General features: G+C 33.9%; 2 protein-coding genes across 2 annotated transcripts in view; one reads left to right on the plus strand and one right to left on the minus strand.

The window, feature by feature from the left end:
* Positions 1–2,627: 2,627 nt before the first annotated feature.
* Positions 2,628–46,939, plus strand: LOC136037814 (MAP kinase-activated protein kinase 2-like). Its single transcript, XM_065720646.1, has 7 exons — positions 2,628–2,867; positions 8,238–8,377; positions 14,537–14,601; positions 21,214–21,420; positions 28,399–28,474; positions 35,922–36,132; positions 40,633–46,939. Exons 1-7 carry the CDS (start codon positions 2,697–2,699, stop codon positions 40,861–40,863), a joined length of 1,101 nt encoding a protein of 366 aa, XP_065576718.1. The 5' UTR covers positions 2,628–2,696; the 3' UTR covers positions 40,864–46,939.
* Positions 46,940–62,033: 15,094 nt separating this feature from the next.
* The window catches only part of LOC136037815 (FAD-dependent oxidoreductase domain-containing protein 1-like), a 108,591-nt gene continuing 98,535 nt past the window's right edge, over positions 62,034–72,089 (minus strand). The window contains exons 7-8 of the mRNA XM_065720647.1: positions 68,596–68,710; positions 62,034–62,183 (exon numbers count right to left, since the gene is read on the minus strand). Of these exons, the coding sequence (XP_065576719.1) occupies positions 62,044–62,183; positions 68,596–68,710 (255 nt within the window). The 3' untranslated portion in view covers positions 62,034–62,043. The remainder of the gene's footprint in view (positions 62,184–68,595; positions 68,711–72,089) is intronic.

Raw genomic sequence — 72,089 nt, forward strand, 5'->3', positions numbered from 1 at the left:
ATGGGCAAATTCAATAACTCACAACGCTTTTCCTAGATGCTTGGGGAGGGGTCACATCACTCCCAGAGGCATAGTTATTGGATCTTTCAACTTTGCTGAACAAATTTGCCATCCCAAAATTTTGATCGGATGGTTTTAGAGAAAAAATTAACCTGTGAGGAAGGCTAGTTGCCGTCCTTTCTGGTTGGTCACTGAAAAAGGGTACTATAACTTTTTACATCCGTTCGATATGCAGGACTGCTGGTTCAATAACATCACCCTTTCGGAAAAACAAACAAATGAGAAAGCATCCGTGATCTCTCTTCCAGCAAAAATCAAAATTCCAGATTTTTGCATGGTGGAGCTTAAAACATCTACATCTAGGTTTTCTGATATGTTGAACCTGATGATGTGGTTTCATTTAAATACATTGGCTTTTTGGGGAAGTTTTCCCCTTTTTTGAAAATCACAGAAATTTTTTCAGGCTCTTAGCTTTTGATGGTAACATTAAACTCGATAAATTTTATATAATTGGAATTCAGATACAAATTTTAGCCTGTCCAAATAAATTATCAAACTATGCTGGAAGAAATCAAGAAGACTGTTGCCGTCGAGAGAATAAGCTCTTTACAAAATCCTGAGAAGCTACTGAGGGGCCCAAGCCCCTCTTCCTACCTTTTAATACGCCGCTGCCTACTCTTTCTGTAAGCTCTTATTACCATTTTCTTGTTAAAACTCAATAGCAACAGAGAAAGAAGTTTTTTCTATGCCTATGATCCAGAACTATAGGAAACTATTTATTATCTGTACTCACTCGAATAAGCGATGACTAGGAAAAGCCATATACACAATTCCATGGCGATTTGCAAAAACTCTACCTTTCCCAGTTTAAAGGAGATAAAAAAAAAAAATTCTCATAAATCAGAATTTAATAAAAAAAAACCGGAACCTTAAAAGCTGATTCCTAGTCGACTATTCGATGGGAATTTGCTGGAAATGTCCAAATCACTGAAATGTTTTTTACTTAGAAGATGAGGGACTTAAGCTTTTTTGTGAAACGGCAATCTCAAATTATCATTTTTTTTCCAATTCGCAAAATGGACGTAAATCCTTCTCTGCTTTAATTTTTTCACTTATAAATTGTCAATCCAATATAGAAAGCGAATCAAAATTAATAAAAGGCGAACACTTCTTTTCAGGAAGCTCAGCTTCGTCTAGAAAATACTCGCGAAGTGCTTTGTCAGCCAATAGGTTTCTGTTAGTGGCCATTCAGACGAGGCTTAGTCGTATTTGTCGTCACGACAACGACTCCGACTTGGCAAAAACTTCTTATTCACACGGGTCTCAGAGTCTGAGTCCCATCATACAGAACATCAATCATCATGCGTTTTATCATACAAAAACCTTTTGTTCTTAAAATGCACAATAAGCTCTTTAAGAAAATAAACTCTTATGCCATTCCATATCTGTACCACTTGCTCACCCTCCTTACCTATCAAATTTCTTGCCACTAGTTTTCGATGTAATTGGCTGAAACCTAGACTTAGTTGCTGGTCAGTTGATTCAAATTGAACTATTATTATACCTAGGATTGAAACTCTAAGACCTGTGTGAAAGAAAAATTTTGCCGAGTCGTAATCGTAGAGTGAGACAGCATTCTAGTAAAAATAAAAGATCTGTTTTGAACACTGTATGTATAGGGACACGTTCAACCTACTTTAGATTTGATATAAACAGGGCAAGCAAAAACTATTAAGTGTATTTGACCTCACTAGCTTCCTTTTCTGCCTACCTTCAAGTCATATAAAGTTGTGCACTTTCTTTCCATTTCCTGAACCATGCACTGTCAAGTTAAATGTCTTAAGCTGAAGCTTATAGAAGACTAATTTCGCATTAACATTCAGCATTAGAAGACATTACTCCATGTCAAATGTCCAGAGTTCCAAAGTACTGTCAGATTTCAAGGCCTTTTTCTGTCATAAGCTAGGTTAAAAGCACTTTGGTGCTTTTTATTTTTGAAGAACTGCGGGATTTTCTAGATCAGGATCTGCTGAATTTTCACTCCCAAGTTTTCGCACAGTCCACAGGAATCTTTAGCTAGATGTTTGAATTCAGGATTAAAGCTTTCGTAGGATGCTTTCCTGTTTTAGAGTGATAGATTAACTTTTTTTTTACTGTCTTATTCGTATTTTTCTTATACCTTTCATAGCTATTGGTAATATTCAAATTCGCAGCAAGATACTTTCTGGAGGTACGAGCCCTCAACTAATAAGACTCAAAAACAGAAAAAGAGCTAATGAGGTCTTTGATAAATTAAAAATAGAATTAATGAAACTTTTTGCAGGCTGGTCTCTCTGTGGTTGAATCGAGTGTTTGAACTAAGGCAAACTCAGATGTTTTGAAACCTTTCAGTTTTTCTAACTTTACATCAACGATCCCAATCAAACGGGTTTGCAGACATTCTCTGCCTCCTCCAAAATGCTATTGGAAAAAAAATCTAGTTCATCTCGAAAAACTGGACTTAAGCCCCTTTGGCGTGAAGCTTTTTCACAAATTTAGAGTTATACCCTTTTAACAAAATTTGTATTCCTTGGAGCCGTGATTAAATGATGAATTGTTAAAAAAATCACTTTATTGGAATTACCGAAATAATGAAGAACTAGCATAAATTCTGTTAAGGCAAATAATTCATTTTGAAAACAAATAATAAGTCTACTATGAATTTTAATCCGATTTCTACTGCTGTATTTGGAAGAGCCCCAGTAAACTACAAAACTCTTCCGATTATTGAAGATTATCAGATTGGACCTAATGTTTTAGGCTTTGGGATAAGTGGCAAAGTGGTTGAATGCTTCTCCAGGGCTACTGGTCATAAAAGAGCTCTTAAAGTAATATTTAAACTCTTTTGATTCTTTTTTCTGTTTGGCTTAGCTAAACTGTTCACTAAACTTTTTGTAAAATTCTAGTTAATTGACTTCTTGCTATCTTAGAAAGGGTTTAGGTTAGGAAAATGAAACTTTCAGGGATGGGTCTACAGGCTGAAGTTTGTCCCAGGAAGGTATTTTGAAGTACCCACCGCCACTCCTTCTCCCTCTAGAGGGCCCTGAAATATGCCTACATGGAAGGTCTATACCTATTGAAATTTTGACAAAACATTTTACCTTAATTTTCTGTTACCAGTTGCTTTTTCTCTGCCTTTAGTTCTGAGAATACAATTCCCGTTATTTGAGTAGACTTTTGAGCCATATCAATGTTCTTTTTTCAAAATTTAGGAAATGTATTTACATATCTTCAAAACCTTATAAAATGGAATTGAGCAAAGTTATGAAGCTGAAAACAATTTTGTTGTAGGCTACTTCAATTGAGCAGAAAATCTATTTTGCAAGGTTTCACTTTTATAACACACATATTTTTAAAGGTCAGGGCCTTCAAGAGAGAGAAGGAGTAGAGGTAGTTGCTTCAGGATAGCCTCCCGGGACATGCTTTAGTCTATAGGTTCATCCCTGAAAGTTTCATTTTCCTAACCTAAACCTTTTCTGAGATAGCAAGAAGTGAATTAACTAGAATTTTACCAAACTTTTTTCTGTTAGCTGTACTGCCTTGGCAAATTTGGAGTTTTTCTATTTATTAACCAGGTAGCTGCTGAAGAGACCATCAAATGTATTTTTTATACTCTTCCAATTATGTAAGCATTAGCCTACATGCTTCCTTCACAAATTTTGTTTTGAGCCCATAAATTGATATTTGTGCATAATAAAAAAAAGTACAAACTATGGACTATTGGTTTACAGCCCAAGGAAAGTATTACTGAGGCTTAAAGAAAGTTTTTTAAGCCTCATAACAGTGATAAACCCCTGTTCATGAAGTTATAGAGAATTAAAAAAAATATCATCAGTTTGAATTTTTTTTTTTTATAATATGGTTTAAAATCTGCTCAAGTCATTTCAACTATGTTTTTAGAACCTAGAGTCTAAAAAGCAGACTCAAACAAAAATTGAGTTAAAATATAACTTTTTCTTAAGTTAAGGCAGTTAAAAATGTGTCTTTTAGGCTATAGAATATTCCTGACCTTAGGAATAGAGAAGTTGTGGTAGAAACTTAAAAATACATTCTTGGAGCATAATTTAGGTACTTGGTCCATTCTCAAAAGTTTCATTCTCCTACTACAGCTATTTGTGAAGATAGTGAAAAGCCCCTATTCTGGGACTTTACTAGAATCATAATAGGAAAAAAGAAATATACCAATAAAACTCTATTTCATTCTCTTTGCAAATGTAATATTATCTGCCATGACAATTGCTATCTAGCTACTCCACCCCCTTCTTGAAACAAGATATATTGAAATTTTAGCTGTTTTTCTCAAATTAGCTTTAGTTAGAATCACAAATTAACTGGTGATGAGAAATAAGCACAAATGGTGGTAACCCCACAGAAATAGCAAATTTTGGCATAAGCTCTAGGGCTATGTCTATTGCTATTTGGAGGCCTAAAGTGTCTATTTATTTATGTTCATCAGAAAACAGTAAGCATATGATGCTTATACAGTCCTAAGGGCAACAATAATTAGAACAACAGTATAACCAAAAAGAAAGCCAAGTCTAAATTTAAATTGATTTATTTAAAAGATGCAAACAAAACACAACCATTCTCTTCAGAATACATTGCAATTACACATTAAACACAATATTGAGAATATATCCCCCCCCTGTCTTGCTATCCTACAGGTACTTATCCTGTCCTTGAAATTATGTGCCTGAGAAAACTTGAGTGATTTTTGACAAAGGGAGAAATATCCCCAAAGTCATAGAATCTTATAAAAAATTGCACTGTCATGTTTAGCACATCTGAGAAACCTACTGTAGATGTGTCAAGCTCCCATCTGCTAAAATATGGAGTTTGGTGTTTTTCTTGCCCAAAGAAAGGTCATAGGCTCCTTCTTCTGGGAAAAATTCAAATTCCATGTTTTTGAACAGGAGAGATGGAAACTTTTAAAGTGGACTCTTCAGTATACTGAATATGATTGTGTAATTTTCATTAAGATTCCATGTTTGATAAGCCCCTATATCCAAAATCAGGCAAGTTTTCTCAGGCATATAATTTCATTGACAGAATAAGTGCCTGTAGGGTAAGTGAGAGAGAGGGGGAGTGGTATGTGCCTGATATTATGTTTCTAGTTATACTGCTATTATGTTTCTTGTTATATTACTAGTTTCAAATCTGGCATTATTTTTAGGACACTGTGTATTTGGAAAGAACTTTGAATGAACAATCCTGGGTTATATTTAATTCTTTCAGTCTTATTTCTACCCTTTCCTATATATATATATATATATATATATATATATATATATATATATATATATATATACATATATATATATATATATATATATATATATATATATATATATATATATATATATATATATATATATATAGCCCAAGGCTACCTACAATAATTTGCAAATTTTTGGGGTTTGTCACTATTTTGTGGACTTGTTTGTCTTGAACAAGGTAGTTTGTTATACTAATTAGAGCCAACTTAAAAAAAATATATATAAATTTTGTAAATACTTCATGTGTAAAGGGTGGTTGTATAGACTTTGGAAGGAGCTCATTTGGTTGGAAATGGGACATTCTAATTCCCTTTTTAAGTGTCAAAAGAATCCAAAGGCATCTACACCCCACACACACCCTCCATCTTCTCCAATTGTATCTGATCAAAACTTTTATGGTTGTATAAACTTTCAACAAACACATTCAATAGTCATTATGAGATAGTATTTTGTTTGAAATAGTTCAAACATCAGAAAACAAAACTCTGGGGTCAATACATCCTGGGGAATAAGTTTTATAAGTTATGTCCCAGGGGGTTTTCATGTCAGAATATAGGCTAATGTTTTTGTCTCAGGGATGGTTGTTTAAACTTTGGAGATGACTCAAATGATTTTATTTGAAATTAAAATTAGAAATTGTAAGTTCTAGTTCCCCTGTTAAATGTCAAAAGTGTCTACACCCCCCCCCCACACACACACACCAACCCACCTTCTTCCCCAAATTTATCTGATCAAGATTTTTAGATGACTTTTTTTGTTTGAAATGTCCAACACTAAGATAAAAAACTCCAGGGATAACACAGTCCATCAGAACCAAGGAGGAAGTGTTATAAATTATGCCACTGGGGCATATAAGGTTTTTATGGAAGGGATGATCATAGAAAATTCAAAGGGGGCTCATTCGATTTTATATTAGAATTTTTAGTTCATTTTTTAAGAGTAGAGATAGCCATTTTGTTCAAAATATTTAAGATTAAATAACAAAGACCCTAGTGCATATAAGGCTTTTATGTAAGGGGTGGTTGTATAAACTCCAGAGATGGGTCATTTGACTGGAAATTGAAAATTCTAGCTACCTTTTTAAGAGTCAAAACTGATTGGAGGGCATCCTCCCTCCTCTGCTGAAACACCTTCTTTTCCCCTAATGCATCCTATCAAAGTTTTGAGATAGTCATTTGATTATTGGGCTTATTTATCAAGGTGGTGGATTTACAAAAAGTAGCTTTCATAGCAGCCATGTTCCTCGTTTCGAAATACTAATGAGAAACTTGCCCAAGTTGAAACAGGTGTAAAATCAGCCTCTAGTATATGCTCAAAAATGGTATGTCACCAAGACCATTACCTTAGGGAAATACCTACTACATTGTTCAGATGTTCTATCATTAAGAGAACAAGGACAACAGAATTCCATAGCTATTTACCTCCAAGCAAATTTCCCAAAATTGCAAAACTTTCATATAGAATCAGAATTTTTTTGGTTTTTGCTAAAATTGGTTGTTAATAAATAAACTTAAAAATTTTTTTAATTTGACATGTGTATTTATCTTTTACTTGCCCAAAGATAGATTTTTTTTAGATAGACTACAGCTACTAGTATAACAAAATGTATGGAATTGTTCTAGCATATGGTCAAATTTTTTATCACAATGAATAATTTAAAGTGCTTTCTCAGGTAATTTGGTCATGTTTTGCATGAATTTTTTTAGCACCTATCTTTTATGTTTACTATCTTCATAAAGAAAATTATAATGGTATTTGCATTGGGCTAAAAAAGGCTTAATTAAAATTTAATTTTAGATTTTAATTAAAATTTAATCAATTTAATTAAAATAAAAATAATTTAATTAAAATTTACATGCACGTCATGCAAAACTCTTTATTTGTTATTGTAAAAGGAAGAAAAATTATGTCTATTGTCAACTGCAGTAAAAGCTGAACAAATTCAACCGTGGTAGCATAGGAATAAGCACAAGAAAAAATTGCAAAAACAAAAAATAATAGGCAAATGCATTTCAGGCTGATGAAGTCAACCAGATGTTTCATCCTTCTCTGTCTGTCACTGTATTACTGTAATACTATAGACTATTTTGAAGCAATGTTGTATGTGTCAACTTTATCTATTTTATTGGTTAACTATATGACTACTATCAAAGTATCAAGATTGAAAGTATTCTAATAGCCCTGGGTGTTGTGCTTTTCATTTGCTCATAATTTTGAATGGATTTTGACGCTGTAAGATTTAATTTGCTGTACTAAACTTTTAATTTACGTGATTTATTGAAATATTATTTATGATTTTTTAGTAAATTGTCTCGTTTGTGGAATCGCCGATTTATATTCATATATAGCATTGATATCAGTGGGCCACATTAGGCCAAAACACAAATCATAGGTAGCACAATAGCACTGTCTAAGTACACATGCAGGATGAGTTTGTGTAACATTATTTAGTGACATATTTCCCACATTTAAATATCTATCGTGTTTCAAATTTGATAGTGTTCGAAAAAATTAAAGTTAGATTGATCAGCTTATCCATTGGGTATTGTTTGACAGGAATATCCAGAAAATTTGAACTATTCTTGGCATCATTATGGCAGATACTTTAAATTAATTAAATTGCCATGAATGCCATTTGGAAGGGAAATAGACTCCCAGAGCCTGAAAATTGATGAAGTCAACCAGATGTTTCATCCCTCTCAGTCTGTCACTGTATAATTGTAATACTACAGACTATTTTGTAGTAATGTTGTCTATGTCAACTTTATCTATTTTATTGGTTAACTGTATGACAACTATCATGGTATCAAGATAGATAGCAAATACCAAGGAATTGCTGGTGCTGGGGCTATAGAAGAAGCACAGTAAATAGCTTACTGAGTTTCTAATAAATTTTCGTTTGTAAAATACAGACTCTTTCAGGTATTAAGAGATAGTCCAAAAGCAAGAAGAGAGATAGAGTTACATTGGAAAGCATCAGCCTTCAAACATATAGTCAGCATTGTTGATGTCTATGAGAATATACATAATACTGTAAAATGCCTTTTTGTTGTAATGGAATGGTGAGTTTATTAAAGTGATTCAGAAAATTAAAAAGAGAAACAAAATAGAGAACCTATAGACTTCCACATAATAAATTTTCTACTGATTGGAGGTTTATATTCACAATCAGAGAGACTAGCTAATCAATGAGACAATTGGATTCTTGCATATAGTTGGTTAAATCTAGGAGCCCAATTTTGAACAAATTAATAATGATAATAAATAATAGTTTGATTTATGTAAAAAAAAGTTCAAATACATCATTCATCAGAAGCTAACTTGCTTAGGCTTAACAGTTTAAAAAATAAGTTCTAAAAATTACTCTAAGATGAATCATCAACATTTGAAGAATCAGCATTTTGTAGCCATACTTGACAAGTGCCATTGCTCTGGCCTGTAGTAGGGGAGCAAATCAAAAGAGGCAGCGCTATCTCCTTTAGATTTTGAAAAATTCATTGTTTTGTATTTAGGTGAAGTTGAACAAGAATCTCACCTTCCCTATACCCCCCCCCCCCCTATATTTCTGTGAATTGACACACATACACACATGGCTTCCAGCTTCCCATTCTTAGTTTGAAGACTTACGTTTCAATTCAATGAAACTTTTTTGAACTCAGGAGGAATGGGGTAAAGGCACTAATTATTCAACAGTTTATTTTTTTGTAAAAAAAAAACACTTTTTTTTTATTCTGGAAGGCCTAACTTAAAGACTATTGGTTTGAAAATCGTTTCAGTATGTAGGAAGAACATCTTGGAATCTATCTATTTGATTAGAAGTTTGAAATTTTACAAGGAAAGGGTACAAAACTCTGATTTTCTGAAATTGGACTGTTTTCACCTAGAAATTCGACAGAACAAAGAACTTACCTGTTTTCAACATAAGTTGGAACCCAATTCGATACATGTCGAAATACTTGAGAAATACTGGCGGGCAGATTCTGGTGCATTCTGGTGCCTATTCTTTTTACTTTGTTTTCTTTGTTTCTCTTCAACTTTGTTTAATGTGTAAAAGTATAAAACACTATTCAAATAGTAGAAGCAAAAAACTGAAAAAATTGTCTCAGGTGTAGGATCAAAATTGGATAATTGTATGGAGTGTAATCGTTTGACCTTGGTCATATGTCTTTCTTTTTTCAGTGTTGCACATATGCCACAAGAATACCCTCTTTTTTGGTCATATGCCTTTCTTTTTTCAGTGTTGCATATATGCCACAAGAATAGCCTTTCCTTTTTTGGTCATATGCCTTTCTTTTTTCAGTGTTGCATATATGCCACAAGAATAGCCTTTTCTTTTTTGGTCATATGCCTTTCTTTTTTCAGTGTTACATATAGCCTTTTCTTTTTTGGTCATATGCCTTTCTTTTTTCAGTGTTGCATATATGCCACAAGAATAGCCTTTTCTTTTTTGGTCATATGCCTTTCTTTTTTTCAGTGTTACATGTATGCCACAAGAATAGCCTTTTCTTTTTTGGTCATATGCCTTTCTTTTTTCAGTGTTACATGTATGCCACAAGAATAGCATCTCCAAACGCTATTTGGAATGGTCCACTTCCTCTAAGCTTTAATGGTCCAGCAAAGATTTCTTTATTGTCCACAGTGAAAGTGTTGTCCACATTTAGCCATTTCAAAGTTAATCTACCAGTTTAATCCACTTTAAAAATTTTAGTTTTGACTATCCTATGTCTTGAAAGTCCAGAATCCTTGAAATATGCATATCCTACTTAAGATTATTAAAAATTTGTGACATCAAAGAGTTTAACATGTCTCACTAGCATTTTGGGTGGGAATGGTTCTAAAAAAACGGAATGTAAATTCCTAACTTTGTCCAAAACATGAATAGAATATTGATGGTGCCGCTTTTGATATTTCTATGACATACTTCAAGAATCAGCAGGTAATCTTACATTTTAACACCTTTGAGGGAATCTCTTACCAATTTCATTAACCAATACTCAATGTAAGAATGGTCCTAACAATGTTCCTTGAGCAATCCCACAAAGAAGGGAGGGGATCAGAGAGAAATTTTTTGTATTTTACAACTTGGGATCTAGTTTAAAGAAAACATATACGAAATATACTAGGGGAGGATCTGCTTTGAAGTTATTCAGTGACAAATGAATTAGGATGTTGTGATCAACCAAGTTAAATGCTTAAATGTATGTCAAATGAATTAGGATGTTAAATGAATTAGGATGAATTCATTTCAGTATTTTCTCTATTAGGAAGAAAAAATATTGTCTATTGTCAACTGCAGTAAAAGCTGAACAAATTCAACCATGGTAGCATAGGAATAAGCACAAGAAAAAAATTGCAAAAAAAAATGCTGTTTTAGACTCGTAGTCAAATTGCCATGGTCAAATGTGTATTGCCTAGGATGTCAAATCAATTAGGATGTCAAGTCAAATGAATCAGGATGTTGTAATCACCAAGTCAAATGCTTAAATTTATCTCAAATGAATTAGGGTGTCAAATGAATTAGGATGAATTCATTTCAGTATTTTCTCTATTAGGAAGAAAATTTTTGTATATTGTCATAGACAGTAAAAGCTGAACAAATTCAACCATGGTAGCATAGGAATAAGCACAAGAAAAAAATTGCAAAAAAAAATGCTGTTTTAGACTCGTAGTCAAATTGCCATGGTCAAATGTGTATTGCCTAGGATGTCAAATCAATTAGGATGTCAAGTCAAATGAATTAGGATGTTGTAATCACCAAGTCAAATGCTTAAATTTATCTCAAATGAATTAGGGTGTCAAATGAATTAGGATGAATTCATTTCAGTATTTTCTCTATTAGGAAGAAAATTTTTGTCTATTGTCATAGACAGTAAAAGCTGAACAAATTCAACCATGGTAGCATAAGAATAAGCACAAGAAAAAAATTGCAAAAAAAATGCTGTTTTAGACTCGTAGTCAAATTGCCATGGTCAAATGTGTATTGCCTAGGATGTCAAATCAATTAGGATGTCAAGTCAAATGAATTAGGATGTTGTAATCACCAAGTCAAATGCTTAAATTTATCTCAAATGAATTAGGGTGTCAAATGAATTAGGATGAATTCATTTCAGTATTTTCTCTATTAGGAAGAAAATTTTTGTCTATTGCCATAGACAGTAAAAGCTGAACAAATTCAACCATGGTAGGTTTGTCTATTGTCATAGACAGTAAAAGCTGAACAAATTCAACCATGGTAGCATAAGAATAAGCACAAGAAAAAAATTGCAAAAAAAATGCTGTTTTAGACTCGTAGTCAAATTGCCATGGTCAAATGTGTATTGCCTAGGATGTCAAATCAATTAGGATGTCAAGTCAAATGAATTAGGATGTTGTAATCACCAAGTCAAATGCTTAAATTTATCTCAAATGAATTAGGGTGTCAAATGAATTAGGATGAATTCATTTCAGTATTTTCTCTATTAGGAAGAAAATTTTTGTCTATTGCCATAGACAGTAAAAGCTGAACAAATTCAACCATGGTAGCATAAGAATAAGCACAAGAAAAAAATTGAAAAAAAAAGGGTGTTTCAGACTCATAGTCAAATTGCCATAGTCAAATGTGTATTGCCTAGGATGTCAAATCAATTAGGATGTCAAGTCAAATGAATTAGGATGTTGTGATCACCAAGTCAAATGCTTAAATGTATGAACATGGTACGAGGCCAAGCAGCAGCTCCTCAGATGACGGAAAAATATCAAATTAGCATCACTACAATTTGAAAATCCTTTTTTATGTTTTTTATGTTAAATATTATTAGAAATAATAATCATCAAAATTTCTTATTGTTGGGAAAGTACCCGTAAATTTGACAGCTGTTTTCGTCAGAGAACCCCTGAATTTCGACACCAATTGTTTTTCATCTGTTTTACATGTTCACAGAAGTTTTGACAGTCACCTATATTTCGACAGGGCCTGTTGCTGTCTGTTGAAATTTCGACAAGGCCACTACAAGATATTCTTAATAGAAATAAATCCCTTGATAAAAGCCAATATTTATGTTTGAATTTGGCTGAAGGAACATTTTTAGTCGGCCTGGTATTCCACGACACCAGACAAGAATTTTCGACGCTTGGAACATAGTTTCTTCAATATAATATTAGCCGTCATTTTAATTTGATTTTATCAAAAAAAAACAACGTGGCTACATTTTAGAGAAGATCAGATGTATCTTGATGGATTGGTGCTGATCCCAACTTTTTTTTTGCAAAAAAAGCAAGTAATGACAGTTTGAACATTACATAGCTAAAGAATTGTCAGGAGCACGTTTTGTGTTGAAAACAGGAAACTGATTAAATTGAATATATATATTTTTTTATTCATCTCAGTGTATTGGATATAGTGTCCATGTTTTGTATTATCACAAATAACGACGGCTTCAAGAGATGGTGTTCCAAGTCACGACTAAGCAGAACTATCCTGTTTTGAAAGAAAACTTCAACAATGGTTCCAAAATTGCGCTGTCAAATCATTGGTGCCTTTACCCTACATAGATTCTTGGCTTTATAACCTTTTACACCTTCACTGCATCTACCGTTCTTACTAACAATACTACCTAGGTCAGTGAAGCTTCTTGTTGCCTCTTTGTCCTCATTAATTCATTAGTTAAGTGACTCGTTCTTCTTAACGTTAATTTTCAAACTTATTCTTACATCCTGAATTTTCAATATTAGAAAGATTCATTCATTTCAACAACACTTTTATATATGAGGATAATCAAAGTCTTGGAGAGTTCTACCCTCTCATATAATGCCCTGGTCATCCCTAGTTTTTCTTTTTTTGCTTAAAAAAATAAGTTTTTTGCATGCTGACCGATGGCCTGCATAGCCCAGGTACTGATCTCTTGATTCTCTGCCTTCGACTAGGTGTCCAGTAAGTGGTCAAGGGTATATTATCCGACGCTTCCCTTTTTTTACCCCCAGATTTCTCTAGGTTCCCATTTAGAGCAGGGCCGACTCGGGCTGAGCTTACAGCGTCACAGCATTGACACCTGTTCCAAATCAAATACCCAAAAACCCTAGGACACGAATCCCTGTCCTCAAGATTTCAAGTCTAGGGTGCTAACCACTCGGCTAGGACGGTATTTCTTGTTTAGGACAATATATATCGAAATAGCCCATGTACATGTGGGTGAGGGTAAGATGCAACTATGTTTAACTACTGATTCCGCACTGAACCTTCTAACCAGCCACAACAATATTACTCTTGTGCATAGCACTAATATCTTTTGCGTACTTATCTGGTGTACCATATAAGGATAGGACATTCATCAAAACTTATCTTTCAGCTGAATCAGATGCCTGTTCAGAATCTTAAAATTGGAATCAAACTGAAAATATGTGAACTTATTCTCTTCTTTCTTTTCATTTTTTTCCTTGTGATTATTTGGTGTTTTCTAGATTCAAATGTGTGCCCTTTAATAATCATGACTTTTTGACGTCTAGCTATGTTTTTATGAAGTGTATAATTTTGTTTATGCCCCCATATGACTTGGTTTTTACCTTGGACAAACAAACATGAATTATGTACCAACATGGACGCCATTTCATGAAAGTGTAGGAGGGGAGGGGCAAGGATTTAAGAAAAAAACAAGATACAAAAAGGAGTAATTTTCAAAACCTAAAAGTGGTATATATTTTCAATAAATATACCAAAAGTTGTATTTTTCATAATCTAGAGGATGTTAAAATCTAGGTGGAGGGTATTGTTCCTCGCCCCTCCCCCAATTGGCGCCACTGGGTGCCAGCTTTCAAATAGGAATTTTGATATAAAGATCAGTACGTAGCTAATTTATAACTAAAGTAACTATCATGGTGTAAAAAATATCAATTTTATGTTTTTACTCTACCAAAAACAACAAACTGTTGAAGGAAAGAAAAACAGAAGTCACTAAAATAGCATTAAATTAACATGGTAAAAATTATGTTGGTTTTCTTAATGGATCGATAGAGAAGAGATCTGCGCTCCTTCTGATTGGTTCAGAGACCCATTTTCACCCCCTAGAAAAAATTAAAAAAATTATTTTGGGTGCTTTCAATATCATTAAATATATATATTTTTGCAACTACTTTTTATGTCTCTAGGGACCAATGGGGCAATATCAGTTGTAAATTAACGTAAAAAAGAAGTGTGTTACATTAATGCCCCAAAAAATGTGTTGAAATAATGTTGTTGTTTTTTGCAGCATGGAAGGGGGAGAGCTATTCCAAAGGATTCAAGAGAGAGTAGATGATTTCTTCACTGAAAAAGGTATGTAGTTTACAAAATATGCAGTGGAGTTTCCCAAAAATTTAGTTGAACTCTCATTCAGATAAATGACTTTTTTTGTGTAATCCACAGCAGTCTATAATTATAATTATCTATCTGTAATTTACTGCGATCTGAATATTCATTGCAGATTAAAAAAGCTAAAAAGTAGGAGGGGGCATCACCAAGAGTTTGTTGTTTATTTTTCTGTGTGGTTATTTTTTGAACTCATCAAAAATGTATGTATGTGCATTTTTGTTACATTTAAAGAGTTTAAACAAGGTACTCCCCCCCTCTCCCCTGGTTAAACCTTAAGATTGTTCCAAAAATCCATCCCTTCAAGTAGATTATTAGCTTGAAATTTTGTTATTATCCACCCACCCCTTGAAAACTTCTCGCAGATTTAAACTAAATTTAATGCTTCCAAACACCGAATACACCAAACTGCATAGATAATTGTTTTCTGTCCTTGTCTGTTAACTAATGTATAATTATTCTCCTATGATTATTGTAATATAATAAACAAAAAATGGTGGCACATAATGACATATAGAAATTATTATAATAAGATAATGATGACAACCGTGTATCGTAGACGCTGAAAACCCTAACATTGTTTTAAAGGTATAATATTTTTGAAAAAAAAACTTTCATAATTCAAGTAAAGTCACTCTCAGTTTGAAGTTTATACTTCCAGAAAGTTTATATGGAAGTTTATATTGAAGTTTACATGGAAGTTTATATTAAATGACTGACTATCTCAGTGGAGCTGTAAAAACAATATGTATTTTACCCTAGTATTTAGTCAAATTGTAAATAAAATGAAAATATATAATGTATAACAAAGAGCAAAATTTTTAATTAAGACGGTGGACTGCATAAATAAAAACTTGACTTTTTCGCATATTGATCTATGTGGCGCTGGTACCAATCTCCTTATTCACTACCATTGGCCGGGAGTGCAATATTTGCAAATCATACAACGTTTCCGTGTTTACCCCCAGATTGGCACCCAATGAGAGCTGGGTCGACTCTGGCTGAGCTTACTGAGTCATACCATTGACCCTCCATTCCAATTTTCTATTCAGTTGAATGGCTATCTCTATCTTTATGACCTTTATCCTTGCATTTAACTAAGTAATAACAATAATTTTATTTTTGTCCACTTTTACAAAAAGAAAAAAGAGTGGGGTAATACAAAAGAAGAAGAGGACAAACAAAGAAATCAGCAGAAACAAACAAAAAAGAAACAAAGAAATAAAAATAAAATTAAATAATATTTTTTCATTTGCACTCTTGAATCAGAGAGTGCAAAACTTAAGCAATCTTTCAAACGCCCTTTTTCTACAATTTTTCAATAGGTGGCACAACGACAATTTGGTCTACCATATTTTGAGATATTACAACAAATGTGTTTAAAAAGTGACTATTTTGTAATGTGAATAAAGTGAAAGTAGAGAATACATAGGGAAGGGTAAAACTTTTTATTTGAGATAGTCAACAAAATAAATAGTATAGCCAAAATGTTTTCGTGCATTTATTTTATTTATACTCTAGCAACAAATCCTATTGGATGACAGGGGTACAAAAGCCATATTGTATATTTTGTTAGGATATGGCCAGAAACTTATCTGTAGCGTAATCTATCCTTCATGCCATGAAAAGGTTCAAATTCAAGTCAAGTCTCATTCAACTGAATGTTTCTGTTAATTTGAAAGGTAAATAATACGGCATTGGACATAACAGTGCCTACCAGTGGTGCTGATCACCGTACCATGGCTTTTCAGCCAGGGTTGGGGGCCAGCCATCTTGTGCGTTTGCAAACCCTTCCTGTTTAGCTTCCCCAGATTTCTCCAGGGACCATTTTAGAGCTGGGCTGACTCTGGCTGAGCTTACAGAGTTTTACCATTTAAAAGGGTTCTCTACCCTTTTATACTACCCTTTTTATGTTAGTTTTTATTTTCAATGAAAAGGCCATAAGCTGGCATTTTCAATGAAAATATCCTCAATAGGTATTGTCAAAATCTGGGGGACAAAGATTCTAGGAGGTCAGTGCCATCTACCCCCCCCCCCCATTGACGCTCCTGCGTCAGATTCAATGTCTTTTTTTTTACATACATGGCAGAAATTATTACATTATCATAAAAAAAAGACAAAAGGATCCAGGTTTCTGACTAACATTTATGTGCTTTTAAAAATTCTCTAATTAGTTTCATTCACTATATGAGGTATTTATTTACCGAAAGATATGAAGGATTATCAAGAGCAGGGACAAAATTCTCTCTTCTACTGTAGCTCTAAGAATTATCAATTACTAAATACAGTTTTATAAAAGGTACCATATGACAATTTCGAATATATTTGTGTGCTCATTTTTACATGTTTTCATTCAAAGGATTCAGATCTTCAATAACTTCGATCACAAAAGAACAGCTTCGACGGTCAAATATTGAAGATGAATATTACTATATAAATTACTGAATACTAAATTGCTGAATAAACTATATTCCAAAATGAAGTTCCTTCACACGGCTATTTGCTGCGACAGTTCCACGGTTATTGACCTCCCCTGTTATTTTTGTAATTGACAAGAATATTAAGGCAAAATAAAGTGAATTTGAATTTGTATTTAAATTCCTCAAAAGAAAATTGCATATTATTGTATATGTTTGTATATTATCATTGTTTATTATGTTTGTTATATTATTTTTCTTTTAGAACCAAATGAAAGTACAATTTAAGGAGATTTGTAATTACATGATATGAATTGATATGACTTGATATGAATTGATATGAATTGATATGATTGAATTACATTGATATGAATTTGATATGAATTTATATGAATTGATATGAATTGATATGATTGAATTACATTGATATGAATTTGATATGAATTGATATGAATTGATATGAATTGATATGATTGAATTACATTGATATGAATTTGATATGAATTGATATGAATTGATATGATTGAATTACATTGATATGAATTTGATATGAATTGATATGAATTGATGTGAATTGATATGATTGAATTACATTGATATGATTTTCAGTCATATCAACCAAATCAGTTCCATTTTCAAAAGCTTAACGGAGTTTTTCTACTTTTGATTTAACTCCAGACACGCGGAGGCCCTGGAATAAAATGGTTTATATTATTTTTGAGAATCGTTTTGTAATTTTGTGAATTTTTAAGTTGAATAAGTGGAACTGTTTTTAATGACTTGGACGACTTGAAAAATGCAGTTAGTTGTGTGGCTGTCATTCAGTTCTTTTTGGCCATCTATTTAGAATTTAGAATATATATGAATGTAGTCAGATGTTTGGTTGTCATTCAGTTATTTTTGACCATCTATTTAGAATGTAGAATCTACAAGAATGTAGCCAGTTGTTGGGTCTCATTCAGTGCTTTTTGGCCATCTATTTAGAATGTAGAATCTGTAAGAAAGTAGTCAGTTGTTTGGTTGTCATTCAGTTCTTTTTGACCATCTATTTAGAATGTAGAATCTACAAGAATGTAGTCAGTTGTTGGGTCTCATTCAGTGCTTTTTGTGCCGTCTATTTAGAATGTAGAATCTATAAGAAAGTAGTCAGTTGTTTGGTTGTTATTCAGTTCTTTTTGATCATCTGTTTAGAATGTAGAATCTATAAGAAAGTAGTCAATTGTTTGGTTGTCATTCAGTTCTTTTTGATCATCTATTTGTGACCAAAGGTTGCTCTCGAATGGAAGGGGAAGAAGTCAGAAGGAGTGGTTAAAGAAAATTAAAACTTCTTGGAAGGAAATAGTAGTGAAGCTTTGAATAGTTTTGAATGGAGAAGGAGTGTGCGCAGTGGCCTCAGATGGCTTGGTGCTACAGTGAGTTTATAGTAGTAGCACTAGTTGTAATGTGTCCTCAGAATTCCAATAATACCGAATCCGTCTTAAAATCATGACACAATTTTTATTTCATTTATTTTTGCTACTAAAAAATCGTTTTTTTTTTTTGCTACTAAAAAAAAATCATAAAAATGATAAATGAATTGGTCATTCTTTTAGTTCAGAAATTAAATGATATATTAAGCTATCGGCCATCTTCTTGGCTGTTCCTGGTCATTTTCTTTTTTCAAATATTAAGCAACGTATTAAACTTATCTGCCATTTTCTTGCCTATTATTGGTCATTTTTAAACAAGGAGCGACTCGGCTCAAAATTTACTGAATCTCCAAAAACCGGAATTTTAATATCAATAGACACATGAAAAGAATAAGCTTATTATGCTGATTCAAGTTTAGCTATATTTGTCGAAAGTTAAGAGCCTGAGAAAATTTTTGAAATAGGGGGGGAATCACCCTCTAAAATTAAAAGAATCTTAATGAAAATCGCACCATTTTATATTCAGCGTTCCAAAGAATTTTACCATAGAAGTTTCTAGCTCCTATCTGCAAAAATGTGGAGTTTTGCTATTTTTGCCAAAATACAGATCACGGATACGCGTTTATTTTTTATTTATTTATTTTTCCCAGGGGTGATTGCATCGAAATAACGGTCCTAGAAGATCGAGAGAGGGTGCGTTCGAGCGGAAATTGAAAGCTCTAGTGTCCTTTTTAAATGATCAAAAAGATTGTAGTGTAATTGGGCCCCCTCCCACGCCCACTTTCCCCAAAATTATCTGATCAAAATTTTGAGATAGTCATTTTGTTCAGTATAGTTGAAAGATCATATAATTATGTCTTTAGGTATAAAATGCCCCCCCTCCCGTGGGTAGGGGCCTGTAAGTTATGAAATTTGCCCATTGTTTACGTATAGTATTTCCTATTCGGATGTATACAGACTTTTTTGCGGGAGGATGTGTCCTTGGGGTTGATTTCTATAGGGATAATTTTCCTTGGGGAGGAAAATTTCTGGAGGATGAATATTCCAGGGCAAATGTTACACTGGGGGGATTTGACGGAATTACTCTATGAAATTCTTTTTCCGGGAAATAATTTCCATTGAAGGGGCATTTCTGGAGTGATTGAGAAACCGATTAGAGATTAAAGTCTTATTCAAATGAAAGAATGCTAAGGACAATTTTTTCATCTGAATCGTCCGCAAGGAATTTTACAGGGAGGTACGATTACACTTAACTTTGGATGAAATGTCGGCGGAGGAGATCTCCGTGAGGGGAAGGGGTATATTTCATAGAGATTCAGCCAGATTTACCGGCATTATTTGAAAAACGAACAGAAATTATTCCATATATGAAGGGTTGCCCCCTCCTCAATACTTTGCTCTTTGCGCTAAGGTTTGACTGTTTGTCCTGATTTTTTTAAGAGCGTCTACTGAAACACGGGGGCTGTTTTACTAGAATAGGAAGCTTTTTTAGAAGTGCCAACAGCTTTAGCGTAAATATGAAGGTATTGACGAGGGGGCAACCCTTGTTATACTGAATAAATCTGCCAAAATTAGTATTCAAATTTTGTTTTAATTTTTCATTCACGATGAGCCAAATTTGAACTGTAGTAGTTGAAAAACGCTCAGAAATTAAATAATAAATTAAATTTATGAACTGAAATCAAGGAGCGACATTAAAACTTATAAACGAATAGAAATTATTCCGTATATGAAAGGGGCTGTCCCCTCCTCATTGCCTCGCTCTTTACGCTCAAGTTTTTATTGCAGAGTTGACACAAAGAGTCGAACTTTAGCGTAAAGAGTGAGGCGGTTAGGAGGAGACAGCCCCTTTATAAGCGGAATAGTTATTGTTCGTTTTAGGTTTTAATGTCGTTCCTTACTTTCATCTAAAAAAAAAACTTTTTTTTTTATTTAATTTGGTTCAAAAATCAAATGATATGCTAAATTATCAATTTATTCTATATAGGGTACTGAAATAATGCGTGTCATTTGCGTAGCTGTTTCTTGGTTCTAAAATTCTAAAATTAAATAATTTATTAAACTATCTGCCATTTTCTTGATTCAAGAATTAAATATCACATTATTTTACCGGTCATTTTCTTGGCTGTTATTTGCTATTTTCTTGGATCAACAATTAAATAATATATAAAATTATCAGCCATTTTCTTGCAAATCGTTGGCCATTTCCTTGGTTCAAAAACTGTCATTTCTTGCTTATTATTGGCCATTTTGTTGGTTCAAAAATTAAATAGCACCTTAAATTATCGGTTTTCTTGGCTATTATCGCCCATTTTTTTTTATTCAAAAATTAAAACATTAAATTATCGACCATTTTCTTGGCTAACATTGGCTGGTTTCTTCGTTCAGCAATTAAATAATGTATACAACAATCGTTCATTTTCTTGCCTATCATTGGCCATTCTCTTGGCTATTATTGTATAATTTTGGCTATTATAATTTATTATTGGTCTATTATAATTTACGCTTGGCGTATCTTGGCTATTATTATTATTGTTCGTTTTCATGGTTCAAAACAAATAATATTTTGTATTCTTTTTACCAAAAAGGTGACATCATAGATGAAGGCCTATTGGCCATTCTTTTAGTCCAGAAATTCAATAGCATATTAAGTTATCAGCCCTCTTCGTGACTACTATTGATAATTTTTTGGTTAAAAAATCAAATTAATTAATAATATCAATTAATATTAAATAAATTAATTTATTTTACAGAGGCTGCTGAAATAATGCGTGACATTTGCTTAGCTGTTCGTCACTTACATCACATGGGTATCGCACACAGGGATTTAAAACCAGAGAATCTACTCTATACCGCGCCTGGGCCTCATGGAGTTTTGAAGCTAACAGATTTTGGGTTTGCTAAAGAAGCCTATTCTAAGGAAAGCCTACAAACTCCCTGCTACACTCCGTATTATGCTGGTAATGTGGTTTCATTTATTATTTCATATTTAGTGTTCATTTAATATTTGCAAAATTCAATGGTGTAGCTTGAGGGACATAGGGGGGGGGGGTACAATTTTCCCAGGGACCAGTTGTAGTTTTAGGCTTCATTGTCTGAGGGTGGAGAGAGGGCAAGGTATACCATAAGAGCGTAAATATATAAAATAAAAGGAAATTAGTATTAGATGCCAGAAAAAAACTGGGGGGGGGGACATCTGCCCCTCCTGCACAGGTATAGTATCACCGTTTCCCCTTTTGGATCATTGGTTAAAGGTAGGAGTGTTTGGACACTAAAATACCAAACTGCGCCTATATTAAAGCAATTATACGGAATTTTAAAGCTAACATCTTTTGGGTTGTTTAAAGTAGCATATTCAAATAGAAAGTTGGGTTCATTTCCCTGCTTTTAGGAAAGTCAATTTCCCTGCTTTACTCTGTATTAGGCTGTTAATGTGGTTTGTAGTTATTGTTTCGTGTAAATGTGTTGCAGTAACTTAGTATAGATTCAATTACTATATTTGCCTTCAAATAGATGTGCCCGTATAGACGTGCTGCAGTGATTTAGTATAGATGCAATTACTATATTGGCCTTCAAACTGTATTGTGCACTCCGTGTTGTGCTCGTAATATGGTCACAGTTATGATCTCTTGTATAATATTGCGTAATATGTATAATATTTCGTAAATATGCATAATATGTATAATATAGCAGTGATTGTTTTACGTAAATGTAGTTTTGACCTGATACCCTCAGAACTCAGTGGCGTTGCTAGTGTAGGGTAGACAGGTGGATACAGTTTCCCCGGTTGTACGATCTGTTGGAGTGGCATTTGAGCAAGTGCTTTTTTGGATCATTGGTTTTGGGTAGGGAGGGGGAGGCGTCTGGGTGCTGAAATCCTTAATTACGTCTCGGTTAGAGCAATTATATGGAGTTCAAAGCTAAAATAATTTGGGTTCGTTAAAGAAGCGCACTCTAAGGAAAGGTATATCCCTACTACACTCCACCTCCCCATTCCCTCTATCTCCCTACTACACTCCATGTTTTGTTAGTAATTTGTTTACAGCTATTATTTTTTTTTTATTATTTTAGGTATTATTTTTGCGGTCTGAATAGTTGTATTTATTATTTTAATACAATTGCAGGGAGCTAATAGGTTTTGGTTTCGTTAAAGAATCATATTCAAGGGAAGTATTTCAAACTTTCTGCTACACTCCGTATTATGCTGGTTAAAATTGTTTGTGTAAATTCGTTGAAGTAATTTAGTATAGACGCAGTTATTATTTCAGCTGTTGTGAAAGCTCCGATCTCCCGATCTTAACTAAAATAATCAGAAACACTAGTGCTCGTATTAGATGTATATAGCTGATATTGTTTTCCAGTGTTGTCAGTCATTTTTTTCACAAACTGTAATACATTTTCTTTGGAACATACATAGAAGTAGAAGGTCAAATTTCTGAATTGTTTATTTAAAAATGCATAGAGAACCGATGTAACAGAACTGATTTTTGCAGTGCTAAGGATTAATGTGAAAGGATTAAGTGTAATATTTGGTAACCATCAACAATCACTTTTCATAATTCCCATATTTGCAATCTTTACATTTTGTAATTTCACTGTCCGATTTCGTGCGTTGCAAATCTTTGTGTGAGCTCAGTGCCATCTAATGCATTTAGCAGTCTCCCAACACTCCGTTTTTTGTTGGTAATATCTTTGCAGTTACTACTTAACTATTATGTAGTTTTTTTACTTAATGCTCTTAGATTTCAGTGGCTTAGCCAGGAGTGGGGTTGGAAGGGGTACAATTCTAGCCGGGTGTAGCATCTGTTGAGGTGCCATTTAGATAAACGCTTTTTTAATTTTCTGGGGACGTGTTAAGTGAGGGGGGAACGTGGGTGCTGAAATACATAAGTACACATCTGTTGGCTCTGTTGAATGAAGTTTTGGAGCTAACTTAATTCGGGTCTTTTGAAGAGCTTATTCAAATGAAAGCCTTCAATCTCCCTGCTACACTTCTTATATTTTTGGCTCTTTAAAGGAAAGTTTTATCTTTTAGCTACTTTTCACATTATGTTGATAATATGATTGCAGCTATTATTTTCTATACATAGTTGCAGTCATTGTGTTAAGCTAATATAGTTGCATTTATAATTTTAGTATAGTTGCAGCTATTATGTTGAGTTTTGGAGCTAACAGATTTTGGGTTCTTTAAGAAAGTCTAATCTAAAGAATGCCTTAAAACTCCATGATGCACTACCAGTCATGCTGTTAATGTTATTTATATAATTGAAAAAAAGTGAAGAAATAGAAATTGAAAAAATATAAGCAAAAATCATCAAACATAATATTAGCTTACTTACTGATGAAAAATAAAATTACTAAAGCTACTAACAACTCGCCGCAGCACCAAGCTGCCTGAGGCCAACACAGTTCCGCACGCTCCTCCTCCATCCCAATCTATTCAAAGCCTCCCTCTTTACATCTTCCCAGGAAGTTCCCATCAGCTTTAAATCTTTCTTTATGACATCCTCCACCCCAACCGTGAACGACCATTTGCTTTAAATCATTTGCTTTAAATCCCATTTGCTTTAAATCTTTCTTTATGACATCCTCCACCCCAACCGTGAACGACCTGCTTTTTGTTTAGCCTAGACGGTTGGCCGAAAAGGATAATCTTTGATAATCTGTCATTCTTCTTCCACAGAACAAGCCATCTCAACCTTTCTCTCATCATAGCCCTAGAAAGCGGGATTGAACCACAGTTATGGTACTGCCCATTGTCTGAAATATGGTCAGCCAGTCGGGTACCCAGAACAAACAAAATTGACTGAAATAATGGGAATATTAAAAATTTGTTATTATAAAAAAAAGTACTTGATCAAAATAAGATTGTTCCTTTCATTACGGAACAAAAACTTTTTCATTACAGAACTGATAGCATCATTTATATAAAGCTATACGAAAGATGTGATTCAATCCAGATTTCTAGAGCTAAAATGAGAGGAACGCTAGTAAGGGTAGGACACGTTCTTTGGATGAAGGGTGACAGATTGCCAAAGATTGTCCTTCTTGGCCAACCATCTTGCACCAAACAAAAAGCAAGTCCTCTCTGAATGGAGTGCAACGGAGTTGCACGGAAAGATTGAAAAGGAATGAGAATTTCCTAAGGGGAGGGGGGTTAGAGAGGGAGGCTTTGAATAGCTTGAGATGGACGAGGAGTATGTGTTGCTGTGTTGGCCTTAGGCGGCTTAGTGCTGCAATTGATTGTTGTTAGTAGATATCAAAGATCTCTACTGTTGTTAGTGATAATAATATTTGTTGTTATATGGCCTGATAAGTTGTGGCAATAAAGTCGTTTCCAAAGTACCTAGGACAGCGAAAATAATATTTGTTGTTATATGACCTAATAAGTTGCGTATAATATGACCTGATAAGTTGCGTGGCAATAAATTTGTTTTTACCTAGGACAGTGAAAATAATACTTGTTGTTATGTGGCCTGATAAGTTGTGGCAATAAAGTTTTTTCGAAGTACGGAGGACAGTGAAAATAATATTTGTTGTTATATTAGCCTGATAAGTTGTGGCAATAAAGTTAATTTCAAAGTACCTAGGACAGTGAAAATATTATTTGTTGTTATATAGCCTGATAAGCTGCATATAATATGGCCCGATAAGTCGCATGGCAATAAATTTGTTTTCAAAGTGCCTAGGAGAGTGAAAATAATATTTATTGTTATATGGCCTAATAATTTGCCTCTAACATGACCTGATAAGCTGCGTGGCAATAAATTTGTTTTCCAAAGTACCCTGGACAGTGAAGTTTTCGAAGTACCTAGGACAGTGAAAATAATGTTTGTTGTTCGAATTGATTAAGTGGAAGCTTATACAACCATATATTATCTTTGAAAATAGGAAAAATCGAGAAATAAATTTTTAATGGAAAAGACCTCTGTTTTTAGTTGTTGGTTGTAGCATACAAGAAACTAAATACATAAGAAACCTGGGTGAAAAATTGTTAAATGTAAGCTAAAACATGTGGTACCAAGTAGCTTAAGAATATATAACTTTCCTTTGAACGTATAGCTCTCTTTCAGAACCAACAGTTTGTTAATCTTTAGTTTTTGCGGATAATTTAACTAATAATTTAATTAATTTAAAAGTAATTTAATTGGTTTTAATAATTAAGGATACTTTAACTACATTTAACTAATCAATTTCCTTTCTGGTTTGACTTAGTACTCAAAAAGATATGGTAATGCCCTAAAAACTTTATAATTGTGAAATAACCAAAAGAAAAATCTCAGAAATTTGCGATTTTCAGCTAAGAATACACATAAGATGGGTCTAGGGGTCAAAATATGTTTCTGTTTTGATATCCTTGCTACTTTGACACTTTACTATTAGCAATTTAACTATTAAACTTTGGCAATACTTTGGTATTTTGTCGAGTGACACAACCGTATATGATGCAACCAAAAAAAAAATTTCTAAATTAGGAAAAGGAATTAAATTAAATTAAATGCCTTAATGCAGTCTTTTGTGGTCGTGAACGCCATGTAAAAAAGGGAAACATTAGTAAGAAACGCTGAAAAAATGTGGCACCAAACGGCTTATGTAAGTGCAGTTTTCTTGTGAAGGAAACTGACTTTCCCGTGAGGTTAAAACAATTGTGAAGTTGTCTTAGAGATTCAAAATATTGTTAAAAGTACTTTTATGATACAGCCCCTACGTAATTTTCGTCTAATATGTTTCTCTGACGCTCAATCCTTATAAAATATAACTAAGTATGATAAAAATGTAATACTTTAGAAACAAATTTTCCATCTATTCTATCACTTCTCTTTGTCTTGTTTCACGCTAAGCTGAAAAAAAAACTAACGAAAAAAAAACCAGTTATATTATGCGTCAATGAATGAACATGCATTGAACATTCAGAGCTATATCATACAGGTACCATGTTAATTTAAAATTTTTTAATGGTTTCAAACGATATCACGTTTAATTATTAGTTTTTTTTTTATTATTTATTGTCGCGACTCAACATGGCCAAACTGGCGGAAATGATTCGAAACAACCCAAAGAAAAATATCAGAGACCCTTAGTTGTCAGGTAGCCTATTAATAGACCTAAGAGGATTCCAGGAGGTAAAAAACGTTTAATTTGATGTCCTTGGTGCTTTATGGACTATAGTAGGACGGGAAGCAAGTTTAAGAAAGGTAAATTCCGGGGTAGGAATCAGATTAGCCCCAAAATTCGTGCTAATTACCAGGCCTGGTGTTTACTTAGTTTTTGACCAATTCGAGTTTGGCCTAGGTTACACTAGTTATTACACAGACAATGCACCTTATACTCCCACTCAGATGATCCCAGATATATTCCTACTCTGTGGGATTTGCAAAGCTATTTTGACCAATTTTGTCCTGACTATTAAACAGTTTCAACTTCCTACTTAATCTCCAAGATTAGAAGTATGCTATCCATGTATAGAAAAGATTTAACTACTATTCAATCTTCAAAACTATCCAACCCTGTTGAAAGTACCCTTGCTATGTGACTATTTATTTGTATAAGCCGTTCATATCGTAAAACAAAACAAAAAGTAATTTTTTCTCTGGTCATGGGGTACAAAAAAAGGGATTTTTTTAGTCGTTGGTGAAAACAGCGAAAAAATACATCAAGTGGTATGTTCACCTTTTAATTGAATAAAAGGCTTGTTAAATAATATATCAAGATTTAACAATCCCCTTTTTAAAGGAAAACATGCCACTGTAACAAGGACCACTGCAGCATTTTTGTTGGGAAGGGGGTAAGAGTTGTCCGCATCTAGACAGTCAGCTATGCAAAATTAAAGACTCGTTAAAATATTTTTCCTTCTCCGAGCGTTGAACAATTTAGTAAGTTTTGCATGTTTTCATTGGGGGGGGGGGGCAGTATCTGTTCTGAACGCTTGGTCCTAACCTCTTTTGTAGATACTCATCACGTAACCGCACCCAGTGTTGATTAGGATCTATTAAAATTTGCCACCTTGTATCGTCTTATCCAAAATAAAAGATTGGATCCCAAATTTGTGGTAGTTTTGCTATAAAACAAAAATGAGGATTTTTAACTTTTCTTGCAAAGGGTTTTATGTCGAAAGACTACAGAAAAATTGCATAAAAATTTTCCTTTAATCTTCCATTTTGAGAATGGGGCAATTTTTCATTCTCCAGTTTATTCCCTCCAACAAGGTTGACTCTAGTTCGGCATTGTGTAGTGACATGCATGAGAGGTGTAGCATAAGTGGGAGACAGTAACAACCGGCAATCAAAGGGGTAAAATTAACCTTGACTTGATGCCCATTGAATTGGACAATCTGTCTTGGCTTTTTCTACAATTGGCCATGACTTGACTTTTCCCACAACTATTCCCTTTCAATTCAAAAATCAACAGATTTCCATAGTAGCTCTCGAGTTGATATAATTTATTTAACCTGTGCTAATAATCATTATAATAACCATAAGCAATCATAATATTGCTAGTAATGATTGTAATCACTAGGCCTGTTTTTTACTTAATTCAACGAATTTTCAGAAAGGGTATGGATATAACTATGCAAAATTAAAGAATTGCTGAATAGGCTCTTTTTTTAGCTCCTGAAGTTCTGGGACCAGAGAAGTAAGTCAAAAGCTGTGACATTTTCAGGAAGGGTATTGATATAACTATGCAAAATTACAGAATTGCTGAATAGGCTCTTTTTTTAGCTTCTCAAGTTCTGGGACCAGAGAAGTAAGAAAAGCTGTGACATTTTCAGGAAGGGTATTGATATAACGGCAAAATTAAAGAATTACTGAATAGGCTCTTTTTTTAGCTCCTGAAGTTCTGGGAACAGAGAAGTATGATAAAAGCTGTGACATTTTCAGGAAGAATATTGATATAACTAAGCAAAATTAAAAATTTGCTGAATAGACTTTTTTTTTTAGCTCCTGAAGTTCTGGGACCAGAGAAGTATGACAAAAGCTGTGACATGTGGTCACTAGGAGTTATTATGTACATCCTGTAAGTGTTTTCTTCTTACTAGCAAAAATTAACGCCATTTTTTTCAGCTATACAATAAGAAAAACAATATGTTCGACGTGTATAATGTATAGGAACATAAATAAAAAAAAAGGATACACGAAAGGACCTTGCAAAGTACTTCTGTTACCAATAACAACTCATGTCGGCACTTAAAACCCTACCGAGAGATTCCTGGTAGCCATTCTGCCCGGTTGATTAGTGATGAAATTTGGAGTCATTTGTCCGAAGGGTGGGGATTCGATTCCTGGTGTCGCTGGTTATTTGGTCTGGGGTGGAAGTCAGTGGCGTGACTTTGTAAGCTCAATCAGAGTCGACCCAGCTCTAAATGGGCACCTGGAGAAATATGGTGAAAGCGAGCTCGAAGGTAGGGATCGAAGGTTGAGGTTGGAATTTGGAGTCATTTGTCCGAAGGGCGGGGACTCGATTCCTGGTGTCGCCGTTTATTTGGTCTGGGGTAGAAGTCAGTGGCGTGACTCTGTAAGCTCAACCAGAGTCGACCCAGCTCTAAATGGGTACCTGGAGAAATCTTGGAAAAGTGAGCTCGAAGGTTGGACAAAAGCACAGGATAACTGGCCCCCAACCCCCCCATTGTACTTCGTGGCTGAAGGGCCATGAAACGGAGATGAGCGTCGCCGGTAAGAACTATAATAGTTCAATGCTATATTACTTAGTTACTTACTTACTAGGTCCCAGAGGCTTGCACCTCTACGGAGGTTCCTTCTTTACCCCACACTATTTAAAGCTTCACTCTTCACTACTTCCTATTGAATTCCAACTTCCTTTAAATTCCTTCCTTTTGCCTCTTCCTGTTCCATTCGTTAACATATTCCCTGTTCTGGTTCCGAGTTTTCATGCTTGTTACCATTGTTTTGAGCTACTATTGTTTCTTATATTTTTCGTGTAATTCCCTTTTTTAAACCTCTCCAAAATCAATCATTGTACACCAGTGTGAATGTCTTCAACGTTTAAATTAGTAACTTAGAATCTATATATATAAAAATAAGTTGTCTGTCTGTGTGTCTGTCTGTGGATCAGGTGACGTCATGTTTCTGTGTTGACTGACGTCATGAAATTAGTTGTCGTCATTTTTGCTTTGACGGTGACGTCATTCACGAAAATTCACCATGCATGGCCAAAGGAAGGTGCACAAAGCAATATCCTCGACTTTTAGTATCAAACACAATTACTGGCAATGATGGTTACCCACAATATAGAAGAAGATCTACTGAAGATGGCGGTAAAACAGCAATAATAAAGAAGCGTAACGGTAACACCATCGAAGTAGATAACCAGTGGGTTGTTCCATATTCCCCATTATTATCAAAAACATTTAATGCACACATAAACGTTGAATACTGTAACTCCGTAAAGGCAATCAAATACATATGTAAATACGTCAACAAAGGCAGTGACATGGCAGTTTTTGGCTTGCAGCCCGAAATCAAAGATTTCGGTGAAATCGTACAATATCAGGCTGGAAGATACATAAGCAGTAATGAAGCTGTTTGGCGAATTCTTTCATTTCCGATACATGAACGTAGTCCAGCTGTTGTTCACTTAGCGGTACATTTACAGAATGGTCAACGTGTTTATTTCACGGAAACCAACGTGCAACAAAGAGTCCTGAATCCACCGGATACAACATTAACAGCTTTTTTTTCGCTTTGCAAAAATGATTCTTTTGCAAAAAAACTGCTGTATACTGAAGTGCCTTCGTATTACACGTGGAATACTAAAAATAAAGTATTTGAACGTCGAAAACAGGGTAAGTCAGTCGACGGCCAACCTACCATCTTCAAAGATACCACGATAGGAAGACTCTACACCGTTCACCCCAATCAACATGAATGCTTCTTTCTACGCCTGCTTTTGGTGAATGTACCCGGTCCGACATCCTTTGAGTATTTGAGGACTGTAAATGGTACTATACATGACACTTACCGTAGTGCATGCCAAGCTCTGAATTTATTGGAGAATGACCAACACTGGGATAACTGCATCAATGACGCGTGCGAAACGTCAACCCCAAGTCAAATTCGTGCATTGTTTGGCATCATTTTAACAACTTGCTCTCCATCAGCTCCTACAGAGTTATGGGAAAAATATAAGTCAAAAATGTCCGAAGATATACTCCATCGAAAACAGTTAGAGACGTCAGATATGACTTTTGATTTTACATCAGAAATTTATAACTACACTTTAGTTGTTATAGAAGATTTGTGCGTACGTATGGCAAACAAACCTCTTCAGGATTTGGGAATGCCTTCACCTAACCGTTTCGCTGCTGTTTCGACATGTGTAGAATTGGATCGTGAACAAAGTTACAGTACGAGTGATCTATTGTCGTATGTACAAAATAACATTTCCAAGTTAACGTCGGAACAAAAAGACATTTATGATACGATAATGCATTGTGTCGATAACAATGTTGGAGAAATTTTCTTTTTGGATGCGCCAGGAGGTACTGGTAAAACGTTTGTGATAAAACTGATTCTGGCATCAATTCGATCAAAAAATGATATAGCGTTGGCAATTGCGTCGTCCGGAATAGCCGCAACATTGCTGCCTGGTGGAAGAACAGCTCATTCCGCTTTGAAATTGCCTCTGAACTTGCATTCTACAGAAACTCCCACGTGCAATATTTCCAAATCATCTGGGATGGGTAAAGTATTGCAGCAATGCAAACTTATTATTTGGGATGAGTGCACAATGGCACACAAAAAATCGCTCGAGGCTCTGGATCAATGCTTGAAAGATTTGCGAGGGAAGTCGAAACCCTTTGGCAGCACATTAATATTGCTTGCGGGAGATTTCAGGCAAACATTACCTATAATACCTAGATCAACTCCTGCAGACGAAATGAATGCTTGCCTGAAAAATTCTAATTTATGGGCACACGTAAAAACATTAAAATTAACTACAAATATGCGTGTCCGATTGCAAAACGATGACTCTGGTCAAACATTTTCAGATCAATTGCTGGCAATGGGAAACGGAAAGCTCCCAGTAGACTCAATTTCAGGACGTATACAACTACCTGCTGATTTCTGTAATTTAGTGACGTCCAAAAATGAATTGATTGAAAAAGTATTTCCGAATATTCTAAAAAATTATAAAAATAATAAATGGCTAAGTGAAAGAGCGATTCTCGCACCCAAAAATATAGACGTCCACGAAATCAACAATATTGTTTTGACCAAGATTCGAGACCAGGCAGTCCTTTACAAGTCAGTCGACACAGTTTTGGAACCAAATGAAGCGGTTAATTATCCATCTGAATTTTTAAATTCCATAGATCTTTCAGGGTTTCCACCACACGTGCTACAACTAAAAATAGGCGTACCAATAATACTTTTAAGAAATATAAACCCACCAAATCTTTGCAATGGCACTCGACTTGCCGTAAAAAAAACAATGGAAAACCTAATAGAGGCCACAATCTTGACAGGGCCTTTTGAGGGTGAGGCTGTTCTTATTCCTCGCATTCCCATGATTCCAACGGATCTGCCTTTTCAATTTAAAAGATTGCAATTCCCAATTCGATTAGCATTTGCAATCACCATTAACAAAGCTCAAGGTCAATCATTAGAAAAATGTGGTATAGATCTTAATACTGATTGTTTTTCCCATGGACAATTGTACGTTGCATGTTCGAGGGTCGGTAAACCTGACAATCTATTTATATGCAGCGACAATTGGACAGCGAAGAATGTTGTATATTCGCAAGTTTTACGCAGTTAATTTGTATTTTGGAAGCAAATGAAGCGGTTAATTATCCATCTGAATTTTTAAATTCCATAGATCCTTCAGGGTTTCCACCACACGTGCTACAACTAAAAATAGGCGTACCAATAATACTTTTAAGAAATATCAACCCACCAAAGCTTTGCAATGGCACGCGACTTGCCGTAAAAAAAAACAATGGAAAACCTAATAGAGGCCACAATCTTGACAGGGCCTTATGAGGGTTAGGCTGTTCTTATTCCTCGCATTCCCATGATTCCAACGGATCTGCTTTTTCAATTTAAAAGATTGCAATTCCCAATTCGATTAGCATTTGCAACCACCATCAACAAAGCTCAAGGGCAATCACTAGAAAAATGCGGTATAGATCTTAATACAGATTGCTTTACCAATGTACAATTGTATGTTGCATCTTTGAGGGTCGGTAAACCTGACAATCTATTTATACGCACAGACAATGGGACAGCGAAGACTGTTGTATATTCACAAGTTTTACGTAGTTAATTGGTATTGTATCTATCTATCTATCTGTCTATATAAAAACGAGTTGTGTGTATGCATGTTTGTTTGTTTGTAAAAAGAGCGTTTGCATATGACGTCATTGTTAGTACATACGGCTTTGTATATGGACAGACAATGGGAAAGCCAAGAATGTTGTATATTCGCAATTTTTACGTAGTTTGAAACACATATATAAATCTATCTATATTCACAGGTGGGACACAGGGACACAACTACAATGGCGCGTAACTAATATGGCGCGTAACGACTTACGCGCGCGGGGGGGCTTGGGGGGGGCGCAAAGCGCCCCACCAACTAGGTGTTGGGGTGGCGCGAAGCGCCACCCCAACAGCTAGTAGTCTATAAATCTATAGTCACAGATAAAAAAAAGGAGCAAAAATAGCTTATAGATTGTGAACACTTTTATGAAATTGAGCCTTGATTTTAAAAAAAGCATTTTTGGTGCGATCAGTTACATCTTAGATCATGTCTAATTATAGCTAAACAAAAAAAAAAACAAAAAAAAAAAACAGATATGATCCACTGGATCTTCTCCTTCTGTTTCAGCAAACGTGGGCTTCTCAGTCGAGATTATTCAGCCCTTTTACCTTTTGACTCTCTCTGTGAGTTGAAATGAGCTACTGCATTGGCTGCTCTTTATTTATCTTGGATCTGCTTAGATATCTTGTAGGAGATTCTTTGAATCTAGGAGTTTAAATATCAGATGATATACAATGAGTTCTGTGTGCTGGTATAGTCAGCTAGACTCTTAGCTGATAATGGGATTTTGTGGTGTTTGAAACACTTTAACAGTTTACATTGCAGGGCATACTGTGCAGACGTCAGCATAATACATTCAAATAGGCAATGGTCAATTCTTTAATTTTTTTTATATCATAATGTCTACAAAGAGGAAACGAGGGAATTAAGCCCCTTGAATTAGGAAACTGATGCGAAATAGCCCATTTGAGCCAGGCCGAATTATGTGATAAATTTTAAAAAGGTACTTATTGGGGAAGGGAGATAAATTTGGTTTATTCTTATTTAACACAAGTCTGATAATCTCCAGTGATACATGTCTCTAATGGGGATTGGTCTTCCACTTAACTGGTTAATATTTAGAGCATTTTTTGCAATCTCATCCGTCTGATGGTTACCAGTTATACATGAGAAGCTTGGAACATACAGAAGGTATGTTCTTATGTCTCTTGAAGCAAGAGTATCAATAATGCTAAGACAATACAATGTGCCTATATCCATCTTATACTGAGAAGCTGAGTACAGCAGCTCTAGACTTGACAAAGAGTCAGGATAAACTATAATGCTTTGTAAATTAGGCATATAAATATAAATTATTTAAATATTTATAATGAAATTATTATTTAAATATTTATAATATTTATTAAATATAAATATAAATTAGGCATAGGCATATAAATTAGGTTGATTATTCATTAGGGGCTCAAATGCCATGATGATGGCATTTAACTCTGCAGACATAATAGAAGCATTATCATACATTCTTTCACTCATTGTAATATTAAGGTGTGGGAGAAAAGCTCCACTTGCCGCCATCTCATTTATCTATAGTCCGAAATCTTGAAATTCTTCTTCAGCTTGATGTGTGACCAAAGAACAAATCTGGTAGGGCCATAAATCTGGATTGTGAGTTTGGTTTCAGGCTATTTTAAACTCATATAATAGGATGGAGGCTGATAGTTTCAGAACGTTTAAAATGGATTTGAAGATCCTTTTTTATTCCTCAGACTTCAGTGATATAGTTTTGGATAATTCTCTCCAAACATCATAGGGCAAAACAACGAAGAATTTTTCTAAGACAATTAAAAATTTTCTAAGTGAATATTTCGGCTCTGTATCTAAGCTCCGTAATCAGAACTGAAATTAAGAGTAAAAACAGTCCTGGAATCATTACTTCAAGTTCAACCAAGACTGAAGAAAAAAACGAAACAAGGCATATTTTTCATTCAATTAAATAAAAAATTGATTAAGACAAAAAAAAAATTTAAATTTCCTCGTTGTCCTCTTTATCAATTGTATATTTGTTAACTTATTTAATCTATATTCTTTCTTATTTCCTCTCTCCTCCGCCGTTAATAAAGGCTTACAGGGCTGAAATACTAAAACTTTTATTAGTATTTATATAAAAAGTGTTTTTTTCCAATACTTATTCTCAATTAGAAGTTTTACACCTTATTTTGTATTCTTTATTTTTGTAATAAATTGAAAGCCATTGTGGCCCAAGACATTACTGGCTGACGTAATTTTACGCAATTTCGCAGGTTTGTGTAGTTGGAAGTGAGGCTGGAAAAATGATATTTGGGGATAATTGTTAAAGGTTAATGGTTTCAGAACATTTAAAATGGGTTTGAAGGTCCTTCTTTTTTTATTTATTTTTATTTCGACTCCTCTAGGTTCTGTGCAGATTTCAGTAATGCGCGTTTGGATATTTTTTTCCGTTTTTAGCTATTGTCAATTTATATTGGTCTTTACCTATGGGAATATCCTCCATTCTTTTCAAGATCTCAGTATTTAACCTGAGTATTTTTGTCGAACAAAAAGCTTTCAAATGGGGATAAGTCCATTTATTGGACTGTGAAAACAGATGCAAAAGTTTGGATATTTCCATCATATATACAACGATCGTTATCAGCAGATATATCGAACCATTAAAATTAAAACTAACATATTTATACAGAAAAAATTAATTACTACTGGCACATTCACTAGATTTGTCTGAGAGAGTTCATTACCAGGGTTCATACAAAGTCTTAAGTTGTAAATCTGCTGATGAAGATCGCTGTATATGCGGTCAAAATATCTAGACTTTCGTGTCTCTTTTCACTGTCTAATAAATGGACTTGTCCCCATTTGAAAGTTTATTTGTTCGTCATAGAAAGGCACGTAGTCTTAAAAAATACATGATTTAAGGTATTACGTCAAAAGTATTTTTGTCCCTGCATAATGAGTTATTTTTTCGCAATTTGGATAACCATTTGTTTAGCAATTTCTGTTTCTCTGATTAGGTTCAACAGTAAATATTTAGCAAACTTTTTCACAGTTAATTGATACATTGTCCCATAGAGCAAAGGCTTTGGTCAAGGATACATGTATATTTTGCTCATCCATTTCATCTCCGTCATCAATATTATTTACTTTCCAGTTTATGTGGTTATCCTCCATTCTTTTCAAGCCATGGTCAGGCCATGTCCCCTGGAATGAAGAAGCGAATTCGAGCTGGTCAGTACGATTTTCCAGGCCCAGAGTGGAAGGCCATTACTCAAGACGCAAAGGACCTTATCAAGGGACTCCTTCAAACAGACAGCGAGAAACGGTTGACTATTGACCAAGTAATGCAGCATAAATGGATTGCAGTAAGTTATTCAGTTTTACTACTTTCGTTGCTGAGCTAGATTGAACCCCCTGTTGCCCCATAGGTGACCCTATGTATTTCACCAGACGCTCATAAAAATATCCTTAATGTTTCTAATGAAAATATTTGATGTTTTTCTCCTTTTCCAATGCTAAATAACTATTTTGCAGCTAAAGTCAAATGGCATTTTCTTTCTTTTTTTTATGGTATTAAAATGCAATTTTCGGTGAAATAAGGTGGTGAGGACCTCTTGTTGGCTCTCTGATTGCGTGGTATTGTAGTGGTGCGGTGATGATGTTCTATTACTGTTCTACATGCAGCCAGAGCTGTTCCTCGGGGGAAGGGGTAGCCAGGTCAGCTTCTTTGGGTGCCGTAAGTGTGGGGGCGGCTGGGCGATTGCCCACTTTGATCAAACTTTTCGCTTTGATTTTGCTTTTTTCTTATATTTGAGCAGGGAGAGGGGGTGGTGTGATTGATATTTACCCGGGCATTACCAATAGCAGGAGAGGCTCTGCATGCAGCTTTAACTGACGCATGTGGAGGCTTTTATCTTCTACTGACCAACATTTTAAAAATTCATGCAAATACCTTTTAGCGAATTTGATTGTTTTTCAAGGAAGTAACAACATCCAAGGAAAAAAAAAAAAAAAATGGAAAGATCATAACCGTTGAGCAAATGAGAAAAACGAAGGAAATCATATCTGAAAAAGCCATTATCGTTGTTTGGCTTGAAAAGGATATTTACATAAAAAGATCGTTTCATTTTATTTGGATAATAAGTAAGATCGTATCGTATCAATTCTTTTGAACATGTACGTTGTTTGCTTGAGCTTGGTTGAAATTTTATACAGTGAAGGAGTTTCTTAAGAACTTTTGCAAAATAATAATAATAATTTTATGGATGTTTTCTCTTTTTGTCTTTCTGTTTTTCTTTGTATATAGCCATTTTCAGCTTGAATACCCACAATTTGGTCAGTAAGACCTGACTCGTATTAGCATGGCCACCTAGGGTACCAGATCCAACACACCCAAGACCAGTAGTGTTCAAGACCGGATGTAACACACGTTAGTAAAGACTAAAAAATTTATTGAAAACTTAAATTGCTGATGTACTATTTATATTATGCTTAATAGTCCTAAAATTTATATTATAAATTCAAGTTACATTATATAAAATGTATTAAATTAAAATTGTATTATATTAAATAGTCAAAGAGTAACTTAAATAGATCATTAATGAATCTTTACTCTTTAAGCTTCTTAACAATACCGATCCCGTATTGTTCCGGTCTGGGGTGGGGGCGGTTACAAAATTTTTACAAAACGCGTCAATAATTTGTTTATATGCGTTTTGTTACCTTTTTTAAGAGTCAGCCAAAATTTGGGCCTGGCCATGTTTCTTAAGAAAAGATATGCTTCTCAATTTTTTTCTTACCTAGAAGAAATGCTGGTTAATAATTAACAAAGATAATCTATGCTAAAAAGACTTGTAAGTAAAGATACATCTTAGGCTTAAACAGGGTTGCAGCCAAGCTGTAACCCAGGAGAATAGAATATAAGTTTACAGAAGTAGCTCACTCGAAATAAAAAATGGATGTTGGGAGGGGGAAACCTAAAACTTGGAAAACACTTAGAGTGGAGGGATCTGGATGAAACTGGGTGGGAAAAATAAACACAAGTGATAGATACATGATTGACATAAACGGAACGGATCCGCTCTCTTTGGGATAGTTGGGGGGGGGGGGGGGGGTATTTTTGAAAAATTAGAAAAAATGAGGTAAACCAAGCAAAAATAAGTTTCCCGAAGTCCCATTCTTCGCATATATATAGACATCCAAATAAATAGTGTTATCCCGTTATCTCTCGGTAACCCATAAGGATTAATCGAGGTCAGATATTATTTGTTTATGTTTTACAGATAAACAAGTCTCTAATAAACAGAGAAATAAACAGCTTAAAATTTGTATTTTGGTCGATAAACATTTCAATGCTGCTTTTCCTAAGTCATATAAAGATTTCTTAGGTTGTCGGTATATAAGTCAATAGCTTAAATCGATAATATAAATTGACAATATCGATTACAAGCCAATAGTAAGTATAGTTAAATTGATACATTAAATAAGTAAATAAGCTCATTAAATAAGTCGATTTATCAATTTCAATGTTGCTTTTCCTAAGTCATAAAAAGATTTCTTAGGTTGTCGGTATATAAGTCAATAGCTTAAATCGATAATATAAATTGACAATATCGATTATAAGCCAATAGTAAGTAAAGTTAAATTGATACATTAAATAAGTAAATAAGCTCATTATATAAGTCGATTTATCAATTTCAATGTTGCTTTTCCTAAGTCATAAAAAGATTTCTCAGGTTGTCGGTATATAAGTCAATAGTTTAAATCGATAATATAAATTGACAATATCGATTACAAGCCAATAGTAAGTAAAGTTAAATTGATACATTAAATAAGTAAATAAGCTCACTAAATAAGTCGATTTATCAATTTCAATGTTGCTTTTCCTAAGTCATAATAAGATTTCTTAGGTTGTCGGTATATAAGTCAATAGTTTAAATCGATAATATAAATTGACAATATCGATTATAAGCCAATAGTAAGTTAAGTTTAATTGATAAATTAAAGAAGTAAACAAGCTCATGAAATAAGTCGATTTATCAATTTCAATGTTGCTTTTCCTAAGTCATAAAAAGATTTCTCAGGTTGTCGGTATATAAGTCAATAGCTTAAATCGATAATGTAAATTGACAATATCGATTATAAGCCAATAGTAAGTAAAGTTAAATTGATACATTAAATAAGTAAATAAGCTCATTATATAAGTCGATTTATCAATTTCAATATTGCTTTTCCTAAGTCATAAAAAGATTTCTTAGGTTGTCGGTATATAAGTCAATAGCTTAAATCGATAGTATAAATTGACAATATCGATTACAAGCCAATAGTAAGTATAGTTAAATTGATACATTAAATAAGTAAATAAGCTCATTAAATAAGTCGATTTATCAATTTCAATGTTGCTTTTCCTAAATCATAAAAAGATTTCTTAGGTTGTCGGTATATAAGTCAATAGCTTAAATCGATAATATAAATTGACAATATCGATTACAAGCCAATAGTAAGTAAAGTTAAATTGATGCATTAAATAAGTAAATAAGCTCATTATATAAGTCGATTTATCAAATTCAATGTTGCTTTTCCTAAGTCATATAAAGATTTCTTAGGTTGTCGGTATATAAGTCAATAGTTTAAATCGATAATATAAATTGACAATATCGATTACAAGCCAATAGTAAGTAAAGTTAAATTGATACATTATATAAGTAAATAAGCTCATTATATAAGTCGATTTATCAAATTCAATGTTGCTTTTCCTAAGTCATAAAAAGATTTCTTAGGTTGTCGGTATATAAGTCAATAGCTTAAATCGATAATATAAATTGACAATATCGATTACAAGCCAATAGTAAGTAAAGTTAAATTGATGCATTAAATAAGTAAATAAGCTCATTATATAAGTCGATTTATCAAATTCAATGTTGCTTTTCCTAAGTCATATAAAGATTTCTTAGGTTGTCGGTATATAAGTCAATATTTTAAATCGATAATATAAATTGACAATATCGATTACAAGCCAATAGTAAGTAAAGTTAAATTGATACATTAAAGAAGTAAATAAGCTCATTATATAAGTCGATTTATCAATTTCAATATTGCTTTTCCTAAGTCATAAAAAGATTTCTTAGGTTGTCGGTATATAAGTCAATATTTTAAATCGATAATATAAATTGACAATATCGATTATAAGCCTATAGTAAGTAAAGTTAAATTGATACATTAAATAAGTAAATAAGCTCATTATATAAGTCGATTTATCAAATTCAATGTTGCTTTTCCTAAGTCATAAAAAGATTTCTCAGGTTGTCGGTAAATTAAAGAAGTAAATAAGCTTATAAAATAAGTCGATTTGAAGGTCACACATTTTGTTCCTTCCAGGATTGGGGGAGGGGCTTTGAACAGTCTAGAAATTCATTTCGTTTTTTAACACTGTTTAATGTTGATTCAGTCAAACAGATAGTTTAGATATGGAATTATACTGAAGTATTTTATGTTTATTTTTTAACACTTATTTGTTGCAAATTGAAATGTAAAAAAAATTACAACGATGTGTAATGTCTGTAGCTACGTGTTCTGTGTGCATCTATAATATTTGTGTAATATCTTTTTATATCTGTAATTACATATTATTTATTTTAAAAGAATAAAAAAGATATATCGATTATCATAGTCTGCATCCGTTAAAAAAAATTAAGTTAAAAGATTAGTTTGAAAATTAAAAACTAATTCAATAATTTCATGAAAAATCAAAGGATTAAAAAAAACAGAACATTTGGGCACATTTTAGTTTATTTTTATTGTTTTGATTAAAGGTTTGACCCATTGTTTATGTATCTGCTGTTAATTTACCGACTATTTTTCCCTAGCAATGCACTGCAGTTCCTGCTACTCCTCTCACTACCCACATCATTCTTCGGGAAGATGGTGACGTCTGGCCTCAAGTGCAAGAAGAGATGACAAACGCCTTAGCGACAATGCGCGTGGATTACGACCAAGTTAATTTGAAGCCAATAAATTCGTCTAGCAACAAGCTCCTCTCGAAAAGGCGAAAAGGAGCTGTTGCTCCCATTGAAGAGGAGCATATGGTGGTTTCGTAAATATGGGTACACTCTTGGATGTGATATAAGTCAAGTGCAATTTTTAAAAAGGGTGATGGCATTTTTGGCGTGGATGAAGTTTTTTTTTAATTCTGTCGTAGATTAATGCACCTTCGGATGCAATTGTCTTTTGTGCGTTATTCGTAAGCTTGTTTGCGAAACGAGCTTAGTTTCCCATCTGATATTTGTGATTATCGTAAGCAAATAGATGCCGCTAGTGGAAAATGCTCCTTCCTGTAAATTTTTAGCGCCAAATTCAAATTGTTTCACTCGTTGCTTAAAAACTGCACATTCTCCTGTTTTCTTTATTTTGTCGTAGATTAATGAACGTACGAGTCTGGGCGTTAATTGTAAGCCGACTAGTAAACCCAGCTTGGCTACCCATCTGTTATTTGCGATTATTGTAAAAGGAATAGATGCCGCTAGTGGAAAGTGCTCCTGGTTAGTAATTTTATCGTTAAATTCTAATTTTTCAACTCGTGGCTTTAAAGCACCCTACATATCATGCGGTGGAATACTGGGCTTGATCTTAGCTTGGCAATACGAGACAAATCAAACCCGGCTGTAGTAATACCTGCACGGATCTTAGTAGTCAAGAAGTGTCGTTAATCCGATTACTTACTCACATAAACCCAACTATACATTTCCCTCTTTTCTTTATTTTGCCATGGGTTAAAGAACGAATGAAAGTATTAGTCTTCTGGGCGTTATTTGTGAACTGGCTAGCGAAACGAACTTAGCTTTCCATCTTATATTCGTGATTGTCGGAATGATATAGAGGCCGCTAGTAGGAAGTGCTCCTAGATCATAATTTTCAGCGCCAAATTCAAATTATTCCATTCGTGGCTTAAACATTTCTCTGTTTTCTTTCTTTTGTCAATCATAAATGAGACTCAATGACTAATGCTAGTTTATTGAGATAATCTGACTAGAACAATGGAAGCATGATCAATTTTCAAATAAATTGCCTTTTCAGTTAATATTTGCGATAATATTTTCACTAGTCAATCTCATAAGTCAGCTTTGTGTTCTAGAATATTCACGACTGGCCGTCATTTGCTATTACACGAGCCACTTCGATAAATGGCATACTGATGTAATGAAGAATAACCGTGTATTGAAGGGTAATCGTTTTTAGAATTCATAAATTTCAAAAGAAATATAGTTTTTACAAAGTGGACCTGAAATTCTTATTATTAACTGTGATTTCAGTTAAATAAACAAAGCCTATTATACAAAAAGTTTATTTGGAAATTTTAAACCGTATTTTGAAGTGTAAATTTTTCTAGAATTCTCAGATTTTAAAAGAAATATAGTTTTTTTTACAAAGTGGACCTTAATCTTTTATTATTAACTATGATGTCAGTCGAATTAATTTAGCCTATATTACAAAAAGGTTATATTTACACACTAAAAACCATGAACTGAAGAATAAACCTTTTCGGAGGTCTCAACTTTCAAAAGAAATATAGCCAAAGCCTGTCATGCATAAAGTTGAAATTTGCAAATTACAATCATGTACGTAAAGGTAATTGCTCAGACCTTGTTAATTACAGGGCATTTTTTACGATTTTGAATGACTTAATTCAATTCTAACTTTATTTTCAGTTCGGGCTTAGCAGTGGTATATTTATTACATATAATCTGTGCTCAATTTTTTATGGAAGTAAAATTGATCAATAGTTCAGTTTCATCTTATTTTTAAGCAATGGTCGTACTTGCACGGCGCTTTTTTGGGCCCAGCCCATTTGGGGTATGGTTTTGGGTAGGCCCCTGGTCCCTCGTCCTCTCACAAATAGTATTTCTGGCTGTAGGGATTTACAATTCGTACATCTTGTGTTTCGGCCCATCCTTTAAACTCAGATATGCTTGTCTAAAGAATGTATAAGGGTTGTTTAAAATTACTAACCCTTGAATTTATTAAATTGAATCAAATTTGTTTTAATTTAAATTTAACTAATTTAATTGAATTTATTTCTTTGAATTTATAAATGTTTGCTACGCTTTGATTTTGTGTCATGTAGATTATTTGGGGGTGGGAGGAGAGGTGGAGGGGTCATAATTACTTACTGTTTTATACATATCTAGATGTTCATTAATCTATGCTTTAATGTGTCATAATTATGAGACTTTCTTCTCCCTATTTGCTTTTATTTATATTCTCTTTTAAAGGTAAAATAATCTGTTTTAATTGATTAATTTGGAACTTGCTTGAAAATGGTTTATAGTCAGAATATTTGAGATTCGCGTGAGATTAGCCCGAACAAACAGTGTTTACTTTCGCTTTTTATAAATTATTTTTGAGTCTGAACCACCATGATAATTTCTTCTTTTTATTTTCGTATATTATCAGCTAATTCAGTTTCACACTTCTGACAGAAGGCGCCCTTTTTCGCTAAGAGGAAAAGAATAGGCGTTGCTCCTTTGGGAATTCCGCGGAGCTTGTAAGGCAAAATAAAATTATCTAGACTAGTACCACAATCCAGAATGGAATTTGCGTATATTTTAAATGCAATCTTATTGGCTGTAGAAAGGGATTTTTTTCCCTTTTTCCCCCTCAAAAACGCCGTTAAACTTTGAAGCTATGAAAATCTTGAACTTTGACTTTGGATGCGAACCGAATATGTTGTCGATTTTTATTTGGGCGACGTGAAATCCAGCTGCCGAAGCGAATTTCGCCTCATCTCAAAACTTAGTTTCACTTCTAAAAGTGTTTAGAGCATCAGCATAAGCATTTTTGCTAAAACAGAGTGACATACAACGTATTCCAACGAATAAAATTTCGTTAAACGAAGGATGTCTACCGGAAAAATTTACATATCCCTCATTTCTATATCCTAAGATATGATGTAATTGAAGTTTATTGGAAGCTTATGTGGAAGCTTATGTCTGAAGTTTATTGGAAGTTTATGAAAAATATGAAGTGTGATACGTTGATAATAAGCTTGTGGGAAAGATATTAGGAGCCGTACTTCGTAACCATGTTTATGAAGTTTTAAATATAGCAAGGCTACCGCCAGGAAGGAGTCATTGGGTGATGGCTTGCTGGGAAACATCAAAAAATGATCAAAAGACAAAAATGAGAAATACTCCCATATAAGACCTGATAAAAACAAAAGTTCTTGTACTTGTTTTCCTTCCCGAGAAAATTTCCCGGTGGGCTGTTCAGCCAAAAAGGTTTTACATTTATATAAAGAGCCCTTGCTTCCTTTTTCTTATTAGCTTGCATTTGAATTTGACTTTGAATCGCTGACGGAAGAGAAATCGCTAGATATATTACTGAAATTATTGTATCTCCATTATTCAGACATGTCCAGAGAAGGGGGAGGCCCCCAGCTGTTTCCCTTTCATCAAATATCATTATTCGTAATATTTTTCGTAAAATTCCTTTATACCTGGCCGTTTCATATACCTGGCCAAGTAACTACTCTTTTAACGGATTTACCCCTCTCCCCCTTCCTTCAGAAATTTTCAAATAGCTGGCCTAATATTTGTTTTGTTAATGAATTTGACCTTCCCCCCTCTTGTCACGAAAAGTAATTCTGTATCATCTGTTAACGTTTCAAAGAGTTCAGAAGTCCATTGCTTTCTGTTTCTTTGTTCAGATAATCGGTTTGAAAAAGTTTTTAGGGTCATAAAATGTTCAAAAATTGGATAATAGATCCCGGACGGACGAGAAAAGATACATTAATAAAATTATCATATCCTCATATTCAGGGGGTTGGGGATTGTCTGTAGGGGAAATTACCATAGAACCCTGTAATCAAGGATATCTTAAGATAGAAGGGGGCTCCCAGCTTTCTCTGTCCCCTGAAATAAGACCATTCTTAATGTTTATTTGTAACTTTCAAGAAATGTCACAACAGGTCTATCGTTTGGTATTTTGAAAAATTTAATCCCCCCCCTCCCCTTCTCCAGGAGAAAAACAGGCATAGATGCCTGCTATTGATATTACATAAAGCTTCAAAATCTATTGCTTTCTGCATTTCGGAAATGTTTTTAGAAATCAAAAAGGATCCTGACCGAAGGATCTGCGTTGAATCAAAAAAGTTTTCTGGCGGGATGGATATACAAATTTTTACAGTAAGCACAACAGTTATACGATAGTTCATAAAACAGTGTTTTTATTAGTACAAACAGTGTAGATGCTTTAAATGTTTTCTTTTTTTCAGGGGGTTTTATTTAAGAAATCATGAAGGACTATTCCCCAATTGATATTTTTATGTTGTGGTTTTGTGTTTTTGATGCTCGTTCTTTGCTTTTTTCTTTTAAAACTAATTTGTAACTAGAAAATTCTTACTAATAGGAATTATAGTCTATATGATCTGTTTAACTCATCAGTTGAATTTATGTATTTAATTGGAAATATTCCTTCGCACTGTAAAGATGCTTGTTAATTTGTAATGTACTTCATTTAAATTCTGGATATTATGAGACAATTGGGATAATTCCCTGGTACCATTAAAATGATTGGTTGGAAATATAAGATTTCTGTATTCATCGTATTGTTTTTTGTTTTTTTTTATCTCTGGATGACTATAAGATTTTGTTGGATTTTTTTTTCTTAAGTAAATTAAGTTCTGACTTCATTGAGATTTTTTTTTTTTTTTTTTTTTTATAGCTTATTGTAATTACTTGCAATTACCTAATGAATAAGCGTGATTATTATGCTCGTTTTGAACGCCTTTGGACATTAAAATTGATTTTACGGGAGTATTTGAAAATTGAAGGAATGGCCAAAGTCTAGTGGCCCCTCTTAGTTTGGTAATACGGGACCCAGAGATCGAACCCGGCTTAGGAATATACTACAGGTACCTTAGTAGTCAAGAAGCGGCTTTAATTCGATTACTTACTTACTTGTCTTATGGTCTGACACCAAGCCTATGTTGTTCCTATTGTAGCAAAAATTATATTGTAGAAAATTTTTAATTTATTCTGATAGATAAATACACCAATAATTTTCTATCTAGAGAAGACGAATTACAATTTATTGAGCTCTGGTACACAGTAAGCAAATAATTATTTTAGATAGGTTTCAAGAGGTGATTTTGAACGCAATTCAATTATTGTAATCGCCTATTGAACGCTGAAATTGCAAAAATCAATTGTAATAAGCTTATTAAACGTAAGTAGGCTTAGGACTTATTAAAAAATAAAGTCAAAAGTTCCGGAACTTAACAGCTACTCATTTTTCAATAGAAGTTCTAAAGTAGGCACTTACGCCGGAATATTTTTTTTCCGAAAAGCCACAAAAATTGGCAGAAATCAAAATGACAACGAAACTGAAAATGACAAAAAAAACACCTGAATTTGTAAAACTTAATGTTCCATGAAAAGCGCTAACATAAAAAAAAACAAGCAAAAAACTCTATGACAAGCAAAAAAAACAGACAAATTATTGTGAGAATTAAGAAATTCCTTTACAAATGACAAAAAATACTTAAATTTAGAAAACTTGACGTTCCACAAAAAACGCTAACATAAATAAAGTGTTCTGATAGTAGATAATGCCGGTGAACAACAGCATTACCTTAAAATATTGCTTCTTAGGGTATGGCCCTAAATTTGTTTATTGTTAATATGTTTAACTTTTCGTTATTATTTTCGCTCCAGGACAATGGATAAAGAAAAATTATTTTAGGGGGAAAATTTATTGTTATTTGCCATTTTGTGGCTGAGTGTAGCGAAAAGTAGTTACTGATCATAAATGATAATTGAATTACGGAACACCCCCTTAATTTTATTTCTGTATGAAAAGGATAGTTTTCTAAATTTAATATTAAACGTCTTTCACAATTTTTAAGATGTTTTTCACCAATAGATTTTGAATATGATATCAACCAGATAGCTGGGAAATTAATATCAAAATTATTAGTGCCTGCTGTTAGAATTTTGTCTTTATCGAGCTGATCAATGCATGAAGTTAAGTTTAAGCTCTAAAAGATATTAAATAAGAAAAAGCTTATGTTACATGACATTGACAGTGGCAATAATAGGGAAGATTTTCTTATCCCCTCATCCTCCTAGATTTTGAAAAATAATTTTGCCCTCCCCCTTAATTCTTGTGAAATGGCGTCATTGGACGTTTATCAAAATGGTAGTTTTTACGTAAAATTTTGAAAAATAAATTCGCCTTAACTAGAAGGATAAGTCAGCGTATAAAATTTATTAAAATTTTAGCAGGACTAACTACTTTAATAGTAAAAGTTTTCGGATTAATTAGGACTTATAATTTTTTTTTCTATTGGCAATTAGTTGTCAAATCTTATTTTGTACTTTATAGAGCGTTCGAACATTCCAAGATTACTTATCTGATAAGCCCGATTACTTATTCTTTGCGTTTGATGAGATGATATCGTTGGATAGTAGGATTGCTACTTGAAACGGTCTGGATTAGTTACCAGATTAGTTACACATGCTAACCCTTGAAAATGCAGTATTACTGAGGATGTTTGACGCCATCTATAAAAAAAATTCAGTCTTTTCAAAAATGGATAAAGTATGTAAAATATATGCAAAGTCCTGTTGTGGCGCAGTGGGTTTGACCTTAGCTCGGTAATACGGGACCCAGAGATCGAACCATGCTGCAGGAATGCACTACAGGGTCGACGCAGGGACCTTAGAAGTCAAGAAGCGTCGTTAATCCGATACAATACAATATATGCAGAGAATAAAAAAGTACAGTAATAGTGAAATGTGGCAATCTTCAGGGGGTTTCTAAATAAACTATGTTTATAGTGGAGTACACGTGATTAACGTTGTTATTTGCCTATAGTGTTTCTGTTGACAAGTTCCGGGATAAGTATCTGTTATTATCTTTTACAGATTATATCCCGGGAAGTTAATATTAAGTAGGTTGCTCGGATAAGGGATGTTCGAACGGACGATTAAATTTTGGCTTGTAGACTTGAAAGTTTTTTTAGTGCCATCTATTTCAAAGTTTTAGTGCCTTAAGTATTTTATTATATTTGCTGTCCGAGTGAATGTTTTTCTTCTTGTTTTGTGGAATATTAAATAAAGACGTTTAGAAAATATATATTAGATAAATTATATTATATTAGATAAAGATATTATTAGATAAAGACTTTATATTAAATAAAGACGTTTAGAAAATGAGATAATAGGATTTAATTTATTGATATATCGAGGTCGTTAAGGCCAACGGACGCACTTGACTTTCAACTGAAAATAAAGAGCAACACTAAAACTTGAAACAAAAAGAAATTATTCCTTATATGAGGGCTTCGCCCCCTCCTCAATACCTCGCTCTTCCTGCTAAAGATTTTTAGTACTTTAAAAAAAGTTTCGTATTTTAATTAAACGGCCCTTGTGTCTCAGGAGTCGTTCTTCAAAAAATGGGACAAACAATCAAACTTGAGCGTAAAGAACGAGGTATTGAGGGACAGGGAGGGGGGGGGTGAACCCCTCATATATGGAATAATTTCTGTTCGTTTTAAGGTTTTTGTTGCTCATTACTTTTAGATGAAAAGTTTGTTGTTGTTTTTTTTATTTAATTTCTGATTATTTTTCATATAATACCGGAAAATCTTGCTTCCAGTAATTTCTGTTCATTTTAAGCTTTAATGTTGCTCCTTACTTTCAGTTGAAACACTTTCTTTTACATATTTAATTTCTGATTATTTTTCAAATAATACCGGAAAATCTGGCTTCCCCTTCATGCAAAATTCCCTCCCCTCCCGGGAAATCCTCTGTGGAAAATTCCTCCCACGTAAAATGTCTTGTGGACGATTCCGCCAGAAAAATCCTCCTTAACATACTTTCATTTGAAAAAGACTAATCTCTAATCGGTTTCCAAATCACGCTGGAAATTCCAGTGAGAAGTGGCTCCCGCGGAAAATTCCCCCGGGAAGAATTTCTACCCCGGGAAATCCTCCAGATAATTCCAACCCTGCTGAAAATTTCACCCAGAAACTTCAATTTCCAATCACGCTGGATATCCCAGTGGGAAGCTGCTCCCGTGAAAAATTCCCCATGGAGAATTTCTACCCCGGGTAATCCCCCCCATGGAAAATTTTTCCTTCCAATCCTGCTGAAAATTCCCCAGACACTTCCCCTGGAACATCTCTACATACAAAATTGTGTCGGTGAAGAGAAAGTAAAACAAATAAATATAATTTCGCATAGGAATTCTGTCAAATAACCGCAGTGTAAAATTTCACTTGGAAAGTTCACCCCTGGAGACTTTGCTCCCGCGAAAATTCTCACCATGGAAAACCACCCACCGCAGAAAATCCCCCCAAAAATGTCTATACTTCCCAATTTAAATATTATACGTAAATAAATGGCGAATTTTATAACTTACAGTCCTTTTCCCAGGGCTCTCGGGGTTGTGTCCCCCTCAAAGGCACAGTTATTTGATCTTTCAACTATGCTGAACAAAACGGCTATCTCAAAATTTTATCGGAAGACTTTTGGGAAAGAAAAGGGCGTGGGAGGCGGACTAGATTCCCTCCAATCTCTTCTGTCACTTAAGAAGGACACTAGATCTTTTATTCACCATTGGAATGCGTCCTCTCCCGATCTTTTAGGACCACTGGTTCGATAAAATCACCCCTGGAAAAAATAAATTAAATTAACACCTATCCGAGATCTTTCTTCTGGCAAAAAATATAAAAAATTCCCCTTTTTTATTCATGTGAGCTTTAAACCCTTACAGTAGGTTTTCTGATACGCTGAATCTGATGGTGCGATTTTCATTAGCATTCCTTGACTTTTGGGGCGTATTCCCCTCCCCCTTTTCCCGAAAATCGAGAATTTTCATGAGGCTCGTAGCTTTTGATGGGCAGCACTAATTAATGAATCTGATATATTTAGATTCGACATGAAAAGTTAATTATATTGAAGTATCTATTGGTATCAAACTTCTAAAGTTTCGACTTTTAGAGTTTCGGTTACTATTGAGCCGAGTCTCTCCTTAATTAAGATAAGATTTATTACTGAAAAGCGGTTATAACAAGTCCGAATAGGCCAAATTCGCACTTTAACGTCACTAAACAAAAAAGAAACCAAAACAACAACAACAAAATTATAAAAGGGTCAATGTCAAATACGAAAAAATGTAAAAAACCATTAAAACTTATAAAATTAAAAGATCAATACCGAATCAGCAAAATTTCAAAGCAATGGAACTCGTAAAATTAAAAAAGGGAATATAACAGTTAAAACAAAAACAATTTAGTTATGCAACCAAAAAATAGAAAGCTCAAAATTTCCAAAATGAACATTAAAACTATAAGGTAAAAAAGGAGTAGGGGGGAAGGGGTGAGGAGATTCACTGATTAAGTTAACTATGTAAGGGATGAAAGTTTTTTCTATATTTTTCAAGGGAAACTTTTATTGGAGCAAGAAAGAGGATTTTTGTTGAAGCAGAACGCGGGAGGCGGGGTCGAAGGGGTGAATATTGACTACGGAAAAGGTTAGCTGTCCGAGGTTTATGAAGGGCATGTTAGCATAAGGCGAGGACTTTTTTGCTCTTGTTTCCTTTAAGGTGACTAGATTGGCTCTCAGAAGAAAGGAAATATAAGGCTCATTGAAGATAATTCTTAGGCACCTTTTTTGGACTGCCTCTATTCTGTCGGACAGTTCAATGGAGATGCCAAGCAGGACAAGTGTACTCGAGCGTTGGGCAAATGAGAGAAAAATCCTCAACCAATGCAATTTAGTGTATTTAAATTTTTTAAGGAGGGAAAATTTGGCATTTGCACGTTTTAAAACATCATTCATATTCCAACCCCATTTGAAGTCGCTTGAGATGGTAACACCCAATAATTTCATGGTGGTGACCGACATTTCGGGGGGGGGGATTGGGCAGGAAAAAGGAGGGGAAGTTTTGATGACATTAGTAGTTAAAACCGTTTACTTTAAAGGGTTGAATCTCACATTATTAGTAACGGCTTTGTCTGATATCGATTCCAAGATGTCCATTGGGCTACTTTTTAATTTTACTAAAAAAACATGTCTCTAAGACAGTTAGATCATCAACAAATTTCCATCTATCCGGGAAATCGACAGCTATGTTTTTTTTGTCATTGCAAGAAACAAAACGGGCCCTAAAAAGGTTCTCTGAGATACTCCAATAGATTTTGGGAGGGTATCAGAATAAGCATTCAGGTACTCGATGACTTATGTTCTATTAGAGAAAAAAAAAGACATTTGTCGTAATTAAATAGGAATCAACTTGAAAGTCATTGGATGGTTTTTCTACCCTTATAATGTGGTTAATTAAATCAAAAGCTTTTTGTAAGTCCGCTGCGATAACATTGAGCCAGGTATTGCGTTTTTCAAGGGTGTAATATATTGTGTTAATAAGACGAACGAGATAGTGGGTGGTAGGTGCAGAGCGTAAGTTTCCGAATTTTCTTTGGTCAGCATTTGGAATTATGTTTACTTTCGACCACTCAGCTAAAAAGCTTTCGCATAATTTGGAAAAAGCTGGAGTAAGAGTAATGGGCTGGACAACATCAAAATCTTGCTTGTTACCTTTCTTTTTTAGGGGAGTAATAAAACCTAATTTCCAACAATATGGGAACTTATCATTAGAGGTAATTTCATTAAAAAGTAAGGATAAAGGTTCTGAAAAATTGTCAGAAAAGGCTTTAATTAGTACAATCGGGATATCTAGCGGACAAATATTGCACGTTTTAATGTTTTAGTATTTGTCTCCACACCTTAGGGCGAAATAACAGGGAAATTGAGAGAGCCCGAATCATAAGGAGTATCAAAAGAGAGGGGAGGGTGGCTCTGAACTATGGAATAAGGAAATTTGTAATGGAGGTAAGAAATTTGTTCAGATCATTGGCTGTAACTGAGGGTTTTTCTTAGAAATGCAAATCTATATTATTATGTGTTTTCCCACTATCTTTTAATTCTATTATACCATTGTTTTGGCTTAGTCGAAAAAAAATCATTGACTCCATATTTGTAATATGAAAAAGTAGATTTGCGAATTTCATTCTTTATGTGTTTACGCAGTGAGTTAGCTCTGAATATCTTACGATTCTTAAGTAGGCTCATTTTAAATCTAATTAGGTCTTTCAATTGACTAGTAATGTACGTTTTGCCATTAGAATATGTGTTTTTTTTCTCATGGAAGGAATCTATGTATTTTGTTTTAATCAGATTTTGGTAGTTAGAGACTTTAAAATTAATGTCATTATTCTCCTTAAGAGCCAGCCAGTTTTCATTATTAATCCAAAGTCAAAGAGGCCATCATTGGAAATTTTGCGATAACAGAATTCAGTAGTAGAAAATTATGATTAAAGCTGGAGAGAGGCTCCATTAATAAACAAAACAGCAACTTCCCCCTAACAGGGGCAAAAGGACAGGTGGGCTTTAAAAAGCTCGCATATTCGTGCAAATCAAATCAAGGGTACAATTTAATTTAGTAGTTGGTATTTTTACTACCTGTTTTAAATTGAGGGAACTACAAAGGAAATTTACCCCCCTACACAAATGATTTCACCATAATCTGAAAGGTTGGGAGGATTAATTAATTTAGGGAAAAGATAATTACCTATAAATAATGACATTCCACCACCCTTTTTACCTAGGGGGTGGTGATGAGGGCTAATTTTTTATGAATTAAAAGTGGTTATTCTTTTTCAACAAATCTAAGTTCTGTGCTTGGACCTCTGTTACGGCAATTTTGTGTACTTGAGAGAGGGCCTTTAGTTCGATCATTTTTTGAAAATTCAGACTTTCAGCGTTAGTAACAAGGAACTTTGGGAAAGTAAAACAATTATTAAAGCGAGCAGTTTTGTATGTGTTAATTGTGGGAGCCAGAAGGGAGTGGGAGGAACGTGGATCTAGGAGAGGGTAATTTTCAACTGAATGTCTCTTTATGTTTGTTTGAGATCCTATTGCCTTTACGTAGCCTGATTTCTATCATTGTTTGTCACGCCTTAACACTCGCAGCTCATCTATTCCTGACTGGTGCCACATTATTTGACCCTTTTCTTTGGTTAATATTTGCGATCCCACTGATATTTCTTTTTCTTTGTTTATGATTCCATCACCTTCAAGTGTACTATGGATAGTGTGTCATTTGTGAAGGTATTGTATGTCTGAGGTAAATATGGGTGATTTCTCTTTCCTTTTGAATTCTTCTATTCTTAATTCAGTTATATTTGATCAACCAAGTAGTGCTGGTAAACAAGAGGCACACACTTTTGACCCAATCCTTGAATCTATAGTTAGTTCTAGCTGCAATTATCACACCACCATTGATTATTGTGATAACATTATGCCCTCACTCTCTTCAAATAGTTGCTTTAATGTATTTTGTTTGAATGTGCGTGGGATAAGAGATAAGTGGGACACTCTTAAATCGTATCTGTGGTCTGATAATTCTTGCCCTTTTGATGTCATAGGCTTGACGGAAACATGGTTATCTGACAGTGATAATTTTACAGCTTATGACATGCATGGTTATATTGCTATTCATGTCCCTAGAATGGTAACAAAGTGTTCTGGGGGTATTTCTTTGTTCATAAAATCTAGTATTGAATTTTGTAGAAGATCTGATCTTGAATCCTTGTTTACATCGGTGGTGTCTAATAGTAGGACAGTTTATTCTCTTGTTATTGATCTGAAAAAGCCAGTTTGCATGTGATACTGTTTGTTTCTATTATAAGCCCCCTCCTTTTCCAACACATCTGTTCTGTGATTTGCTTGATCAGCTTTCTGGTGTGGGGACTTTCTCTAAAAAACGGATTTGTGTTTTGCGTCACTTTAATTGTAATATGTTAAATGTTGGATCAAATGATGAATGTGACCATCTTTTTGATGTATTTTCTTCTTCTGGGCTACTTCCTTCAATTTTTTTTCCTTCACGTGTTGACCCTTCAAGAAATTCAGCCACTTTAATAGATAATATTTTCACTTCTCATTTTCCTAATTTGAAGTTCTCTTCTGGTCTTGTTTTCACTGATCTTTCTGATCACTTCCCTATTTATCTATCACTATCTGTGCCTAAAACAGAGATTACTGTGGATGAGAAAGGCGAGTCTTCTTTTAGAACTTTTACGGATAGAGAAATTTCTAATTTAATACATGGTCTTCAGAGTAATGATTGGTCTAGTGTTCTTGAAGCTAATGATGCTGATTGTGCAACTAGATTATTTTTGTGTCGTCTCTGTTGGATAAGCATTTTCCTCTTAGAAAGAGGCCAAGGAATTTTACACCTAAATGCCCATGGATGTCTAGAGGTCTGATCAATGCAACCCATATGAAGGCGTCTTTGTTCAAGGCTGCATGTAAAAGTAAGACACAGGAAGATCTTCTGAGGTATAAACATTACAAAAATGTGCTCACTTCTTCAGTTCGTTTAGGAAAAAAGCTGTATTTTTCGCGTCGAATTAATGAGTGTAAAGGGAATTTGCGCAAGGTTTGGACTGTAATTAATGAAGCTCTCTCCCGCGAGAAACTCAAACAATCTTCCCCATCTCTTTATAGGAAAGCTGATGGATCTGTTGTGGACAAAAAATCCTTAGCAAGTGCCTTCAATTCGTATTTCACCACACTTCCCTCAGTTCTCATTTTACCCCCGAGTAGAGTAAGTTGTTTTCCTATGACAGAGAAGTCTTTTTTCCTTTCCCCATGTAGTACTACTGAGATTTCTAGTATTATTTCTCAACTTCCAAGCAGTTGTTCAGTTGATAGTTTTGGTTTGAGCAATAATGTCCTTAAAAAACTCAGTCAGTTTGTCTCTCATCCCATCTCACACATAACTAACCTCTCTCTTTCTTCTGGTATTTTCCCTCATTTATTTAAAGTTGCTACCGTTGTACCTTTGCATAAAAAAGGTGATTCTTCTCTAATTTCAAATTACAGACCTATTTCTCTTCTTCCCGTCATCTCAAAGGTTGTTGAAAAAAGTAGTGTATCGTCGACTCTCTTCATTTGTATTTAGTACTAATTCGACAGCTGGAAATCCTCTCATCACTAACCATCAGTATGGTTTTTGTCCCTCATTCTCTACCTTGCATGCACTTTCTGATGCAACTGAGTTTGTGCGTGTTAATCTGGACAAGGGCTTGTGTGTTTTGGGTCTATTTCTCGACTTTTCTAAGGCCTTTGATATGGTTGACCACAATGTTCTTCTGTCTAAACTATCTTTATTTGGAGTGCATGGAGTCCCACTAGAATGGTTTAGGTCCTACCTCTCAGAGAGATCTCAGTATGTTTTGGTTAACCGTACTTCTTCCTCTACTTTGCCTGTATTGAAAGGTGTCCCACAAGGCTCTGTGCTTGGACCACTTATTTCTAATTTACATCAATGATCTTGATGATTGTCTTCATCCCCATGTTCACCCTGTTCTTTTTGCTGATGACAGTAACTTTTTCATTGCTGCAGTGGACCTGCCATCTGCCACTTCTATAGCTCAAGGTCTTCTTGATAAAGTAAAGGATTGGTGCTGGTCAAATGGTATGGCTCTTAACAGCCGAAAGAGTGCCATTGTCAACTTCAGGACCCCTTACCGTATGCGAGACGTACAGGGGCCAATCACCCTGACTTTTGGGAACAATACTATACCACAAGCTACTATGGTGAAATTTCTTGGTGTGTATCTTGACTGTTTTCTTTCTTTTAAACCGCATATAACTCACACCCGTTCCTTAATCCTCCGCCAGTCTTCAATGTTGCACCGGATTAACTCATTTCTTCTTCCTGATGGTATGGTTCTCTTTATTATGCTTTTATTCATCCTTACCTTTCTTATTGCTGCTCTGTCTGGGGTAATACTAATAAATCTCTTCTCTGCTCACTTCAAAGAGCCCAAAATAGAGCAGTGAAGGCTACTTTTCTTCTCCCTCGGCTTTACCCTTCCTCTGATCTTTATAATGATACTGGAATAGCTCCGCTGGATCATATTATAGGTAAAAGTACTCTTTATTTTGTGCATTCTGCTTTTCTTAGTACTTAGTACCTTTTCTAGGTACTCTCCCACCGCCCCTACAGCAGTTTTTCTCACGGACAGGCTCAGATAGGTACTTTTCTTCTTTACGTAATTCTTCTCGACGATTTATTTTACCAAAACGATCTTCTACAGCAGCCCAGAGGTCTCCAGTATATCAATCAATTCTATTATGGAACTCCATCCCTTCGGATGTCCCTCTTTTTCTTTCTGCAAAGGCATTATTTCGTCGGGTCTTTCCAATTCAATAATTTTTCTCTCTTTATTAATCCTTTCCTAATTTGTATGTCTCTTCTCTTCTTTTGAAATCATTTTCAGCTATATGTTAAATCTCCTTCTAAATCTTCTATCTGTTAAATATCCTATCTATTCAATGTCCTTGTCTTGTTCCAGTTTTTTTTTCTGTTTTTTTGTTGTTTTTTTTTGTATTTATTTTATAATAGTGTTTTATTCATTTTCTCTTTGGTCCATTACAAGCAAAGCTTCTTGGGCCTAGTAACCACTTTACTTTTGTAATAGTTTTTTCTTTTAGTATCAATAAATTGATTGATTGATTGATTAATTGAAAGTAAGGAGCAACAGTAAAACTTAGAACGAGTAGAAATTATTACGCATATGAAAGGGGCTGCCCCCCTCAATACCCCGCAAGTTACGCTAAAGTTTAACTTTTTGTCACAATTCTTTAGGAACGATTCTTGAAACATAAAGGCTGTTTAACAGGAATAGGAAGCTCTTTAAAGTAGTAAAAACTTAAGCGTAGAGAGCGGGGTATTTAGGAGGGGGCAGCCCCTTTTATATATATAATATTTTCTACTCGTTTTAAGTTTTAATGTTGCTTCATACTATCAGTGGAAAAAACTAAACAAGCATGACATCTTCTTAAAGTTGTGGACTGACAAACGAGTGCTCACATGAAAACTATTGTCAACACGTACTTTAGTAAAATGTCACTGGTATTGCAAAAATGCCTCGTGGAATCAAAAAGCACCTCTTTTGCATACCATTTCAGGAATGGAGAAGGCTAGCGTCAATTCACGGAAGTGTATAGGCGGGGGTGTGTGTGTTTTTTTTTAATTTATGTGATTGCGACTTCGTTTTTATGGCACTTAGTATTAACCAAGTGACATATAGCAATCGCAAGTTCTGTCGGTCTTTCTGTCTGTCTGTCTGTCGGTCCCGGTTTTGCTAGTTTTGGCACTTCCAAATAGGCTAGGACGATGAAATTTGGCAGGCGTATCAGGGACCAAACCAGATTAATTAGAAATAGTCTTTTCTCCGATTCGACCATCTGGGGGGGGGCGGTTAATTTAAAAAAATAGAAAAAATGAGGTATTTTTAACTTACGAACGGGTGATCGGATCTTAATGAAATTTGATATTTAGAAGGATATCGTGTCTCAGAGCTCTTAAACTAAGCACACGTCTTAGATACGTGATTAACATAACCGGAACGGATCTCTCTCTTTGGGAGAGTTGGAGGGAGGGTCAATTCTGAAAAATTAGAAAAAAATGAGATATTTTTAACTTACAAAGGAGTGATCAGATCTTAGTGAAATTTCATATTTAGAAGGGCCTCGTAACTCAGATCTTTTATTTTAATCCCGACCAGATCCAGTATCATTGGGGGGAGTGGGGGGGACCGGAAATCTTGGAAAAGGCTTAGAGTGGAAAGATTAGGATGAAACTTGGTGGGAAGAATAAACACAAGTCCAAGATACGTGACTGACATAACCGGACCGGATCTGCTCTCTTTAGGGGAGTTGGGGGGGGGGATGTAATTCGGAAAAATTAGAAAAAATGATTTATTTGTAACCTACGAACGGGTAATCAGATCTTAATTAAATTTGATATTTAGAAGGATCTTGTGCTTCAGAGCTTTCATTTTAAACCCCGACCAGATCTGGTGACATTGGGGGAGTTTGAGGGGGAAACCGGAAATCTTGGAAGGCGTGAAAATTGAGGTATCTTATGAATGGGTGATCGGATCTTAATGAAACTTGATATATAGAAAGATCTTATGTCTCAGATACTCCATTTTCAAATCTTGGAAAACGCTTAGAGTGGAGAGATCGGGATGAAAATTGATGGGAAGAATAAGCACAAGTTCTAGATACGTGATTGACATAATTGGAAGGGATCCGCTCTCTTTGGATGAGTTGGAGGGGAGGGGTGCTAATTCGGGAAAATTGAGGTATTTTTAACTTAAGAACGGTTGACCAGATCTTAATGAAATTTGATATTTAGAAGGAATTTATCTCTCAGAGCTCTTTTTTAAATCCCGACCAGATCTGGTGTTCATTTGGGGAAGTTGGAGGGGGAAACCGGAAATCTTGGAAAACCCTTAGATCGGGATGAAACTTGATGGGTAGAATAAATAAATGTTGTAGATACATGATTGACGTAACCAGACTGGATCCGCACTCTTTGGGGGAGTTAGGGGGGTCCAGTGCTTTGGCGAGTTTGGTGCTTATGGATGTGCTAGGACGATGAAAATTGGCAGGCTTGTCAGGGACCTGCACAAATTGACTTAATGAAGTAGTTTTCCGCGATTTAACCATCTGGGGGGGGGGGCTGAAAGAAGAAGAAAAATTAGAAAAAATGAGGTATTCTTAACTTACGAGTGGGTGATCGGATCTTAATGAATTTTGATATTTAGAAGGACCTTGTGTCTCAGAGCTCGTATTTTAAATCCCGACCGGCATTAAGCCTCTAATTTTTCCTTTTAAATCAATCTATTGATTCTTAGAATTTTGCTAGAGCTTATGCCATATAAGCTCTTGGCTCTTCTGACCTCGTCACAAGTGCCATATGAGCTCTTAGGTCTTGTTCTTCAATAAAAAAGATCATTTTCAACAAAAATACCGAAAAAGGGTATTTTTTCAGAATCTGGGGAGAGGAGGGAGGGTCAAAATTGTTGTGGGGTGGACAAATGTTCATCTACCAAGTTGATGCCATCGGTTAAAAAACTGGGAGGGGGCCCTCCTAAGAACGGCATTTTCAGGGAGAATTGTCGAAGTATATATTTAAACCAGATTCGATAGATTTAAAGCACCAGACGAGACAGTGCTACACGAAATTAAGAATTAATACAGACATTTTGTAAAACTCTACTAATAGTGCCACGGGAAACCGATTAGTGGATGCTATTTCAGGAATGCTGAGGGTTACTAATACTGCATTGAGGAATGCAGGAATACTAATACTAATACTAAGAACTAGATAGAGAAAAATATAACTAGATAGAACTAGACAATACTTAGAAGAAATGATACTAAGAACTAATACTAAGAAATAAGATCTTGTTAAAATATAAAGGCGCATAAAGGATTATATGAAAGCCAAAGTTGGTTCCCATGTTCTTTTGCAAATCTTCCCTAATAGTCTCACATTTCAGCACCGCGTGGAATTAAAAAGTATCTTTCACTAAAGGCAATTGTGACGGCAATGATCATTATATGTGGCAAGAGCGTTGAATGGAGCATCTATCAACAAGTGAAATGACATCATTTTTATACAATTCTGGAAAGGGCTTATGCCAGATTTGCCTCTCACTCAGACTATCTGTCTTGGCTTTTTCTTTAATTAGCCATGGCTCTCAACTTTTTCATCATAGTTCACCAAATTGATTTTAATTCAAAGTTGATTTTAATCATTCGGAATGAGGTACAATATATTTTTTCCTCAATATATGAATTTTAATGACAATTTGGCTTCACCCGTAAGCTTTAGCGAAATTATTAATATTATTAATGCTTATTTATTAAAGTTACTAATAATTATTAATAATTGAAATACACAATTATTTTATAGAAGAGTTAGATAATTGTCGTAATAACTTTGTTGAATATAAATTGCAAAAAAAAAACGAAAAAAGAGAAAAAACACTTCGTTGAGCATATCCAGGTACCGAGAGTAGTTTTTATTTTTTGTCTAATTTTCTTTATTTTCTTTTTTGATTTCATGATTTTTTAATTTTTCGTCCAATTTAAAGTTTAATTTTTTGTATTTTATCACTTCTCAGAAAGATACAGCTGATCCCGCGAAACTCATATGTGAACATCTTTTTTTTAACTAGCTATACGCACATACAACCGTACCAACTTATTTTATAATGACAAAAAAAAAGTTTACAAACGATAGAATCCTTGAAATTTCCGGTCGTATCAAAATAGACTTAAACCTCTAAGTGAAATTATAATATTGGTAATTTAGAATTAAATTTGTTTTAAATTATTCTAGTTCTAATGGAGTTCCATTATCCCTCTCATCAGTTCCATTAGCATAGTATCAGTTTTTCTATTAGTCTTAGGATTATATAATAGGTGAACTCTCAAAAGTGGTTCGAAGCTCATCCCACAAAGACCCATCGTCTCTATACCAAAAACAAAACAAAAAACAAATGACATAAAAAAGTCATAAATAAATACAAATATTAAATTTTAATATAAATAGTTTTATTTATGATTATATAAATTTTGACATATTATTGCAATAAACTTACAATAATTTATAAATGGTATTACAATAACCTTATCATTTATTATATTATAATAAAATTATTGTCATTATATTTGATGATGACAATAATTTATAATGATAATTATCATCAATGATAATTCGCTTATGAACCGTACCTATAGATTCATAGGAATAGGCAAGTGAATGTGGGTCGATAATTGTTATCAATGCTAATTATCATTATCAAATGTCGTCATCAGATATCAACTGTCATTGAAAATTATCATTAATGATAACTGTCATTATCGTTAGTTGTCATAATCGAATATCGCTAATTGTCATCAACAAATATAATTAATTGTCATTGCAAATTGTCACTAATGATGATTATCATTAATTGTAATGAGATCAAACATCATTAGTTGTGATTGCTAATTATTTCATAGTGTAGCCGGAGCAGGCTACGCACGATAGAGGAGGAGCTTCAACCAATTCTGAGAATAAAAGTGACTGAATTGCTCTTTACACACATCATTATTATAGTGAAGTTATATATAGTGACGTTATTGCTCGTCATTAACATCGAGATACTTAATAATCAACAAATTATAAATGATATATTTTAAACATTCATTGTAAGCTTAAACATTTTTTTGTTAGCTTAAATGGATAAGGGTTGAAAATCCTGGGAAGAAGGGGGAACCCTTTGGTAAGCTTAATTAAATGTATATATTGAAGAGGCATGCCGTTGCCACTAAGAGTGCAATAGAGGTCGTACAGCATATTTATCAAGCATTTTTTTTTTTATCTCAACGTGCGTTTTGTCTAATGTATTTTAAGTTTATTTATTCCTATTTTTATTAGTTCAAATCGATTCGTGTTTAGACGTTTGTCACTTTAGACTAATAAGAAACCTTGCCGTTTGAAACCTACCTAATGTTTAGGCATATTAATTTATGACCAATCATAATTTGTTTCTCTTTTTATAAGTAATCCTAATTAGTGTAAAGTGACAAACGTCTAAACACGAATGTCTAGCTTAGGACACGTAAGAACGAGGCTTAAACAAACGAAAGAAGCCAGAATGAAAAAAAAATAAAATAAAAAAAAACAGTGATTTTTCTTCAAACATTCAAGTTGGGACTGCAAAAGACTTACCAATGAGTAAAAGGGACGTTAAAACATTGTAGATGGGAGGCGGTGCCTTGTACCCCCTTTGGTACTAAAGTTCTTAAAACATATGACCAGTGGGCAAAAAGGATAAATTATAGGATATAAATTGATAGGTTTATGAAAAATGGGTTTAAGCCAGGAAATTATTTAGCTTTTTGCCCCTCAGTAAAGCAAAATGATATTTCTTCAAAAAAAATAGTCTATTCAAAAAGGTCCTTTCTATTTATTTTGCCCCAAAAATAAGTAGAATATGTTTTCGGTAGGGTTGTTTATTTTTGTGGGGGGAGGGGTTTAATAAAATTAAAAAAAGCACATGGAAAAATTGTTTGTATACATTTTTGTTATGTCTTTACGAGTCAGACGAAACCTCAAAGAGGAGGGTTTAAAATCTCTAATCCTTCCCTCTGGATACGCCCCTGGTAGTAGGGACTATTTGTGTTGATAAAAAAACTGTAATAGTCTATGTCGTTCAAACTCTTCATTTCAGGCAAATTTGAAGAGAATACCCTCGCTTAATATTCTAATATACTCTCACCTAATATATTGATATACGAAACTTTATTCCCTAACTACTGCTAAACAAATACCAAAGAATGCGACTTGATAAATAAAATTTAGACTATATTCGTTTCAATTAAACGGTCATTATAAAGTATACGCTCAAACCTAAACCTTGTCAGATCAAGTGTCTGATATCTTGAATGGATGATCAGTTCAGCAACAGCACGGCCAGCAGCAGGTGCTTGTTGCAGTCCTAAAATTATGATACAATACATTTTCAACAAGTAATTAAACAGAAAACAAGTGCTAATTCATTTCAATTAAAGGATTTATAATTTGAAAATATAGAGAAAATGGGTATAATACTTTCATTCGTGTTATTTGTATGGTGATATTGGAAGTTTTTTTCCCTCCTCTTAGTTTTAATTTTCGTAGCGTAACATCGTAACATTGTAAGTGCTAAAGTATGTAACATTGTCAGTGCTAGTTTTTATTTTCGTTGTATAACATTGTAACATTGTCAGTGCTAGTTTTTATTTTCAGTCTGTAACATTGTCAGTGCTAAAGTATGTAACATTGTCAGTGCTAGTTTTTATTTTCAGTCTGTAACATTGTCAGTGCTAAAGTATGTAACATTGTCAGTGCTAGTTTTTATTTTCAGTCTGTAACATTGTCAGTGCTAAAGTATGTAACATTGTCAGTGCTAGTTTTTATTTTCAGTCTGTAACATTGTCAGTGCTAAAGTATGTAACATTGTCAGTGCTAGTTTTTATTTTCAGTCTGTAACATTGTCAGTGCTAAAGTATGTAACATTGTCAGTGCTAGTTTTTATTTTCAGTCTGTAACATTGTCAGTGCTAAAGTATGTAACATTGTCAGTGCTAGTTTTTATTTTCAGTCTGTAACATTGTCAGTGCTAAAGTATGTAACATTGTCAGTGCTAGTTTTTATTTTCAGTCTGTAACATTGTCAGTGCTAAAGTATGTAACATTGTCAGTGCTAGTTTTTATTTTCAGTCTGTAACATTGTCAGTGCTAAAGTATGTAACATTGTCAGTGCTAGTTTTTATTTTCATACTGTAACATTGTTAGTGCTAAAGTATGCCACCAGGCATGTGCACTGGTTTGTCATATCTATCTATGCAACTGTTGCAAATAAAAAATTATCTATCCATCTATCTAATCTATTAGGATATTTCAAACTCCAATTGTACACGAGACAGCCTAAATTTAATACTCTGTTGCGCACAGTAGTGCTAATTATATTATAGATATAGTGCTATTATATAGATAGTGATAGTGATATAGATGTGATAGTGATAGTGATATAGATAGTGCTATTATATTTCAGACAGCCTAAATTTAATACTCTGTTGCGCACAGTAGTGCTAATTATATTATAGATATAGTGCTATTATATAGATAGTGATAGTGATATAGATGTGATAGTGATAGTGATATAGATAGTGCTATTATATTTCAGACAGCCTAAATTTAATACTCTGTTGCGCACAGTAGTGCTAATTATATTATAGATATAGTGCTATTATATAGATAGTGATAGTGATATAGATGTGATAGTGATAGTGATATAGATAGTGCTATTATATTTCAGACAGCCTAAATTTAATACTCTGTTGCGCACAGTAGTGCTAATTGCATAACAATATTGGAATTATTCAGGCGAAATATTCCAATTTCTTTATTATTCAAAGTTTGTTTTTTCCCACCGCTTTGTTTTAATATATTACACCCCTTTCCTCTAGATTTTCATTTGTTAAATTCTGGACAAATTGAAAGAGAGAGGAAAAACATAGAGAATGGAAGAAAGAAGAGGATAAACAGACAGAGAGAGAAAGTGAATGCAAAATAACTAACACAATAAAACAGATCACAGTTTTCATTTGAATTTGGCACTAAGAGTTTGGTTAGACATATGTGATTCGGGCATAGATCACAGTACATTTTCAACAAGTAATTAAACGGAAGAGCAGTGCTATGTCTCGACTTGTTGAAACAAAAAGAGAAACGTACATAAGGGGAAAGATAAAGGATCACAGAAGAAAATAGATAGAGAGAGAGAAAGAGAAAAAGTGTAAGTAAAATAACTAACCTAATAAGGCAAATTACAATTTTCATTTGAATTTGACATTATGAGTTTGGTTAGGCATATGTTTTTATTATAATTTGTATAGTTAGGCATATGTGACTTAAAATGAAGAAAAAAACAATAGTTAATTGTTTCCAAAATCCATAAAGATAGCCCAATCCTGTAGATGTTCATCAGACAGTGACTGTTTCTCAGATAGTATATAGATGGCACGGTTGCATCTGTGCTAAATATCCAAAATCTAGTAATCGTACTATGCTCATTTTTGTAACCGTAAAAAAAAATATACAACCCGGTGATGATTTTTGGTCTCAGTCATAAAATAAAGGGTCTGTTATTATTTGTGATAAAAGTTACAAATATTGGGAATTTATTGAGGGAGAACGTTCACATATTGGGTAATAGGAAAAAAATACTAAAAACGAAAAATCCAAGAAAGAAAAGGCAAGTAAATTAAAATCAATCGTTGGGTTTCAATTTCCTCTAATTTAAAGTGGGATATCCGCGTTAAAGATACTGTCCATAAAGCTAATGCGTCCATGTCTCTCTTTAAAATCTTGAATAAATTTAACGTCCCCCCATCCCATTCTTTACGGATCTATACTTCCTTTGTCCGCTCGCATCTTAAATATCATGAAAAGAGAAATCACCAATGCAATGTGCATGTTCAGTTTGACATCCTGGCATTTCCCGTGATGAATCAGAAAAAATCTAATACAGTCAAAAAAGAGCCCTGGGAATAATTGTTAAAAAAAGCTAAGGTACCATACTCGCTCCTTCTAAAAAAGAGGAAGCTGGAAACTCTTGAGCACAGGAGAGGAACGTTGTGCGTCCATTTTGAAAAAATGCGAACCTTCGTACAGATAACATTTTCCTCAAAAGACACTCCCCATCCAGACACCACCTGCCACATACTGTTTCTGAGCCCCTTCCTATATTGTTCCCCGTCCGTTGCTTTACCTCCAGGTATGCCAGGTAAACCTCCGTCACCTTCATTACTGATAAAATAAACCGCCAGTTTTTTTTCCTTTTTTGGTACTGGTGTTACCTAAGTTGTATGTTCGTTTGATTCTTTTGTTCCCATCGATTTTTTTTATATGTTCTCTTTTAAACCTTTTCAACACTAATTTTATCTCACTCTTTTAGTTTTGTTTTAGTTTTTACCTTTTTAACTTTCTGATATTTTCCCGCTTAATTTTTTTTTACTAATGAATGACTTTGCCTTTCTGATTTTGTTGTTTTTGACATTGTTTGGCCAGTTTTTTAGTTGTGCTATTTTAATGCTTTATTTTTTTACATTAGCTGCACTGAAAGCCATTGATATGAATCATTATCAGTCTAACTGTTCTACTGCATTTTTTCTTTTGCTTTTCATCTAAGTGCAGTTCTTCTTTTTTTGTCGTTTTTAGTTTTCGTTTCTATCGATTAATTCAAGTAAATCACATATTGCGTAATAGGAAAAAAACAGTAAAAAAAAGCTAAGAAAGAAAAATCAAATCAAAGAAAAAAAGTCAAAAGCAAATCAAAATCAAATGGGACATTAGCTGCACTGAAAGCCATTGATAGGAATCATTATCAGTCTAACTGTTTGACTGCATTTTTTCTTTTGCTTTTCATGTAAGTGCAGTTCTTCTTTTTTTGTCGTTTTTAGTTTTCGTTTCTATCGATTAATTCAAGTAAATCACATATTGCGTAATAGGAAAAAACAGCAAATAAAAAAAAAGCTAAGAAAGAAAAATCAAATCAAAGAAAAAAAGTCAAAAGCAAATCAAAATCAAATGGGACATTAGCTGCACTGAAAGCCATTGATAGGAATCATTATCAGTCTAACTGTTTGACTGCATTTTTTCTTTCGCTTTTCATGTAAGTGCAGTTCTTCTTTTTTTTTCGTTTTTAGTTTTCGTTTCAATCGATTAATTCAAGTAAATCACATATTGCGTAATAGGAAAAAACAGCAAATAAAAAAAAAGCTAAGAAAGAAAAATCAAATCAAAGAAAAAAAAGTCAAAAGCAAATCAAAATCAAATGGGACATTAGCTGCACTGAAAGCCATTGACAGGAATCATTATCAGTCTAACTGTTTGACTGCATTTTTTCTTTTGCTTTTCGTAAGTGCAGTTCTTCTTTTTTTGTCGTTTTTAGTTTTCGTTTCTATCGATTAATTCAAGTAAATCACATATTGCGTAATAGGAAAAAACAGCAAATAAAAAAAAAGCTAAGAAAGAAAAATCAAATCAAAGAAAAAAAAGTCAAAAGCAAATCAAAATCAAATGGGACATTAGCTGCACTGAAAGCCATTGATAGGAATCATTATCAGTCTAACTGTTTGACTGCATTTTTTCTTTTGCTTTTCGTAAGTGCAGTTCTTCTTTTTTTGTCGTTTTTAGTTTTCGTTTCTATCGATTAATTCAAGTAAATCACATATTGCGTAATAGGAAAAAAACAGTAAAAAAAAGCTAAGAAAGAAAAATCAAATCAAAGAAAAAAAGTCAAAAGCAAATCAAAATCAAATGGGACATTAGCTGCACTGAAAGTTATTGATAGGAATCATTATCAGTCTAACTGTTTGACTGCATTTTTTCTTTTGCTTTTCATGTAAGTGCAGTTCTTCTTTTTTTGTCGTTTTTAGTTTTCGTTTCTATCGATTAATTCAAGTAAATCACATATTGCGTAATAGGAAAAAAACAGCAAATAAAAAAAAGCTAAGAAAGAAAAATCAAATCAAAGAAAAAAAGTCAAAAGCAAATCAAAATTAAATGGGACATTAGCTGCACTGAAATCCATTGATAGGAATCATTATCAGTCTAACTGTTTGACTGCATTTTTTCTTTCGCTTTTCATGTAAGTGCAGTTCTTCTTTTTTTTTTCATTTTCAGTTTTCCAAAAAAAGAAATATTGAAAAAAAAACTTTTTATTTTGTAAGTTTGGATCTTATTTTTAAGAAAAAATATTAAATTATATTATAATTTATTATATCATATCGTTATAACTGTTATATATTATATGTTATAATATACATTACAATTATGATTAAGGCTCATTGAATGGATAGATTTGAAACTAACTGAATGGAGCAATATGCTTTGTCTATGTACTCTTATGCAAATATAAGCATAAATTAATGACCTAAATAAATATAACCTAATAAATACAAACTAATTAATATAATGTTAATAAATATGATATAATAAATAATAAATAAATATAATATAAATAAATATAAACTAAGTGTAAAGTAATTAGTAAAGGAACTAATAACAAAATTTACATTTTATCTGTTTAGCGGAAGTTGTAGACTTTTCGCCAATTCATAACCTTATAGGGAGCATAAACCTTAAGCTTTTATAGCTCAATCTTTATTAGAACACATGCCTTAATATAGCTTCTTAATATGTTTAAGCTTTAATAGAACATATGCTTTAATAGAGCTTAAGCCTAATATGTTTAAGCTTTAATAGAACATATGCTTTAATAGAGCTTAAGCCTAATATGTTTAAGCTTTAATAGAACATATGCTTCAATAGAGCTTAAGCCTAATATATTTAAGCTTTAATAGAACATATGCTTCAATAGAGCTTAAGCCTAATATATTTAAGCTTAAATAGAGGAAATGGCGAACACAAACCTTAAACTTTTGGGAAATTAGCAAAGTTATTAAGTTATTAGGCTTAGCTGCACCGTTAGTTATTAAGTTATTATGTTAATTATTAAAAGTTATTAAGCTTTTAGGCGGAAATTTTCTCTCCACGATTAGCGCTATTTGAAAACTGACCATATAACCCAACTATAACCCAAGTATAACCCAATAACAATAACTGACTATAACCCAAGATAATATTGAAGAACTAAAATGTTTGTAGGGTTTCTAACTAAACAGTTTCAGACGAAAAAATATATTGTCTTAAATTAGACTCAACATCAATAGGTAACAGTGAGGGCTCTATTCAGGATTTATGCTCAGCAGGAGGGGGGAATCAGAGGGAATTAAAAAAAGAGATTAGTGGTTATCAAGATTCCTGTATAGAAAAGTTAGTTTATTTGTATTTTTGTACTGTGTTTACATGCATTGTAAACACACATCAAATTTATACAATGGGGAAGCATGGTTGTCAAAAGAATCATCTAGCCTTTCTTCAGAAGCAGCCAGAGGTACCAAAAGAAGAGAACAACCCAAAAGCGCTTAACAACACAGCTGCAATACAATACCCTATGATACCCTAATGGCCTCTGGAGGCACAGGAGAATTCCTGTGTGGAATATGTACGGGATGAGGTCCTAATATAGCATTCTGTTCATACGTGTTGTAGTCGTAGCGTTCAGTCCAGACGCTAAAACCGTTGAGTTAACCGTAAAACCCGTTAAACTTTAACCGTTAAGTTGAAACATAAAAATTTGATTTTAGAGGAAAAAATTTAATATGACTTAAAAAGATTACTGTATGAGGGAGTGACGGACTCACCCTCATCGCCAATATCATACTTTTGACTATTTATATTGTAACTTTAACAAGTTTAACCTTTTTCTATAAAAATGGATAGAAAAAGCAAATCGATTTACCATGGCCACTAAATCCAGTTGCAAAGAATACATTTCTATGTATGGGATGAGGTCCTAAAATAGCGTTCTGATCATACGTGTTGTAGTCGTAGTGTCCAGCCCACGCGCTCTTTACCTGAAAGAAAAACATAAGAGTTAATAAGCAGTAGCTACGCCATTGACCTTATCTACTTTTGTGCTTCCTGAATAAGTTCTGGTAAAACGCATATGAAATAGCCGCTTCGATACGATAAAATATCATATTGCATAAAACGGAATGAATGGTTTATATTATATTAAAATGTTTTCGTGCATTAGTCTAAAAAAAAAAACTACACAAGAACCTTTTCAAAGAAAAGTAAAGAACTATATTCAACCAAAGATCAGACGAAATGAAATCAAACAATTCTTCAAGTATAAAACTACCATATATCACAATAAATAAATAAACAAAACCCAAAATGAATTACATTGCCGAGTCAAAGTCAAAACGACCAGAAACTAAAAGGAGTGGTGCTGACGCCCCCGTGTCTTCTAAATATCAAAACGTGATTTCCATAGTTTGAATAATATAATCATAAGATTTTGCTGATACACCCTTTTGACAACCTGCTTGCACATATTGTGCTTTGACTTGGTTCAAATTCCTCCTCAATTTTCCCTATAGTTTTCACCTTCATATGCTTAGCCTTAGTGGTAGTAGTCATCGCAGTAGTAGTGGTTGTTGCAGCTGTATATAATGGTAGTAACAGTAACAGCAGTACAATTGGTAATAGCAGGATGTACGTATTGCCCTTTGGTCAGTTGAAGACCAACCATCCTCCCTGAAAGCTTCAAATTATTGCTCTAGGCCGTTCCTAAAATATTGCTGATACACCCTTGGGGGCTAATCGCCCTCCAATTACTTTCGACTCTTAAAAAGGGAATAGAATTTTCGATTTCAAATCAAATGAGCGTCTTCCGAAGTTTCTACGACAAGTGAAAAAATGAAAAGAAAAGAAAAAATGAAAAGAAACGAAACAATTAAAAAGAAAACAAAAGAGAAAATATGAAAAAAATATGAATATAATATATAAATATATATAAAAAAAATATGAATAAAAAAAAAAAAAATAATATATTATGCCAAATTCGTTCTTTTTAGGCAGCGCTATTGCGCTACCTACGATGTCATCTAAAAATAAAGGATAAAGATTTTTCATAGCCATCGATGGCACATTAGGTGTCAACTCTACGTTTCATCTGCTGGGTCTTTTTTTGCAGGGATAAATAACAAGCCTGTTAACATTCAGAATTCAGAGTTTTATTCAACTATAAATTCAAAACAAAAACTCTTCAGCATAGTCTCCCCCGTAAGACTCCATAACCAGGAAAGAACAGAGGAGGAACAAAAGAAAAGATATAGGCTACACCAACAAAACATTTTCAACACAATGCTTTAATAGAGCTTAAGTCTAATATGTTTAAGCTTAATAGAACATATGCTTTGATAGAGCTTAAGCTTAATATGCTTAATCTTTAATATAACATATGTTTAATAAAACTTGAGCCTAATATGTTTAAGCTTTAATAGAGCATATGGCGAACACAAACCTTAAGCTTTTGGGAAATTAGCAAAGTTATTAAATTATTAGGCTTAGCTGTACTGTTAGTTATTAAGTTACTATATTAATTATTAAAAGTTATGAGGCTTTTAGGCGAAAATTTTCTCTCCACGATTAGCGCTATTTGAAAACCGACCCATATGACCCATGATAATATCAAAGAACTAAAAAATTTGTAGGATTTCTAACTGAACAGTTTTAGACGAAAAAATATATTGTCTTAAATTCCACTTAAGATCAATAGGTAACAGCGAGGGATCTATTCAGGATTTATGTTCAGCAGGAGGGGGGAATTGGGGGGAGGTAAAAAAAAGAGTAGTGGTTATCACGGTTTCTGTGTAGAAAAGTTAGTTTATTTGTATTTTTGTACTGTGTTTACATGCATTGTAAACACACAGCAAAGTTATGCAATGGGGAAGCATAGTTGTCAAAAGAATCATCTAGCCTTTCTTTATTAGCAACCAGAGGCTTAAGTCTAATATGTTTAAGCTTTGATAGAACATACGCTCTGATAGAACTTAAGCTTAATGGTGCATCTACTTAAGCAAATGGTGCATCTTAAGCTGCATCTACACCATCAAGGATCAACACCCTCAACGGCTCAATGAAACCGAGGATTCCAACACATTTACCCCCTCAAGAAACTCAACACGAGAAACAAAAAAACAAAAGAAAAACATCAACACGCAAAAAACATCCAATTCCTCGCCCCAAAAATCCCCCAAATCACAAGCAAGGCAGGGGAGTAGTGGATGATTTCAAACAGGGGAGTAGAAAATCCTGGATACGGTGCTGGTTGTTTTCTGTTTGTATTGAGTCTGGTTAAAAAGCTGGGATTAAATTGCAATGGCAAAATGAGACAATACAGTGATAACAGGAAGTGGAACAGCTTGATATCCGAAACATTTATTCGTACTGTAAAATGAATATCATGACTGGAGATACTTCCATGCATCTGATTTAATTTTAACAATCTGTAGAATGTTCAACTTGTTGATTACATCGATATATCGATTAAGTTGATACATCGATGAGTTGATGAGTTGATACATCGATGAGTTGATACATCGATTAAGTTGATACATCGATTAAGTTAATACGTCGATTAAGTTGATCACATCGATACATCGATACTTGTTGATACATCGATTAAGCTCTGTTTTGAATGGACTATTTGCATAATTTGGAGCCCTTGCCTGGTACTGCTAATTCATGAGAATGTAAGGAGGATGAACACGGATTATTTCGATTGCTAATTCATGAGAATGTAAGGAGGATGAACACGGATTATTTCGATTGCTAATTCATGAGAATGTAAGGAGGATGAACACGGATTATTTCGATTGCTAATTCATGAGAATGTAAGGAGGATGAACACGGATTATTTCGATTTCTTAACGAAAGTACAAAAGAAAAAACAGAGCAATATTCAGCAAACACACCCGATACAGGGGATAAATATTCAGTGCTGTCAATTCTCAAAAATATAGGTGTAGGATGGGTGGGGGATCAAAATATATTTCTGAAAATCTAGCAGGTTGGTTTTTTATTTTTTTTATGGTGATTTTGCTTTTGTTCTAATGAATACACAGAAAATATGTTCATCAATGAAAATACCCCGAAAAAGGTATTTTCCAAATCCAGGGGGGGGGGGATAATCTATGAACAGGAATTCTCAAACTGTACGCGAACTTTACAAAGTTGCACTCCTTTTTAAACTAAAATTCCACATACATCTAGTTCCACATACGACATGTATATAAAATCCATTAAAATATCTGTACGAGTCATCGGTCACCCGTATTTTCGAGAATCCTGCTAATTAGAGGATTCTTTGTTTCTATTATACGTTTTGAACTTCGAGTCACTCATCATTTTTGATGAGTGTACATCTTGAGTTTCATCCCCAAT

The sequence above is a fragment of the Artemia franciscana genome, chromosome 17 (genome assembly GCF_032884065.1).
Source record: "Artemia franciscana chromosome 17, ASM3288406v1, whole genome shotgun sequence".
In the NCBI taxonomy this organism is placed as follows: domain Eukaryota; kingdom Metazoa; phylum Arthropoda; class Branchiopoda; order Anostraca; family Artemiidae; genus Artemia; species Artemia franciscana.

Excerpts from the sequence above, each read along its gene's own strand:
- LOC136037814 (XM_065720646.1), top strand. The coding sequence starts at position 2,697 with ATGAATTTTAATCCGATTTCTACTGCTGTATTTGGAAGAGCCCCAGTA. Across the intron at positions 2,868-8,237 it reads GTCATAAAAGAGCTCTTAAA|GTATTAAGAGATAGTCCAAA; the intron begins GTAATATTTAAA and ends AGACTCTTTCAG. Across the intron at positions 36,133-40,632 it reads TGCAGCATAAATGGATTGCA|CAATGCACTGCAGTTCCTGC; the intron begins GTAAGTTATTCA and ends ATTTTTCCCTAG.